The sequence below is a fragment of the Mirounga angustirostris genome, unplaced genomic scaffold (genome assembly GCF_029215605.1).
Source record: "Mirounga angustirostris isolate CCGP_5_RB_7025 unplaced genomic scaffold, mMirAng1.0.hap1 SCAF_16, whole genome shotgun sequence".
Classification (NCBI taxonomy): domain Eukaryota; kingdom Metazoa; phylum Chordata; class Mammalia; order Carnivora; family Phocidae; genus Mirounga; species Mirounga angustirostris.
Genome location: NW_026991724.1, coordinates 58,848,845 through 58,900,865, shown reverse-complemented (window position 1 = coordinate 58,900,865; position 52,021 = coordinate 58,848,845). Strand labels below are relative to the sequence as shown.

Here is a 52,021-nt window from a genome sequence, read left to right as displayed (position 1 = left end):
CTCTCCCAGCAAGTATCATTTGCTCCCAAACTAATCTGTCAGCTTGTCTGAAATTCCTCTGGCTCCACCAAGAGTTATCCAACAACAACAACAACAACAACAAAACAACAAAAAAAAACCTGAGCCTGGAGATGGAAGAAAAAGCACCAATCCTGGCCTCTGCATCATCTGACTCCCATTATTGCCTTGACTCTGAACAGATCTCATAACCACTTCCCCTTGGAAGCCTCTGCTAGCAGCCGGCACTCTCCCCTCTCACTACCACACACCCATGGTCAGTACTCTCCAGCTTCTGTTAATGAAGACTGCCACCACTATCCGGGTGCCCAAGCAAGACACCCAGTCCTTGGAGAATACCCTCCCCATTCTTCCCCCTAATGGCACTGCCACCATAACCTGAAGAGGCCTCCTCTGAAGTACGACATATTCCATATGCCACCTACCTACTCACAGATATTGTCAACCTCAATCCCTCCTTTAAATTCCACATGTGTTTCTAACTGCCAACCTGACACCTCCTCTCAGGGGTCCCCGGAATATCTCAGACCCAACGTGGGAAAAACCTAACTCCCTATGGTGCTTCTGTTAAGTACTCCCACTACTGACTTTCCATCTCAGTACCCGGTGCTTCCACGCTTCAACTGCTAAGGACAAACATCTTGGGGTCATAACTGACTTTGTTCTCTCATCCCACATAGCAGAAAATTGTCCCTGCTAATAAAACAGATTGAGAGGGGCGCCTGGGTGGCTCAGTTGGTTAAGCAACTGCCTTCGGCTCAGGTCATGATCCTGGAGTCTCAGGATCGAGTCCCGCATCGGGCTCCCTGCTCGGCAGGGAGTCTGCTTCTCCCTCTGACCCTCCTCCCTCTCATGCTCTCTGTCTCTCATTCTCTCTCTCTCAAATAAATAAATAAAATCTTAAAAAAAAAAAAAAAACAGATTGAGAAACCAACCTCTTCTCCCAACTTCAAAGCCATTGCTATGATCCAGCTACCATCAACCCTCCCCTGGACTGTTGTAGTAGCTTCCCCTGGAGTCTCCTGATCACCTCAGGCTGCCATTCCAGGACTGACTTCTGCCCCCATCCCTCAGTTTTCTGTGCCCAGCAGACATAATAGAGACCTACAGTTCATTCCCCGAACACCCAACTCATTGTCATCGCTAAGCATCTGAACACACTGGTTCCTGTGGCCAGGTAACCTTTCATTTCCTCATACTACTGGTTGAGTATTGCTCCAGAAAGTGAATCCTACCCCTGACCCCATCTCAGTTGATGGTGTTTCCATCCTTGCAGGTGCTAAGGCCAAAACCCTGCAGTCATCCAGCTCCCAGAGATCTAGAATCCAACCACCTCCCCCACTTCCATGGCCACCCTTCTGGTCCAGCCACCTTCAGCAGTGTTCCAGACTACTGCAATTTTCTCCTTCCTCGCCCCCACACAACCGGAGTACCCCCCGGTTCTCCACTCTGAATTCCCCAGAGGACTTGTTAATGATGAGTCAGATCACCTCTCTTTTCTGTTCCAAATCTGTGGCTCCCCAGACCCTCAGAACAGAGGCCGAACTGCTCAGCCAGTAGTTCCAGCACTGAATCCTGCCCCCCACTGCCCTCCCCATTCCCACCAGATATAAAGCGGACTTGTGATTCCCTGAACACTATCAACTCAGCCTCATCTCCAAGCATTTGCAGACACTGCTTCCCATCCCAGGGACAATCTTTGGCTTCACATTGTGTTGGTTGCCGGAAATGTGGACTTCATCATATAAGCCCTGGACTGGATTCAGGATTCAAGAATCCAGGCTGAGGAGAGCCCTCAAGGCCCCAGACCTAGAAGTGGGAGCTAGGAAGGCGAAGAGCCCATGAAACCACCCTCCCTCCAACAGGGACCACGCAGGTCGGGGTCTGGGTGAGGGAGGGCTTGGGGCACGACCCTTGCCTGTGCCAGCTCTGTGTGAGCTGAGCAGGGTGGGGCAGGGCGACCTTGGCTGAAGGTCTCAGTTCTGCAAAATGGTAACCCTGCAGTCCTGGGAAAGCTCATCCCAGCCCTCCATCACGGATTTGGTGCAAACCAAGCTCTTTTTCCTTATAGCGCAGCCGATGCCCCTTCAAGCTCTCCCTCCACGTCCTGGATCGGAAGTTACTTTGTGTCCCTTTTCCTTCCTTCACTGCCCTAGCTAAAACCTTTAGCAGAATAGCTTCCTCTAAAGAGAATTGGTTAGCAACATCTCAGAAATTTTAATGTGTTGTGTAATTTTTTTGCATAAGGTAGAGTTCATTTACTTGGACTGGAAGACTTAAGTCTTATGTCTAGGAACTCTGGATATCTTTGTTGAGATAGGGTGGCAGGACTTATTATGTGCTGTTTAAAGTCCAAAACTCCCATGGGGGCACCCAAGGCCAGTTTGTTTACCGACGGTTTTCAAAATGGCATAATTGATTAGGTATCCTAATTTGACTTTTAGCAGAAGGGCATAAAATCCTTGCTGGGAATTCTGACTCAAATTATCCTTCATTTGAAGATGAATTGTATCCATGCACAAATAAAGATTCTGCAAAGCTGTGCCTGGGTGACCCATGCTCCCTTTATTTTGCTACAGTATGTCCTTTACATTCCCCCCTCCCCATAGGCTTCTCTCTCTCTCTCTCTCTCTCTCTCTTTTTCAGTCTCAGGTGTAGAATTTAGTGATTTGTCACTTACATAGGACATCCGGCGCTCATCACAAGTGCCCTCATTAATACCCATCACCCATTTAACCCCTCCCCCACCCCCATCCCCTCCAGGACCTTTTAAGAAAAACCTCACATCTGGATGCTCTGAACACTTGTCTTTTCAATTATCCAGACACGTGAAATTTTTGCAGTTTGTGATACAGAGAGGTTAATTCATACGATCCTCCACTCTACTTTAAATAATAATGAGAAGGTAGTATTGGGGAGAAAGAAAAATGGGCAGTACTGGGGTGGTGGGTGAGGAACCACTGTTGCTGTCTGGATGGCTTCTGGCCATTTCTGGCTTGTGGTTGTTCAAGAACTACAAGCTTGAGAGGGAAAGTATAAAAATAGGACCTAGATTCAGTAGGTGCAGGACTGGGGAGATTAAAATAAATGAATGTCACAAGATTTTGAACCTTAGGGAATGTTGTTCAAGAATACACAGTCTTGGCTACTTTTCTTTGTTCTAAGGAAAGTGAAGGCAACAGAGACGCTACTACAGCTAAGAGTTATGGGTGGTGATCCAGTTTGATACTAAAGCTGGTCTTTACTATGCCTCTGATCCAGATGATTCTGTTTGTTTGTAGTTTGAAGATTTTATTTATTTATTTGACAGAGAGAGTGAGAGAGCAAGAGAGAGCACAAGCAGGGGACCTGCAGAGGGAGAGGGAGAAGTAGGCTCGCTGCCAACCAGGGGAGAAGCCAATGAAAAATGTGTCCAGATACGTTAGATATAAAATCCTCTGTGTGTCTGGCTTGCAGTAGCATGTGCCTTAATGGTTATAGCCCCTGCTTTGTGGATAGACAAGAACCAAGGAAAACAATACTTGCCAAATAGTGTCAGAGGATATGTGGGCCTATATGCTTAGTAATAACAGCCCCAATGGCCACAGTGTGTACTTATGAGAAACTCATTGGCATATGCAAACTACAGTAGAATTGAGGGTGACTACTTCCCATATGACGTCCTAGGGACATTGAGCGTTTTAGGGCCCATAAAATGTATTCAGAAATCACCTCAGCAATAGGCAAGCTATGGCAGGGGTGCCTGGGTGGCTCAGTCCGTTAAGGTCACACTCTTGGTTTCAGCTCAGGTCATGATCTCAAGGTTGTGGGATTGAGCACCCTGCAGGTCCCTGAGCTCAGCATGGAGTCTGCTTGAGAGTCTCTCCTTCTCCCTCTGCCCCTTCCCCTGTTCATGTTCTTGCTCCCTCTGTCTCTCTCTCTAAAATAAAAAAGTAAAATCTTAAAAAAAAAAAAAAGCAGTCTATGGGGTGCCTGGGTGGCTCAATCGCTAAGCGCCCGCCTTCTGCTCAGGTCATGAGCCCAGGGTCCTGGGATTGAGTCCCGCATCGGGCTCCCTGCTCGGCCAGGAGCCTGCTTCTCCCTCTCCTGCTCCCCCTGCTTGTGTTCCCTCTCTAGCTGTCCCTCTTTCTCTGTCAAATAAATAAATAAAATCTTTATAAAAAAAATAAGCAGTCTATGGCAAAAACAGATGTGTGGCCAAACCATCATTGGCCAAAATGCTCTAAAAGAGCCCTGTGTGAAATTGTCATGGGTCTAGCTGGCCTGAGATAACCAGAATCTGTCTTTACTGAAGAGAGAGATACTGAGGAAAAGTATTCATTGGCCATACTGACCACACCGAAGGTATGTGTTTTCCAGAAAGAAGAGAAAAGGTTTGTTATCTTCCATGGGGCTGCTGTAACAAATCCCACAAACTAGGTGGCTCAAAATAAAAGAAATTTGTTCTCTTTAGTTCAAAAAATCAGAAGTCTGAAATCAAGAGGTTGGCAGGGTAGGTTCCTTCTGGAAGCTCTGAGGGAGACTGTTCCATGCCTCTCACCTAGCTTCTGGTGGTTTCCAGAAATCCTTGGTATCCCTTGGCTTGGAGATGCATCTCTCCAGTTTCTGCGTGCATCTTCACATGGCTTCTAACCTTGTGTCTCTGAGAATATCAAATCTCTTCTCCTTTCTCTTATGAGGACATCAGTTATTGGACTTAGGGCCCACCCTAAATGCAAAACGATCTCTTCCCAAGATCCTTAATTAAATTATATCTACAAAGACCCTATTGTCAAATAAGTCATTTCCCAGGTATCTGGGATTAAGATTTGGACATAATCTTTTTCAAAAGACACTATTTAACCCTGCTTACAGACAGTGAGCAGCTTGAAAAGATAATATAGCTTTAGAAAAATGGATAAAACAAATTCATCAGATAGTAAGACAGCACACTAGGGAACACAGATGGAAAGAGCATTTACGCTGACCCAAGAGGAACAGCTATATTTGCTTCTCCAGATGGAAGCAGAAGTAGATCAAGGGCAATAGCCTGGAATCTTGTTAGCTGAAACAGCCAGGTACCAAGCAACTAGGGACCACTTACAAAGCTCAAAGCCTAAAATTACTCATACTAGCCAATCCAAAATTGTTCACCTGGCCTGCCTTGCCTGTCCCCCAGAAACCCAAATAAAGGTGGTACCCTAAACCTTCTCCTTGTTTCTGCTTTTACCTCCTGACCACCCTGGTGTCTTTCCCATGTGGCCCTTTGTGATATGCTTCCTGTTTCGAGAACATGTGAGTATCATAAACTTTGTTTACCTGAGCCCCTCCTCTGTCTCCTCATTGACCCATGTCTTAAAAGAATGCAAAATAATGAGGAAAAGAATTTTTATACATTTTTGAAGAATCCTTCCTCTAATAACTTAAAATTATACCAGAAAAATAGTAACTTTTGTGTAGGGAGATCAGAAGGACAAAGTAAAAAAGTTACCATAACCAATAATGGGAAAACAGACATTACATGCCTCCTAATACAACACACTGAGAAGGACAAAGCAATACTTCTGTGGTTTCCTTGCCACAAAAATGCCAAAACTCAATTAATCATTAAGAAACCTCATGACACACTAGCTTAGGTAAATTTTACAAAATAATTGGCCTGTACTTTTTAGAAACAACAAGAAAAAACACTTCTGAAGAGTGAGAAACTGTTTCTGATCCATAGAGAATAAAAGCAAATGAGAAATAAATGCAATTCTTGATAATGAACTTGGCTCTGGACTGAAAAAATGAGCTGTAAAGGGCATTCATAGAACAATTGACAAAATTTAAATATGGCCTATGAATTAAATAATACTATTATATCAATGTTAAATTACTTGGTTTTGAATATTGAACTAGGTTATGTAGGATAATGTCAATTTATATAGGAAATATATACCAAAGGGTTCTTTGGCCAAGGGGTACAATGTTCCCAACATACTTTCAAGGTGTTCAAAAAACAATATATACATGTTCAAAAATAACACATATGTTCAGAAATTATATATCTACATATGTATACGCATACATGAACGTACATGCATATAAGGATATAAGACAGAGATCTTCCTTAATCTTATAAATAACATCTTTAATCTTTAATTTTATAAATAACATAAAAACAAAAATACTGTTGAAAATATCATAACTCAGGGCTCATTATTAAAATACTCCCATGAGGGCGCCTGGGTGGCTCAGATGGTTAAGCGTCTGCCTTCAGCTCAGGTCATGATCCCAGGGTCCTGGGATCGAGTCCCGCATCGGGATCCCTGCTAGGCGGGGAGCCTGCTTCTCTCTCTGCCACTCCACTCCTGCTCTCTCTCTCACTCATGCTCACCCTCTCTCAAATAAATATTTTTTAAAAATTTGTTGTTGTGGGCGCCTGGGTGGCTCAGTTGGTTAAGCAACTGCCTTCGGCTCAGGTCATGATCCTGGAGTCCCTGGATCGAGTCCCGCATCGGGCTCCCTGCTCGGCGGAGTCTGCTTCTCCCTCTGACCCTCCCCCCTCTCATGTACTCTCTCTCATTCTTGCTTTCTCAAATAAATAAAATAAAATAAAATAAAATAAAATAAAATAAAATATTCCCATGAGATTAAAACAAAAGGAGGATGGCTGCTCTTTGCACTCTTAATCAGCATTTTTCTGAAGATCCTATTTTGTGCAATAAGGCAAGAAAATAAACATATAACAATTGGAAAGGAAGAAATAAACATGTCTTCCTGCATCATGTAAACTACTTCCTCAAATGTTATCTGCACTATGAGTCCAAATACTGACAGCCAATCACAACTTTAATCCGTCTCAAATCCCTGATCTTTTTATCACCTGCACCCCTGCTCTTCTTGTTTCTATAGGACCCATCACCTTCCAATGTAGTAGGTGACTTAGTATCACAGATGCATTGTTTGTTCCTTTCCATCAACTACAGAGTAAATTCCAGGATTTCTATTTTTATTTTGTGCACTGATATATTCCATATGCCTAGAAATGTGCCTGAACCCATAAACTACACAAACATTTGTTAAAATACTGAACAAATAATCACACAATACCCTATTTATTCACACAACTCTGGATACACTTTCTCCCTCCACCCACACTGTCTTTCCTTCAATTTCACTGCCCTCAGTGCTCTCAGGAATGAGAAGGAATTATCTTCTGTAAATAGAGCCCTCAAACTGACTAAGAAATTTGATCAACCTCTTTCTTTCACTGATTAGATAAAATGGTACTTTCACATTCCATTAGGACTAAATTATTTCAAAAGTAGGTTCTCCCCATCTGTTTCTGCCACTCTTTTTTTTTTTTTTTTAAGATTTTATGTATTTATTTGAGAGAGAATGAGAGAGAGAGAACACATGAGAGGGGATAGGGTCAGAGGACGAAGCAGACTCCCTGCCGAGCAGGGAGCCCCGATGCGGGACTCGATCCTGGGACTCCAGGATCATGACCTGAGCCGAAGGCAGTCGCTTAACCAACTGAGCCACCCAGGCGCCCTGCCACTCTTTTTTAAACAAATTTTTAAAGAGATTTTATTTTCTTCTGAGCCAGACACTTACCTGACTGAGCCACGCAGGTGCCCCTCTGCCACTCTTAACGGCTTTCCTATTAGCACTTTTAATAGCTTTCAGAAGTTTTCGTAATCCCACCAAATATTTTTTAGTTATGTTGGGATTAATTAGAATTAATCTCTATTTCCCATGCAGACACTGTCACTGCACTTACAAGTGAAATGATAATCACTTCTTGGCAAGTAGATGAGATCACAGACCAAACCTTTATCTCTGGCATAAGTGTCCTATCGAGATACTTCGCAGATGCTGTGGCGGCCGTCCTTGTCCTGGGAGCAAATCTAAACCGTGTAAATAGCTTTTCTTTTCAGGTAAGTATCATATTCTTAGAAAATACTTAGGAAATCCAGGATTATGCTTTTTAAAATTGGCCTTCTGAGCTCGTGGGGGTGGGGGAAGTCTTAGGTAGATGATAGATATATAGACACATAAATGATAGGTAGACAAACAGTAGATGGATAGAAAGATGATGAAGGAAGGAAGGAAGGAAGGAAGGAAGGAAGGAAGGAAGGAAGGAAAAGAAAGAAAAGAAAGAAAGAGAAAGAAAGAGAGAGAAGCTAAGAAGACCAAACACATACAAACAGGAAAACATTTGCTGAGGAAACCAGAGGCATGTCGCCAGTCTTGCCAAACTGCCTCAGGGCTGCCCGACATGTCCCCTCTCCTCAGTTAAATTGTTTTGAAACTTCTCTCACTTCTTCTCACGAAACACAGTGACCAGAACAGCATTCACCCTAAGGGCATCAAAATACAGGGTTGTGAGTAATAACATAAAGAAGGTGAGCTCCCACTCTGAGTAGATACCTAGTGTCTGTGTGATATCCGCTGCTGGTGTGTGTAGGTGCATGTTGTTTTGATGTTCTGTTCTGTTTTGTTTTAAGCAGGGGTATGTTGTGCAAAATGGAGTCTGCAATGACGTGTCTCTAAATTTCTGTCATCAGTTCAGGAAGATTGTTCACCATATTTCTCATTTAGACCAGTGAAAGCCTCGTTTATCTGTCATGTACAGAAATGCAAATATTGTGTAAAGATAAATAGGGCAAAAAGATTATGGGGATATGAATAAAAGAATGTAATCCTGTAAACGTTATCCTGGAATTTAAACAGATTTTAAAGTGCCTCAGTTGTCTTGTTGTCATCCTAATCGGACACTCTCTACCCTCCAAGGACTGCCCTGTGGATTGATCCATTCCTGTATTTCTCTTTCTTTCTCTATCTCTATCCATAAAATCTCTTAGCTATAGTATGATTGCACCCTATGTTTCATTTATAAGATACTTCTTTTTCAAACAAAAAATCAATAAAATTCTGACCAGACACCTTTTTAGAAGAGCTAAGAGGCACTGAATTTAGACCCTCCCTAGGTCTCCACAGAACCCCTGTGATCAGGGGAAATTAGGAGTCTTTATTACTTTCAAATTGCTGTAGGTCTTTAGAGGCCGGAGGGATGTATAACTCAGCAATGTCATAATTGTCAGGCTCTCTGTTTTGTGCAAACATTTTAAACTCCCACAGCAAATTTTACTGACACATGTTTTTATTATTTCACTTCATTTTGTGATTCTTCTTGAAGATGATTCCCGGTTCTTTCCTTTAACCCTTCTCTTATTTTGCTTCACTTTTGTTTTGTAACTTATGTTCATTACCCTAGTGATTTCCTGTATTTTTCATTTCAACCTTAAATCGTGTTATAAGATTATTATAGTTTTCATTTGAATATTTTTAACAAATCCATATATGTGTAAAATTTAAGTAAATATTCACTATGACATACCAACTCTCCCTTCCCTCCCATACTCCTGAACTCTTAGAAAGAACATTACTGCTTGGGGTGCCTGGGTGGTTCAGTCGGTTAAGCACCTGCCTTCCGCTCAGGTCATGATCCCAGAGTCCTGGGATCAAGCCCCACATCGGGCTCTCTGCTCAGCGGGGAGCCTGCTTCTTCCTTGCCCTCTGCCTGCTGCTTCCCTTGCCTGTGCTCTCTCTGTCGAATGAATAAATAAAATCTTAAAAAAAAAAAAGAATATATCCTGGAGAAAACTCCATAGAATCAGTTCTGCTATGATGCAATGCATATGCTCCTGAAAACCACTGTGATATACAGGATTAAAAATAAAATCACAGAGCTTATTGGGACACTAGAAAATGTCATCAATGAAACATAAAAAAGAAGATAGAAGCCTAGTACATATACCAGCACAGTTTTCACATTTTAAGTATTTAAGAAATACACAAATACTGTAATAAATATGACACTTTACTTTAAAAAGCTGAAATTTGCATGTGGAAGTCAGTGTCAGAAGGATTATGGCTTTTGAGTTATTGTGAAATGGTGGGTAGGGATGGGCAAAACAGGTGAAGGGAATCAAAAGGAAAAAACTTCCACTTCCAAAATTACTTAGTCATGGGGAACTGATGAACAGTATGGTAACTATAGTTAATAATATTGTATTGTACATTTGAAAGTTGCTAAGAGAGTAGATCTCATAAGTCTCATCACAGGAAAAAAAAGTTTGTAACCATGTATGGTGACGCTGTTAACTAGACTTACTGTGATCATTCTGCAATATCTACAAATGTAAAATCATTATCTTATTCACCGGAAACTAATATAAGTTGTGTAACAGTTATACGTCAATTAAAAAAACCATGTAAATAAAATCAGGCAGAAAGCTTGTAACACTAGACGTGGGTGCCTGAGGCGACCTCACAGTGACCTGAGATGCCTGGTAGATGTTTGAGTTGTGTCTTGGTGTGCATTTTTTAATCCCTGCGTGGCATGCTCCAGCTGAGGGCAGTTTTCTGCATTTATCCAGTCTTTCTTACCAATGAAAAACACCCATAAGCAGATATAAAATTTGCCTTATGTCATGATGTTTCCTAATTTCTCGATCATGTTGGAAAAAAAACTGAAACAATACTGACTGGTTCAGTATACAAGGATCTCCTGTCCTCATCCCCGCAACTGTTGAGAACTATCTGCCGTTGTGCCCTCATTCAATCACCCACAAACTTATAGATGGACACTGAGGTTATTTCTTTTGTTTGTTTTTGTTCATTTGGCAGAGTTTTCTTTCTCTCTCTTTCTTCTTTCTATTTTAATGGATTTTACTTTTTCATTGAAATATATTTGACATATAACTGTGCAAGTTAATGCGTACAACATGTTAATTTGATACATTTATATATTGTAATATGATTGCCATTTAGTGATAATTAGCACCTCTATCATGTTACATATCCTTTCATTTTAGTTATTGGAATAATTAAGTTATAGTCTCTTAGCAAGTTTTATGATTATCAGAGGCTATTTCTAATCCAGTTCATCAGTGAATTGCCTTTGCACACACACACAAGAAGCATAAAATGTTAATAACCACTTAAAATGAGAAAATAAGTTTTAGAGTAAGTGCTGAAAAGTACTCTGCATAGTGTTGACAAGGCATTTATTTCTGCTTTTTTCCTCTCATTCCTCTGACTTCAATTAAAATCAGCTCCTAGATATTGATGCAATGGGTTCTGGCAAATTTGAATTGGGGACTATCTTCGTCACTCAGACTGGAATTGGGATCCTACGAAATTCATCCCTTCTTTGTCTTTATACTTTCTCTTTGCTCACTGGACACAAGTTGACACCTACAGACTTGATTCTTAATCAACTGGTCCTAGCCAACTCCATGGTCCTTTTTTCCAAAGGGATCCCTCAAACAATGGTAGCTTTTGGATCCCGATATTTCTTGAATGATGCTGCCTGTAAACTTATCTTTTATTATTACAGAGTGTGCACTGGGGTTTCCTTCAGCACTCTCTGTCTCCTCAGTGGCTACCAGGTTATTAAACTGAACCCTAGTATTTGCAGGTGGATGGAGCTCAAGATTAGATCCCCAAAGTTCATTGGCTTCTGCTGTTTCCTCTGCTGGATCCTACATCTCTTGATAAATTCATTTATTTCTGTAATAATGAGTGTTCCATCAAATAGCAAAAACCTTAGCGTGGAAAAGTAATGGATACTGTTCCTGGGATGGGGTATTGAGATTTAACATGTTATATACAGCCATACATTTTCCCCTTGACTTTATGAGTTTGGGATTCATGGTCTGGGCTAGTAGCTCCATGATCTTCATCCAGCTCAGGCACAAGCAGCAAGAACAGCACATCCGCAACAACAGCCTTGCCCCCAAAACGTCCCCCGAGGCCAAAGCCACAGGAACCATCTTGGTCCTGGCGAGCTCCTTTGTTACTGTTTATTCGATCTATGCCATTTTGACTTTTGCATGACTGTGGTTGCCAATCCAGTGGAAAGTGAACAGCACTATGCTCCTCTCATCATGTTTCCCAGGCCTCAGCCCTTTTGTGCTCATGGTCAGTGACACTTGAGTCTCTCAGTTCTGCCTTGTCTGTAGGGCAAGGACAGATTGCTTTCCCAATCTGGTTAAAGTGCTATGAGTCTGTTTTAACAGCGTTTAATCATTCATTTAAACATTTGTTAACATTTGATTAACTACTGTGTGATAGGAAGTTATGACATCATGGCAAATAAGGCCAGGAAAAGCCCACTGTCTTATAACAGAGGTAAAAATGAACATCATATATTTAAGTATACAAAGATTACTCACTCTGTGTTAGGATCTTCAAAGGAGAAGTTCAGAGAATTTTGAAATAGTGTAAAAGAGGGGCGCCTGGTTGGTTCAGTTGGCTAAGCATCTGACTTTAGCTCAGGTCATGATATTGGGGTCCTGGGATTGAACCCCACACATGGGGCTCCCTGCTCCGCGGGGAGTCTGCTTCTCCCTCTCCCTCGCTCTCTGCCCCTCCCCCCCACTCATGCCCTCGCTCTCAAATAAATGAATAAAATCGTTTTAGTTTAAAAAGGGGGTGCCTGGGTGGCTCATTCGTTAAGCATCTGCCTTTAGCTCAGGTCATGATCCCAGGTCCTGGGATCGAATCCCGCATCAGGCTCCCTGCTCCACAGGAAGCCTGCTTCTCCCTCTCCCACTCCCTCTGCTTGTGTTCCTGCTCTCGCGCTCTCTCTCTGTGTCAAATAAATAAATAAAATCTTTTTTAAAAAATTTAAAAAATTAAAAGTTTAAAAAGGAAGGAAATTTCTACGTTTAAGGAATTTGGGGGAATCTCTCACCTTGGTCTTACAAAAATACATGCAAGTGTTTTTTAAACATATTTTTGAATCATAATTGAGTTCAGTTCTTTCTGACAGAAAGAAAATCACCTGGAAAGATCCTATGGAGCCTCAAGGGATTGGAAGAAATCCTGTGTGTTTAGATTGTCAAGAGGTGGGGAGAGCAGCAGACTACGAATAAGAAAGGATGGTGATGGAGAGTTCTGAGTGAACACTTAGGACAGGCCAAGAAAGCTGAACATTTGTTTTTGTTTTATTTTTTAAAATAACAGGTCAGTATAGGAGTTCAAACTATGAGTAAAAATGTCAGCTCTCCTTATTTAAAATTATTAATAAGAATTTAAATTTAAATTTACTTGCTTAATTAGTAACTCTTTAAATATTATTACAGTTTAAGTTACATCAAAAAGAATAAAATACCAAGGAATACATTTAACCAAGGAGATGAAAGACCTATACACTGGAAATCTATAAGACAATGATGAGGGCGCCTGGGTGGCTCAGTTGGTTAAGCGACTGCCTTTGGCTCAGGTCATGATCCTGGAGTCCCTGGATCGAGTCCCTGGATCGAGTCCCGCATCGGGCTCCCTGCTCGGCAGGGAGTCTGCTTCTCCCTCAGACCCTCCCCCCTCTCATGTGCTCTCTGACTCATTCTCTCTCTCTCAAAAAAAAAAAGACAATGATGAAAGAAATTGAAGAAATTGATAGAAGAAATTGCCATGTCTATTGATATACCATCTCTTATTTAAAATCATTTTATGGTGTCTATTCCCAGTGATTCTCAGTTCTTCCCTTTTTCCTTTTTCTCTTATTTTTTTGCTTTTTTTGGTTATAGTTCTATCATATATTTTTATTATACTTAGTGATTTCATAAATTTAGTCTTGTTCATATTAATTAATTAATTAAATTAGTGTTAAAATGACTTTTTTTTTTTAAAGATTTTATTTATTTATTTGACAGAGAGAAAGGCAGGGAGAGAGGGAACACAAGCAAGGAGAGCAGCAGAGGGAGAAGCAGGCCTCCCACTGAGCAGGGAGCCCCATGCGGGGCTCGATCCCAGGACCCTGGGATCATGACCTGAGCCGAAGGCAGACGCTTAACGACTGAGCCACCCAGGTGCCACCTAAAATGCCTTTTTTCTATAAATATTTTGAACTGACTCATCTATATATATACAAAGTTAAAGTGAATATTCATAGTGACACACTACCCACTTCTCCCTCCTCATTTCCTCAATCCAAGGAAGGAACGCTGTCTACAACTGATGAAGATTCTTCCAAAAAGATTATAATTTAACTACAAATATTGTGCAAGGTCTCTCTTAACTCCCCTCTGCTTGCCTTCCTGCGGAGCAAATTTTTTCTCTGAATTCCCCTCTCAGAATTTACTAATCAGTGTCCGTGGATCACGTAGGATCTCTGTCGGTGGGGTCAGTGCTTCCACGTCCAACAGCGTCCCCTGAGGAAGTAACAGTGGCCCTGAGTCTTTCTTCTTCTTCCCAGCCCTTGACACAATAACATCCCTTTCCTCACACATCACACCAAAGCTATGATGGTCAGCCAGTGCTCAGCCCACAGGTGAAAGGACAAGGGAAGGATCAGGGAAATTAAGGGGCACATGAAAGAAATGGAGTCAATTGTGGGGATTTAGGGGGTCAGAGGTGGTCATAGAATTAATTGCTGCCATCTCTTTTATCAGTGGCTGTCCTTGGCCCAATATATCACCCTGGGTTTGGGAATTATATTGTGGATTTGGAAATTATTGTGCTGCCTGGACACCATAACTGGGTCTTTGAGAAAAGAAAGGAGCAGATGGAGGACGTGTAAGTGAGGAAGGTGAATATTCAGATATCTGATACTCTCTCTACCAACCTTCAGAAGTCAGTCTCTTATATGGCGACACTTCACAATTGATGACTGTAACTGGGTGTCTACTCAACAGACTATATATCCCTGGCTCAGCTCAATGAAAACCGCTTTGTAGTCCTGGAGGTCCTTTCCAAGCCTGAGAAATTCTGCTCTCTCCCTTTTAGCATATTTCTAATGCTAGGAACTCTAGTACCCAGTGGGAAATGGAATCCACTCTCTGTAATAGAAATTGACCTGATGACACACATTCATTTTTCTTGTGTGTGACTTCACCTTATAAAAGAATCTCCCTGGGGCACCTTGGTGGCTCAGTCGTTAAGCGTCTGCCTTCGGCTCAGGTCATGGTCCCAGGGTCCTGGGATCGAGCCCCGCATCGGGCTCCCTGCTCGGCGGGGAGCCTGCTTCTCCCTCTCCCACTCCCCCTGCTTGTGTTCCCTCTCTCGCTGTGTCTCTCTCTGTGTCAAATAAATAAATAAAATCTAAAAATAAAATTAAAAAATAAATAAATAAAAGAATCCCCTATCTCCAGGAGACCTATCTAGGATGGGATCTCACTGCTTCAAGAAGTAAGATTTTCTTCCTTCCTTCACCTGGGTTAGAGGTTTCATTCTCCACCCTGTGCTTTCTCTTGGACTTGCAACGAGCCTTCCAGGAAACATAGGCTGCAATTAACCATCCACAGAGTGCTTTCCTATTCATAACCACCTTCAGAGTCTTCTTATATTTCTGCACTAATAGCAATGATGATTTTCAGACCCTTCCAGGTATTGTTTTAAAAACTCTATATATTTTCACTCATTTAATCTTCATTCTTACTTTGTAATCCTTGAACAGCCAAGACACTCAAACCATGTCATTTCAAAAGCACTTAGGCAACTTGCTATCAACACAAATGCTTAGGCTCTTTCTTACCTCAATGACCTAGGGGCTTCTGTGTTCTTATTTCTCCAGTGATTCTGATGTACCCATAAGGTTTGAGAACACCTGCACTAGAAGGAAATGCCAAAATTAAAGAACTATCTAGTGTAAGACACAACCATTTGAGATCCGTCTCAGACATAAAGTCACACAGCAGAGAACACCATGTCCCCTGCTCATCAGGTATCGAGGGAAACAGGCACTCCCCCACAAAGAGATTCACCATCACATTCTTTTTTTTTTTTTTTAAAGATTTTATTTATTTATTTGAGAGAGAGAGAATGAGAGAGAACACATGAGAGGGGATAGGGTCAGAGGGCAAAGCAGACTCCCCGCCGAGCAGGGAGCCCGATGCGGGACTCGATCCCGGGACTCCAGGATCATGACCTGAGCCGAAGGCAGTCGCTTAACCAACTGAGCCACCCAGGCGCCCCTCACCATCACATTCTAACTCTCCTCTAAAATTGCAGAGCTTTGTTCATATCAGGACACATTTAAGCAAGTTTTCTTGATCTTCCTTGCTCATCTTATTATGGAAAAGAAACCTTAATATCCTGGATATACTTCACATGATTTATATTTTAGGTTTTCACCAGATGTGTCCTGTCTGAGGTTGGGTTTTGTAGAAGCAGAAGCTGGCACAAGGTTCAACGACATGATTTACTGAGGAGAAATTATCAGGAAAAATTAAAGGTCAAGGAATGAGAATGAGGCAAGGAAAGGAGTCACACAAGGGTGTGGCCTCATCTGGAATCAACACCAGTCTGATCTCACACACAGCTCTAGAGTGTAAATGGTACTACAGGTGGTCCTAGTTTGAGACATAGGAACACTCCTTTTGTTACTCCAGGTCAAGCAGTGTTTAAATACTTCCTAGCTAAACTGCTTCTATATTTACTTTTCTAAAACATTGGACTTGGGGCGCCTGGGTGGCTCAGTCGGTTAACCATCTGCCTTCGGCTCAGGTCATGATCCTGGAGTCCCTGGATCGAGCCCCACATCGGGCTCCCTGCTCAGTGGGGAGCCTGCTTCTCCCTCTCCCACTCCCCCTGCTTGTGTTCCCTCTCTCGCTGTGTCTCTGTCAAATAAATAAATAAAATCTTGGGGCACCTGGGTGGCTCAGTCGGTTAAGCGACTGCCTTCGGCTCAGGTCATGATCCTGGAGTCCCTGGATCGAGTCCCGCATCGGGCTCCCTGCTCGGCGGGAGGCCTGCTTCTCCCTCTCCCACTCCCCCTGCTTGTGTTCCCTCTCTCGCTGTGTCTCTGTCAAATAAATAAATAAAATCTTGGGGCACCTGGGTGGCTCAGTCGGTTAAGCGACTGCCTTCGGCTCAGGTCATGATCCTGGAGTCCCTGGATCGAGCCCCGCATCGGGCTCCCTGCTCAGCGGGAAGCCTGCTTCTCCCTCTCCCACTCCCCCTGCTTGTGTTCCCTCTCTCGCTGTGTCTCTGTCAAATAAATAAATAAAATCTTGGGGCACCTGGGTGGCTCAGTCGGTTAAGCGACTGCCTTCGGCTCAGGTCATGATCCTGGAGTCCCTGGATCGAGTCCCGCATCGGGCTCCCTGCTCGGCGGGAGGCCTGCTTCTCCCTCTCCCACTCCCCCTGCTTGTGTTCCCTCTCTCGCTGTGTCTCTGTCAAATAAATAAATAAAATCTTGGGGCACCTGGGTGGCTCAGTCGGTTAAGCGACTGCCTTCGGCTCAGGTCATGATCCTGGAGTCCCTGGATCGAGCCCCGCATCGGGCTCCCTGCTCAGCGGGAAGCCTGCTTCTCCCTCTCCCACTCCCCCTGCTTGTGTTCCCTCTCTCGCTGTGTCTCTCTTTGTCAAATAAATAAAATATTAAAAAAAAAAAAAAAGAAAACCCATTTATCTCAGAGTTCAGATGGTCAGTCTCTACACATCTCTGACCGTGACCATTACGTCAGCATCCCAACAGAAAATGAAGTTTGACAAACACCTCTCCCTTTCGAGTAGATCTCCGGCTTCACGCTACTGGAAGAAATAGGATATACCTTGGAAGGTGGAGTAAGAAAGACTCCGTTGACGAGACGGAGCTGCTCGCTGGGTTGGACAGGGACACAATCCGTGAGCACACAGGGAAAAACGTGTTTTCCGAGGGAAAAGGAGCCACGTGATTGAGGGCTGTCTGACAGCTCTGCCCCCCCCCTCCACCTGCGCCCCGGACGGAGTTTCTCCGTCATCTCTGACCATTATCGAATTCCACAGAACTGACTCCCAGAACTTCAGTCTCCCTGGAACCGAGGAGTAGCAAAGACAGCGCTTATCAGGTCTAATCTTGGGCGGGCGGACTCTCTGCGTGTCACCGCCGTGTCCCGCGGGGAGCCTAACGTGGGCCACACAGGAAACGACACCCCGAAGCACTTGCAGCCGGAGAAGCCGTGCCCCAGACACGGGGTGGCGCCGGTTAGGAAGGGAAGGGGCCTCGCCCCACCCCCAGGGCGTGATGACGTCACTCCCAGAGGCCCTCAGGCGGCGCCGCTGGTCCTTTGCGGCGGTTTCTGGAAGGACGCTCTTTGCGACTGCGGGCGGAGCGGCAGGAGCCATATTACCCAGCAGGCTCAGCGGCAAGAGGCGGTAGAGCTGGGCCAATCACGGCACGGGGCTGGGATCCCGCGTCCCGCGAGACCTACGGCGCCGTGCTCGTGGGGCTTGTACTGCGTGCTTCCGGGCCTGCTCGCGAGGTCGCGGCTGCGGGAGCCTCGGTGGGCGTGAGGCCGCGGGCCAGGGAGGCTCGAGGAGAGGCGTCGTGTCCGCTCTGCACCGAGGCAGGCTGAGGGTGTGTGGGGCGGGTCAGCAGAGCCCTAGGGACCCTCCCTGCCTCCCACTCTTCGCGGCCCTCGGTCCGCGCGCCGCGTGCCACGGGGGCAGCAGAGGAGCCGATGGACCCGGCACGGGTGAGTGCATGGCCCCTCAGGCCCTGTGGACCCCAACCACGCAGTCCCAGCACCTCCGTATCGAGGGTCTCGTCGCTTCCGCTAACGGTGCCGTGTGTCCGGGGCCCGCCTTGGTACGGGAGGGCCCCCCGCTCTGTCAGCCAGTGAGGCGGAGGGAGTCCCAGGCACATGCGCCGAGAGGTGCAAGCGCCAGGAGGTGAGGCTGAGCCGGACAGACCCGCAGCTCTCCGTTTCGCCTGCTGGGAAGAGTCAGGTCCGGACTGACAGGCTGAGGAACCGGGCCTCTTGGAGTTGGCGGGAGCCATGGAGGATTTGGAGGCGAGGAGGAACGTGATTTGTGTCGAGTTAATAGGCTTCCTCTAGCTGAGGAGTGGAGGGTAGGCGGGGGTAAGAGGAGGCAGGGACAGCGGGGAGGAGGCTCCCTGCAACCCCGCATCGTACCTGGAATTCTCTGCTCCCGTGTCACCCGCAGCCCCCCTCGCAGCCGAGGCCTGTGCCAAAGGTGTGCAGAACGAGTTACAAAGCCTACCGCCTGGGTTCAGCTCCAGGCTCTGCCCCTGCACCGCAGTGGGATAGTCCGCTTCCTTGGCTGGGACATGGGCTCATCGCAGTGTCTTCCCTCTGGGTCCTGGTGGCCCACGTGGGAGGCAGAGTGTGAAAAACAGCACAGCGCATGCAGGGAATGCCCAGTAAATGCTGGTCGTGGCCGCTCATTTCTGTGATCCCCGGGGTCCAAGGTGGCCTTTGCCCTGGTCTTCTCCTTATGGCAGTGTGGGCGACAGAGAAACGGGGTTTCTCGGAATCCTCCCGTCCCTGCACCGTCTGAATGAACTGAGCTTCAGGAAAGCTCATTTAACAATGTAGAGACTTCAGGGGCCATGCTGGCTACGCCCTTCCCAGGGCTGTGACCTTGAGGAAGTCTGATCAGTGCCTTTGTCTTCCATCTCTTGGGTTCCATGGGCATATTGACATCTCCTCCCCTTGGCTCGAGGGGGTCAGAGAAGGCGTGTGTGTGATGTATGTCCTCCAATGTCCAACACCGCCCAGGTAGCATCACTCTGGACACTGTTCTAAGGGAGCAGAGCCCCTTGTCCTGTGACGATCTTAGGGACTTACCCCAGGGGAATCCTGCCCTGGGGTTTCCCCTGTCTCAGGCTTGTATCCAGCCGAGGACTAGGGGAAGAGAGCGCCTAGGGGCAGACTCACAGTGGGAGCAATATTTTTGGAATCACTGCTTCTCTGCTAGGATGAAAAGGGCCCTCGAGGGGCGCCTGGGTGGCTCAGTCGGTTAAGCGTCTGCCTTCGGCTCAGGTCATGATCCCGGGGTCCTGGGATCGAACCCCGTGTCAGGCCCCCTGCTCAGGGGGGAACCTGCTTCTCCCTCTCCCTCTGCCTGCTGCTTCCCGTGCTTGTGCTCTCTCTCTGTGTCATACAAATAAATAAAATCTTTATAAAGAAAGAAAAGGAAAGGGCCCTTGGGCACTGGGAGCCAAGAAGGTTACTGGATTCATCTTTGTATTTGCCATCTGTTTATTGCAAGTAAAGCTGGCTTGCCACTTATAAGACATTTACTTTTATGTGAAAAGTAGATGTATTAAAGATTCAGTGGTGGCAGTGTGCATTTGGATGTAAACACACAACAGACCCCGGGTTTCTCTCCAGTACGTGTCCCCCTCCCTTCATTCCAGCCGTGCCAGTGCCTGTCTTCAGCAAGGTCGTCCCCAGCTTTCCTTCTGAAATGACCCCATCTCTCTAATCTTGTCCCTTTTTTTCTTGGCCTCAGAACTCTTAAGGCCATCTGCATCATCTTGTTCAGTTATTTAGTCCTTGTTGGGGATCTTTCTCCAACGGGGGCTGTGATTCCTCTTTGAAGCTCTGTCGCCAGGCCTATAACAGCACCAGAGCTGTGACAGGACCTCATTAGCTAGTTGGGGAATGAGACTCCCCTCAGTGGGTTCTCATCACACTTAGAATCTACGTTCAAACCCCTCCCCCCATGGCCTGCTGCACCTGTCCCTGCAACTGCTCTGTGTCCACCCACGTGTCTTCCTTTCCTTTCTTCCCCATCTCCCGGCTCTGCAGCTATGCCATCCTCCACTTGCCAAGCTCTTGCTCACTTGCCAGTTCCCTCTGCCCAGGACAGTGTCTCTGGAACTCTGCAGGGCATCCCTGTGCATTCCTCAGGCCTCTGCTCAAATGCCACTTCTTCATCTTTCTAGTTCTAGCTAAAGTACCCCAGTACATGCGTGCTTGGGAGCTAGCATTTTTGTGCAGAGTTGAGTGCCAGGTTGAGATTTTCCAGGGTGCTTGAGGAGCGAGGAGGAAAAATAATCATAACCAAACAATGGTTAATAGCTGGATTTCACTGAGCCCTTGATGTGCTTTGAGGGACAGTTATTATGTTTCATCTCATTCAGTTCCCGTCTCCTCAGAGTTAGGTTCTGTTATCATCCCTGCTTTACAGAAGAGGAACTAGGGGTCAGAGACGTTAAGTTACCTACCCAAAGTCACACAGCTCTTAAGTAGTTGAAACTCACATACTGTCCATTAGCTACCAGAGCCTTTGTTCCCAACCACAGTGGGCTGGGGAGGCCTGAGGATGACACCTATATTAAACTTTGTAAGGTGGGCAGGGCTTTCTCTTGCAGGTGAGCTTGGGAACAGGACGGCAGGAGGAGCCATCCCAGATGGGTGCCCTCGTGGACAGAGGCAGTGAGGGCAGAGTTTAAGGAGGCACGAGAGGACCTTGTGATTGCCATGCCCCCCCCCCCCCCCCCCCGCTGAGATGTGTCTTGGGAAGGGGAGCATGTGTGGTCATTTGCTGGATGTTCACCTCGCCCTCACCCAGGACACACATCACAGCCAGTCGGAGGCTGCCAGTTCTTCTGGCCTCAGTGGCATTGTTCTCACCCACGTGGGTTCCCTGATCCTTATGGTATTCGTGACTCAGGGACACATGCTGTCAGGACTCAGGAAGGGAAAACTGACTGATAGCTCACTGTGGAATCTCCTGGGGAGTCTGAGGAGGCTGGGGGACCCAAGTGGGTGTGGGGAGCTGGCCCAGGCCCTGGCACTCTCAGAATGAGTGGCGCCCCCTTCAGTGCCTCTCCCATGAGGAGGGTGAGGATGGCTCCCATCCTCTGTCCATGTCCATGGAAGTGTGGTCAGGGATCTAAAAGTAGATTAACAGCAACAGTCATTAGAAGTGCTTCACCTGGGGCGCCTGGGTGGCTCAGTCATTAAGCGTCTGCCTTCGGCTCAGGTCATGATCCCAGGGTCCTGGGATCGAGCCCCGCATTGGGCTCCCTGCTTGGTGGGGAGTCTGCTTCTGCTTCTCCCTCTTCCACTCCCTCCACTACCTGCTCATGCTCTCCCACTATCTCTCTTTCTTTCAAATAAGTAATCTTTATTAAAAAAAAAAAAAAGAAGAAGGGCTTCACCTGCAGTAATGGAAGAGTGTGAGGGTTACTACAGACCTGGGCCGGAAGGATGTAGGTTCACATCCTACTTCTGCTGTGTAGGCTGGGAACTCTCAGGTGACTCACTATAGCTCCCTGAGCCTCAACTCAGACGTGATGTGGAGCTGATGATGGCATTTATCTTCATGGTGATGGAAGGATGAATAAATGTACAGAGCACTGTCATGAGCCAGAGACTCTAGTGTTGGCTTTATGAATGTTTTCCCTTGGATTCTCAAATAACCTGATAAAGTGAGAGAATTATTATACTGACAGGGGAGATTGAGGCTCAGAGAAATTAAATGGCTTCCCCAAGGTACACAGCAGGCCAAGTGTTGATTCAAGGGGTTGAATCCAAACTTGGGAGTCTGCTCCAGAGCTGTGGACATTTAATCCCTTTCCCACAGCACGTGAAGCCCACTGTCCAGGGCAGGCACATGGGAAGGACCAGGGAGGCTCAGCTTTGCTGCTGCTGTTCTTATTGTTGGAATTATCATCATGATTATTTCCCTGTTCCTCTTATGTCCCAGATCACTTACCATCTGCTCCCATGTCCGTGTCATTCTCCATTGTTTCCACCAAGGAGGGCATCTCTGTCAGCCATAGCTGCCTCCCCCTTAAGTCCAGCTCAGAGCTTGGCCCTCAAGAAGCCTTAGTGATTCATGGCTGGACCTCTGTGCACCTTCACCAGAGACTAAGTTACAGGCTCTGATCCCACCCAACAGCCGTAGAGCACATAATGCTACTGTGTTTGCCTTTCCAGGCACCGGTGACCTTCAAAGATGTGGTTGTCACCTTCACTCGGGAGGAGTGGGAATTACTGGACCTGCCCCAGAGGACACTGTACTGGAAGGTGATGAGGGAGACCTTCAGGCTTCTGGTCTCACTGGGTAAGTCTTCTCCTCCCCTCCATGCAGGGACATGCAGCCTCCTTCTTGGTTTCTTCCTGTCTTTTGAGGCCTGGCTGGTGGAAAAGGCCTCTGGAGCAGAGTGCCGTCCTCTCCATGGTCCCTGCCATGTTCTGGGCTCACTTCCTCCTGCCTGCTCTCCCTTTGTCTCCATCAGGAGTCACCAAGATGGTTGCTCTTCCCTTTTTGATTTGTCAGATTTTTTTTTGTATATTCCTGATACTAATCTTTTACCCATTATGTGAGCTGCGGTTGTATTCTATTGGAACTTAGCTTTTTAGAAATTTTCTTTAAAGCATCTTTTGATTAAAAGAAATGCATATTTTATTTAGTCAGATCAATTTATCTTTTGTTTTATGACTACTGCTTTTCATGTCTTGCTAGGAAATCTTCCTCACACCAAGGTCAAATTACATTCTTTTTCTGTTGCTTACTAATCTGGAATTAGCTTTGTGTATGACATGCGGTAGAAATGCAAGAACTTTTTCCTGCATGTGGGTTACCAGTTTTTCAGCTCCGTTGGTTATTTAGTCCCTTCTTTTCCCACTGATCTGCTGTGCCACCTCTGCAGTCTGTGAAAGCTGTATGTATTCATGAGTCTGTTTCTGAGCACTGTTGTGTCCTGTTGCCAGTTTTCCTTATGTCTGTGCCAACACCATGCTGTCTTGATGTCTCTACTTTCATCATAACCCTAATACTGGGAGGGCAAGCCCCATCTCTTATTATTCTTTTTTCAGTGATATTCTTAGCCCTTAACTCTTGCATATAAATTCTAGAATCAGCTTGTTGAGTTTCATGGAAAATCATGTTATCTGGACTGGTGATGAACTTACAGATAGATTTGAGGAGAGTTGACAACCTTGTTATTAACTTCTCCATTTGTACAGCTTCTTTTTAATACTTGAAGTAAATAATTCAAATTTCTCTACTAGCTTTTGTCTGTGTTTTAGTCACCTAGCTGTTTCTGACACACAGTAGATTTAATATGTCCCCCTGACAAGTCCTGCTCACCCTCAGCCTTGTAGACACTGTCCTGGGAGTGGCAATGGCTGTGCTTACTCTCACCCTTCCCAACTCTGGAGTCTGCACCCTGTCTGCATCTCCAGCCACATCTCCGCCATCCTCTCATGCTCTGAAGTTCCCTCAGCATCCAAGATTCTCTCTAGACTCTGCACCTTTGTATACTCTGCCTCCTTTGGCTGCAGGACCCTCTCACTTTCTCTGTGTGGTAACTCTTGCTTCGTTAGGACTCCGATCTCAAGACCCCTCCCAGTTGTCTTTCTCTCTCATTGGGGCTGGGTTAGATGCCCCCTTCCCTGTGTTCCCTGTGACGTCCTTTCTTAGAACAAACACAGCACATGGTATCATCATTCCTCTCCCCTCTGGATAGTAAGGAAGGGATTCTTCTCTGGCCCCTACCTGAAATTCTCCCCAAGGTTGTCCCTTTAAAGATGTCAAAAATCCAAGGACCAGCAAAAACAAAAACAAAAACAACCAAACCTGAGTTTTAGAGATGTGAAAATCCAGCAGCTGTCAGTGGCCCTGTTTCCATCTTCCTTTTCCCACTGGCTTGGTGATTTTGTTCCTTCTGTGTTGGCATTGTTAATGGGACTCTTGTGTATTGGATTCCCTTCAGATGACAAGGCAAAAACCAGTACCACAGAGCTTTCTGCTTCTCAGCCAGCCTTGTTTGAGGGATGCTCACCCCACAGGTTACTGACTGAGGACGACTCCAGTGTTTCCACATTGGGAGAAGCCGGGGAACAAGAAAGACCATCAGAAAAACAGGGAGGGCACCTAAGGGCAGGGACAGTCCCCTACAAGGAAACCCTCCCTGGAAAGGTGAACCCTGAATGTGATGATTTGGGAACAGGTAAAAATCTGTGCCCAAAAGATTTACAGGAGCAAGTCTCTCCAGGAGATGCTCTCCTTGAGTGTGAATCACATAGATCAAGGAGAGACCCCTTGATTCATGGAGGGAAGAAATCCTACAAATGCAAGGAATGTGGGAAAGAGTTTATCAAGAATCACTTCCTTCTTCAACATCAGTGGATTCACACTAGAGTAAAATCCTATAAATGCAAAAAGTGTGGGAAGGCCTTTCTCAGGAAGGCAGATCTCACTGGACATTACAGCATTCACATTAAGAAGAAGCTCTATGAGTGCATTGAGTGTGAGAAGGCCTTCAGCCGCAGGTCACACCTCACAGAACACCAGCGGATTCATACTGGGGAGAAGCCCTATGAGTGCATCGAATGCAGGAAGTCCTTCAGCCGCAGGTCACACCTCACGGAGCACCAGCGGATTCACAGTGGAGAGAAGCCTTATGTGTGCAGTGAATGTGGAAAGGCCTTCGCCCGCCACTCTGATTTTATTCGGCATAATAGAACCCACACTGGAGAAAAACCCTTTGAGTGCAAAGAATGTGGGAAAGCCTTTTGTAACAGCTTTTCTGTAACTCGACACATGAGGTGTCATTCTGGGGAGAAGCTCTATGAGTGCAATGAGTGTGGAAAGACCTACAGCTACAGCTCAACCCTCACCACTCATCAGAAGATTCATAGTGGAGTAAAATCCTACAAGTGTAAGAGATGTGGGAAGGTCTTTGACCAGAAGGCAGGCCTCAGTCAGCATCAGAGAACTCATACTGAGCTCTTCTTAAAGAGACCTTCTTAAAGTAACTACAGTGGCAAACTGTTTGACCAGAGGGAAGATGTAACTTGGCATCTGAGAGTTCACATCCAAGGCTCCCCTGCATACCGTGTCCTCCTTCATGTGCACAGTTCTGTGCTATGGCTGTAGCATTACCTTCACCTGCGGCTGAGTGCTGACACCACAGAGACTAGAGGCCACTCTCCCAAAACACAGCATGGTTCTCAGCGGAGGGACCTTCTTTCCATGCCTGAGAGTGCTTTGCTGTCATGTGGCCTGCACAGAGACCTGGGCCTCAGTTTGTCCCAAAGCAGAAGTGATGTGCTTTGCAGTCGTTGAAGGGCCACCTTCCCTCATGGTCCATGTCTCCCCATCCAGCTTTCTGTATTTACAGGGCCCTGCTGTGCTCTTGCTGGTATGATGGGCAGGAGTCACGAGAAACCCATCCTTTGTGCCCATTACCCCGCATGTGCCTCGTGTCATGGAAATACATGGGTGACTGAGACTTGGGCCTTGCTGTCTAGAAGGGAAAAACACATGGTAATACAGACGTGTGGTATAGCAATTCTGCTGCTAGACAATACTGTGCCTATGGTCCCTGTGTGGCCTAATCAGGGTCAAAACTTAGGCATGGAGGACAGATGTCCTTTGGGAAGAGTGGTCCAGTGACTAAAGGCTTGGGCCCTCAGGACAGTTGGAATTCGAGCACTTCCAAGCTGTGCCCATCACCACCTGGGTGACCTCAGTCATGTCACTTCCCCACAGGCCTCTCTTGTAAAAGTGGGAAGATGAACGTTAAACTGTAAAGCATGGGCAGGGGAGCAGACAGTACCAAAGGGTTATATCATGCAGACCCATGAAGGATGGAGGAGCCCCAGCTATGTTCGAAGATGAGAAAGAACATTTTTGGCAAAGGGAACAGCATGTACTAAGACCCTGAGGCATGCAAGAACTGGCCTTATGGAGGAAACAGTGTGTCTGGAGGACATGAGTGGTGAGCAGTGAGATGGGACAGAACAGGGCCAGATGCACAGGGCTTTGTGGGTTTTATTCTGACTGTTCTGGGAGGCTGAGGAAGGGATTCAGCAGGGCAGTGGCATGATCTTGTCTCTAAATCTGCCCTTGACTGCTGTGTGGAATGTGTACTGAAGAGGGAATAATTGATATGGGAGAGAGATGAGGCCACTGGGTGGTCCAGGGGTACATTGTTATTGGACTGGCCCATGATGGTGGCATTGGAGTTGGTTTGGGAGAAGATGACTTGGGACATGTTAGGAGGCAGAGCCAACAGGACATGTGCATAATTAGGATGATGGGTGAGCCCCAGGGAATGACTTTCCCTCCTCAGTCCTCAAGAGAGAGCCCTTTGCATCCATGGGAATGTGACATGGCCTGTCCTTGTGTTCCAGGTTTTCAGTCAGCACCTAGTGTGTTGAGTGAGCAAGTGAAGCTGAAGATTACCTTTCTTGGACAGAAAAAGGCAGAACTCCTTCTCCCCTTGATGGTCACATGGGCAGTGAATTTGCCATGACTTTATTTCTGTGATGCTGAGGGGCCCTGGCCCTGGCCCTGCCCCTGCCCAGATTGGATGAATTTGGGCAGGAAGCCATGCAGGGCTGATGAGCACCCTTCTCAGCTGTGCTTCTTACTAGTGGCCATGACAGCACAACTCAGGGACTTTTTGGGTTCTTGGTTTCTTCCTCTGTAAGCTGGGTGAGTTAATATCCTTTGAGTCTCAGCTTCATTATCTACGAAACAAGACTGTTGACTGATGCACCTCACCAAGTGGTTATGCAGGTTAAAGGATAGTGTTGAAAAGTACCTGGTGTCAGCTTTGTGGATATTCTTAAATGTTAGCTGTTGTTAAAATTATTTTCACTAATGTTACCCCTTCATGCCATCCTATTCCTTTCTCATCAGGAGATGTGCTGATAGGATTTGTTTGTAAAAATATACTGCAGGTCCTGATGACGTCTCAGCTGATTTTAGACCTTAAGATGTTTGATCATAAATTCTGGTGACCCTCAGCGTAAGGTCTTGGTTCCCCAGCAACCAACACCAGAACGTTCTTTGCCCCCTGGTGTCTTTTCCTGGTGGAGATGGGGTGGCTGAGGATGCCAGAGAATGTTAGTTGTTCTTTGAATGGAAATTCAAAACCTGCCCTTGAAATTTATTGATGAAGATTAAGTATCTTGTGAAGGGAGGTTTTAACCATCAAAAAGTACTGACTGTTAATTTATTTCATACTTACCTAATGTAGTATTTTACATATTTGGGTTTAAATACATCCTCTTATTTTGTGGCTTTCTTTACCTCACTTGTTCTTTTTCTGGTCCTTAAAAAAAATAACTGTTACTTACAATCCAGATTTTTAAAAAATTCTAGTTTAAACTTATTCTGTTTGTTATTGTTTAAGCTAAAATTTACAAACACTTACTTAAAAACAGTAGAGCACAGACTTACCAATGCTTTTGTTTCTTCCCAGGCAAAATAACGGACTTAGAAGTTTAACTAGTATCCTCTATCTCAGTATATGCGTTGAGATTATGCATGTTAATTCCATCAATGTGACTGCAAAAGGAAATGTTACTCATGTTTAATGCAAATAATGAGCAGATGTATCAATCCACATATGCATTCCCCTCTTGGGTCCTCATTCCTTCTATCATTGTAAATATTTCATCTGAGATTACTTTCCAAAGTTCTTAAATATAACCTTTAGGATTTCATTTTGTGTGTGTTAATCTTCCATTAAATTCCTCATTTTTGGTTTGAAATAGTCTTATTTTGTACTGTTTCTTGAAAGACAATTTTGATATATATAGAAATCTAGGTTGGCATGGTTTTTTTTCTTCAGCAGATCCTTGAATAGGTCCTTCTACAGTGTCAGAACCATAATTATATACGGAATGAGTGGCAACAAGTAACTCACTTTGTGTATGGTCTTAAGAATAGAAGTATTAGGGGTGTCTGGCTGACTCAGTCAGTAGAACATGAGACTCTCGATCCCAGGGTTCTGAGTTCGGGCCCCAGGTTGGGTGTAGAGATCACTTAAAAATAAAATCTTAAAAAATATATATATATAAATATTAACATTAAGATGGAGGCATGGAGTTTTGGGTTATCACCCAAAGGGCAGTAATGTTGAATACGTAGGAAGAATAATATAATAAAATGGATATCTGATGAATTGTACTAGAAAGTGGGTAGATGCTCTCCAATCCAGTTTTCCCTTTATGGACACACAGCTTCATTTACGTGAGCCATGTAAATGAGTTTGGGGCAATGAAATACAGGCAGAAGTTATTATGAAGCTGTATCTTCATTATGTTTTCTCATTTGTGCTCCTCCACAGGGATATCTTCTCCAGCCTCAGTGATTCCAGTTTGCACACACCTCCCCAGGATTTAGCTGCAGGCTCAGGCATGGACTGGGGCCCTTCTGGATGCATTTTTAACATACTCCCATGTGATGCTAATGCTCCTGATTTGGGAACCACTGGATTAGAGCACTATTTAACGTTAGTACACAATACGCCGCAAGTTATCTCCATATCACCTATTTTTAAGCCTTTTAAATATTATTTCTTTATGGAATGTTGTTAACCATAGTTACCATGCTGCACATTTCATCCCCAGGACTTATTTTATTTTATGGTTTTTAAGCATAGTTTTTCCCTCGGAGGTTGAGGAGCTTGCCTAAGGCCACTGAGGAGAGGTCTCCTATAACAGCTCTCCCAGGATGGGCTTCACCCAAGGTGGCCACAGAAACGTGGGCACGGTCCTTGTATTTGGAGTCCCAGAGCAGTATTTCCCAAGGTGCCTCACGGGGCTGTTGGGCCAAGGTTGCAGAGAATGGGAAAGGCCCATCCTGACCTGTTCACGTGCAAGACAGAAACTGCATTACCCGGCAGGCTGTGCTTCGTGCATGGGCGGCAGTCACTCGTCCAGTGACAACCCGGGAGTGAGGTGTTCCCCTGCAGGAGTGGTGGCGGGACTTATGATGATGTCACAGAGGCTGTGGCGGGTCTGTGCCTGTTGGCAGAACAGGGGGAAGGAAGGACAGTGGGACCCACCTCTGTGCTTTTGTGTGAGCAGCGACCCTACCCTGGCCCCGCACAGTCCTCCGTCCTCGAGTGCCTCTTAGGGGAGAGCCGCTGAGGCTGGGAGTGCGGTCCGCCGTGGTCACGTCCAGCCTGGGGCCTGGCAAGATGGGAGTGGACGAAAGTCGAAGGGCCCAACCGATCCCACCCAGTTCGCGGGGCCGGCGGACGCCAGCTGCTGGGACCCTCGCCCTGCTGGTGTCAGAGCCCTGATACAGAGGATCCTGTGACCTAGAGCTTCTCGCTCTCCCCCCACCCGCCTCTGAGTTCAGGCTCCTGGAGGCGAGTCGCTCTTGGCCCAAGGCCCTTAATTGAGATCAGGAGTTGTATGGAGCACTTCCTGTTTCTGGAACCCGGTAGGATGAAGTAAGGAAGGTTTTCCAGTTGCAAGAAGCAGCATGAAGGATGCTTGGATGTGGTGCTGAACTGGGAATGTTCGCGAACGCAGGTCCACACAGTGTCTTTTACGGTTCCATACAAATTTTAGAACTATTGTTCTAATTCTGTGGAAAATGCCTTTGAAATGTTGATAGGGATTGTGTTGAATCTGTAGATTGTTTTGGGTAATATGGACAGTTTAACAGCATTATTTCTTCCAATCTATTAGCATAGGACATCTTTCCATTTATTTGTGTCTTTTTCAATTTCTTTCATCAAAGTCTTGTATAATATTCAGTATACAGGCCTTTCACCTCCTTGGTTAAGTTTGTTCCTAGGCATTTTATTTTTTATTTTTATTTTTTTTTAAGATTTTATTTATTTATTTGACAGAGAGACACAGCGAGAGAGGGAACACAAGCAAGGGGAGTGGGAGAGGGAGAAGCAGGCTTCCTGCAGAGCAGGGAGCCCGATGCGGGACTCGATCCCAGGACCCTGGGATCATGACCTGAGCCGAAGGCAGTCGCTTAACCGACTGAGCCACCCAGGCGCCCAGCATTTTATTCTTTTTGATGCAGTTGTAAATGGGATTGCTTTCCTTTTTTTTTTTTTTTTTTAAGATTTTATTTATTTATTTATTTATCTGACAGACACACAGCGAGAGAGGGAAAACAAGCAGGGGGAGCGGGAGAGGGAGAAGCAGGCTTCCCGCCAGGGAGCCCGATGTGGGACTCAATCATGACCTGAGCCGAAGGCAGACTTTAATGACTGAGCCACCCAGGCTTTCTTAATTTCTCTTTCTGCTATTTTGTTAGGGTATAAAAACATGACATTTTTGTATATTGATTTTTTACTTTACAGAACTTTAACTGAATTTGTTTATTCTAATAGTTTTTTGGCAGAAACTTAAGGATTTTTTTTATATATATAAAATCATGTTGTCTGCAAATAGTGACAGTTTTATTTCTTCCTTTGCAATTTGGATGCCTTTTACTTCTTTTTCCTGTCTGATTGCTCTGGCTAGGACTTCCAGTGCTATGTTACATAAAAGTGGTGAGAGTGGGCATTCTTTTTCCTGATATTATGGGAAAAGCTTTTGCGGTGCCTGGGTGGCTCAGTTGGTTGAACATGTGACTCTTGATTTTGGCTCAGGTCATGATCTCAGAGTCATGGGATCAAGCCTGGAGTAAGGCTGTGTACTCAACATGGAGTTCGCTTGAGATCCTCTCCCTCTGCCTCTCCCCACCCCACTCGTGTGCTCTCTCTAAAATAAATCTTTTTTTTAAATAAAGATTTTATTTATTTATTTGACACCGAGAGAGACAGTGAAAGAGGGAACACAAGCAGGGTGTAAAATAAATCTTTTTTAAAAAAAGGAAAAGCAGGGCGCCTAGGTGGCTCAGTCGGTTAAGCATCTGCCTTGAGTTCAGGTCATGATCCTGGGGTCCTGGGATTGAGCCACATCTCGGGCTCCTTGCTCAGCAGGGAGCCAGCTTCTCCCTCTCCCTCTGCCTGTCACTCCTCCTGCTTGTGTTCTATCAAATAAATAAATAAAATCTTTAAAAAAAAATTTAAAAAGGAAAAGCTTTTAGCTTTTCAGAGTTGAGTATGATAGCAGTAGGCTTGTCCTATATGGCCTTTATTGAGATATATTCCATCTATACCCAGTTTGTTGAGAGTTTTTATCATAAATAGATGTTGAATTTTGTCAAATGTTTTGTGTCTACTGAGATGACCATAGAATTTTTATCCTTCATTTTGTCAATGTGTATCACTTTGGTTGATTTGCTGATATCCTTACATCCCTGGAATATGTATTGTATTCCCTAGCTCTGTGACTTCTGTTTGGTATTTCCTTATATTTTCTCTCTCTTTGTTAGAGTTCTCAGTGTATTCATTCTTCTCCTGAGTTCAGTAAGCATCTTTATTACCATTACTTTGCACTCCTTATCACATGAATTACTTTTCTCTGTTCCATTAGGTTTTTTTCTGGGGTTTTGTCTTGTTCTTCATTTGGAACATATTCCTCTGTTTTTTCATTTTGCTTGACTTCCTGTATTTGTTTCTTTTTTTTCTTTCTGTTTGTTTCTAAGTATTAGGCAGAGTAGCTCTTTCACCCAGTCTTGAGGGAGAACTTTATCATTTAACATTCTCTTAGCTCTTTTTTTTTGAAGATAATTTTTTTTTAAAGATTTTATTTACTCTAGAGAGAGTGAGAGAGCATGAGCAGGGGCGGACGGGCAGAGGGAGAGGGAGAAGCGGACACCCTGCTGAGCAGGGAGCTCAATGCAAGACTCAATTCCAGGACCCTGGGATCATGACCTGAGTAGAAGGCAGACGCTTAACCAACTGAGCCACCCAGGCTCCCCAAACCTTCCTTTAGCTCTTCATTATCTCTCAGACCTTTGTCATTATCTAAGTAGCCTGATTTATTCTTGGTAAGACTTCGTTTTTGAGGGTGTGCCAAGACGCATAAGTATTCCAGAGGAAGGATAGTCAAATCTAGTTTCAGGCTAATTAGAGGCTAGATCCTAAGGCAGCAGTTTTTAAGGTATGCAAGTACATACAGTCCCACTGGATCATAATCATAAGCCCTACTGGCCTTGAGGTCAGATGATCTACAGGTGTCCCTTTGGTGACAGTTGCAAAAGTTGGGGCTCCAGACAAGTGCATGAGCTCCCTTGTGGGAGGCATTGGCTCACTCTAGCAAGACCAAGGAAGAGCACAAAGATGGTATCCTCTGGCCTGTGTTCCCGAGGAGCATTTCCGTATCCTACAGATGTGTGGTAAACCTGAAGCCTGCTCCTCCAAGATTAGTAAATAGGTCTTCTCCACAGGAAGACAGGGTGTGTTCCAGTCTCCTGTCTGTGCAGTGCCCTGGGGGTGGTAGCCTGCCAAGAACTTTCTCTGATTGTTTCAGGCTTTGTGAGGCCCAGAAATGCTGTTTCCCTGGCTACCAGAGCCAGGTACTAAAGGGGCGTCCCCTCTGTGGGCCGTGCATGTGGTGTCCAGCCACCGTGCTTCGGTGGGGCCACAGGAGTGGGGCAGGGGCAAGGTTCACACACTGGTGCTAGCAGGTTAGAAGAAGAGTATAAAGCTGGTGCCCACCAGTGCTGGCACTAGTAAGGTAGAGGGAGAATGCAAAAATGGTGCCCACCAGTGCCTCCATCCCAGGAGAGAGTTCTAGCATGTTCCTACTCATCGAGCAGATGCTTTAAGATTAACAAATCTTCACATATAGTCTTGGAGCTTTTCCAAAACTGCTGCTTTTGAATTGGATCCTGGGGTGAGTGATTCTGCATGCCAGCCTTTTAAGAGTGGAATCTCCAGGCACCTGGGTGGCTCAGTCGGTTAAGCACCTGCCTTCAGCTCAGGTCATGATCCCAGGGTCCTGGGATCAAGTCCTGCATTGGGCTCCTTGCTCAGCGAGGAGCCTGCTTCTCCCTCTGCCTTTGCCTGCCACTCCCCCTGTTTGTGTTCTCTCTTGCTATCTCTGTGTCAAAAAAAAAAAAAGTGGAATCTCCATTCCCTATAACCCTGTGATTCTCCTGGATATAATGTCTATTCATGTCTTCTGCCCATCTTTTAATTTCATTGTTTTCTGGGTGTTGGATTTTTTAAGTTCTTTATATATATTGGATACTAACCCTTTATTGGATATGGCATTTGCAAATATTTTCTCCCATTTTGTAGATCGCCTTTTAGTTTTGTTGATTGTTTCTTTTGCTCTGCAGCTTTTTATTTTTATGTAGTCCTAATTGTTTTTCTTTTTGTTTTCCTTGCCTCAGGGGACCTATCTAGAAAAAAAGTTGCTTTCTCTTTATTCTTCGCGTATTAGTGGATTTTTCTTAAAAAAAAAAAAAGATTTTATTTTAGAAAGCGCATGAGAGTTGGGGGACAGAGGGAGACAGAGAATCCTCAAGCAGACTTCCCATGGAGCATGGAGCCTGACGTGGGGCTCTATCCCTGGACCCTGAGATCATGACCTGGAGCTGAAATCAAGAGCCGGCTGCCCAACTGACTGAACCACTCAGGTGTTGCTAACAAATTAGCTTTTTTTTTTTTTTTTTAAAGTAGGCTCCACACTCAGCATGGAGCCCAGTGTGGGGCTTGAACTCACAACCCTGAGATCAAGACCTGAACTGAGATAAAGAATTGGACACTCAGGGCTCCTGGGTGGCTCATTCATTAAGCGTCTGCCTTCGGCTTAGGTCATGATCCCAGGGTCCTGGCATCAAGCCCTGCATGGGGCTCCCTACTCAGAGGAAAGCCTGCTTTGCTTCTCCCTCTCCCACTCCCCCTGCTTGTGTTCCCTCTCTCCGTCAGATAAATAAATAAAATCTTAAAAAAAAAAAAAAATTGGACGCTCAACTGACAGAGCCACGCAGGTGCCCCATATTATTAGTGGGTTTTGATTTGTGGTTACCATTAGGATTGTATATAACATCTTCTGCATATAGCAGTCTATATTAAGTTGATGGTCATTTAAGTTTGAACCCATTCTTTACTCCTCTCCCCCAACACACACACATTTTAGGTGTATGTTGTCATATTTACTAGTTTTGTGTTTCCTACCTTCATACTGTCACTTTTGGTCTTTCCTTTCCAGAGTCCCCTTTAATATTTCTTGCAGAACTGGTTTAGTGGTCATGAACTCCTTTAGTTTTGTTTGTCTGGGAAACTCTTTCTCTCTCCTATTCTGAATGATAGTCCTGCTGGATAGAATATTCTTGGCTGCAGATTATTCCCATTCAGCACTTTGAATATATCATGCTACTCCCTTCTGATTTAGAAAGATTCTGCTGAAAAATCCCAATAGCCTTATTGGGTTTCTCTTGAATATAACTGTCTTCTTTTGTCTTGCCACTTTTAAAGTTTTTTTTAATTACTATATTTTGCCATTTTAATTGCAATATGCCTTGGTATGGATCTGCTTTTGTTGATATTGTTAGGGGTTCTGTGTGACTCTTGGATGTGGGTATCTGTTTCCTCAGATTAGGGAATTTTCTTTCTTTTTTAAAAAAGATTTTATTTATTTGAGAGGTAACGACAAGTGGGGAGTTGAGGGAGAAGCAGGCTCCCCACTGAGCAGGGAGCCCGATGCAGGGCTCCATTCCAGGGCCCTGGGGTCATGACCTGAGCCAAAGGCAGACATGTAACTGACTGAGCCACCCAGGTGCCCCAGATTAGGGAACTTCCAGCTATTATCTCTTCAAGTAAGTTTTCTCTCTTCTTATCCTCTTCCTTCTCCTATAATGCGAATGTTAGTACATTTGACGGAGTTACTGAGTTCCCTAAGTCTGTTCTTGTTTTGCATATTTTCTTTTTTGTTCATCTTGATTACTTTCCATTACTCTTCTAGGTCATTAATTCATTCTTTTTCCAGCCAACTGTTCATTGCATCAGGTTTTCTAATCTCGTTTATTGCACTCTTCATCTCTGATTTTTTTATCTCCATGTTAAGGGTCTCGCTGATATTTTCCACTCTTTTTGGCCCCTCATGCTTTCCAAGCTAATTGCCATGGGTATTTGTTTTCCCTGTGCATTCCCCTCTGTGGGAGTGTCTCTTGCTCTTCTCCATCAGCATGGCTCTCTCCCCACCACATGAGCCACAATCCAGTTCTCTCCCAAACCATGTCTCCACACTTCCTACCTTCAATGGGCCGTCTTCTCTATCTTTAGTTGTGGAGTTTGTTCTGCCAGTCTTCAGGTTGATTTCTGTGGTATGTAGGATGATTTGATATTTAGTTGTATTTGTGAGATGAGGTGACCCTACAGTCCTCTTACTCTGCCACCATCATTTCCCCCCCTCCAAAAATTTTTTTGCTAAGGTTTTGCTGTATCTATGTTTATGTGGATACTGCTCTGTAATTTGTTTTAATATCACCCACATTTAGTATCATGTTAGTATTGGGTTCACTTAATTAGTTGGGAAGTGTTTGAACTTTGGTTTTGTATTTTTTTTTTTTAAGATTTTTATTTTATTTATTTGACAGAGAGACAGTGAGAGGGAATACAGGCAGGGGGAGCGGGAGAGGGAGAAGCAAGCTTCCCACTGAGCAGGGAGCCCGATGCGGGACTCGATCCCAGGACCCTGGGATCATGACCTGAGCCGAAGGCAGACACTTAATGACTGAGCCACCCTGGTGCCCCTGTATTTTTTTTTTTTTTAAGATTTTATTTATTTGAGAGAGAGTGAGAGAACAAGCATGAGTAGTGGGGAGGGGCAGAGGGAGAGGAAGAAGCAGTCTCCCCACTGAGCAAGAAGCCTGAGGCAGGGCTTGATCCAGGACCCTGAGATCATGATCTGAGCTGAAGGCAGACACTTAACCGACTGAGCCACCCAGGTGCCCCTGAACTTTGTTTTGTAAGACTTTGTATACAGTTGGTACTCTTTTAGCTTTAAATATGCTGTAAAAGTTCCTATGTGTTCGGGGTCGACCCTAAGCTGACAGCCACAGAGAAAACAGAAACATAAGTCCTCCAACCACAAGGAACTGAAATTGTCCAACAACTCAAATGAGTAGAAAACAGAATTTGTTTTAGAGACTCCAGAAAAGAACACATCCCTGCGAACACCTTGATTTTAACTCATTGAGACCTGTCCTCTGTAGGACTTCTGATCTACAGAACTATAATATAATGTGTTGTTTAAGCCATAGGTTTGTGATAATTTGTTAGGACAGCACTAGAAAGCTAATACATCAACATCATTCTGTGAGCATTTCTTAACTGATCCAAGAATATTTTCTAGGCTCATGTACCTTCCTGCACCAACCTGGAAATAGCCTCTAAGGAGTTCTGGTTCTTTTTACTGAAAAACTGTACCAATAACTGGGCATTAAATATGCTCATGCCTATTGGAATGCCACTGCTGTCTAGGCTCTCTCAGAAGAATTAGGGAATATGTACATAGGTAAATATTTTTACATACATTGAAAATTTTTATGTACATTTAAATCCATAAAGATTTCAGAAGATTGGGTAAGGGCTCATAAGATCATAAGACTCCACCATACTCAGATAAGGCTTTTATTTAAAAGCAAATATATAGTACCATAAGAGAAAAAGAATATAATACCAAACATGCAGTCTCTAAAAATAAATAAATTGAACTTCATGATAATTAATAAATTCTGCCCTAGGAGAGAGACTTAAGAAATGAAAATTAAAAAAAGAAAGAAACAGAAATCAAAAGCATAGACTGTGAGAAAACATTGGTAAAGCATATATCAAATAAGGAACTTCTATGTAGAATATATGAAATCACAAAACAGTAAGAAACCAACCAATTTTTCTAAAAGTAGGCAAAAAACATGAAAAGATAATTCACTAAAGAACATGTATGGGTGGCAGATAAACACAAAGACTAATGCTCAACACTGAGTCATTAGAGAGACAGGATAAAACCGCACACCTACTAGAATGGCTGAAATGAATGGCTCGTGTCTTACATACAAGGATCAGCAATGATGTGAAGAAACTGGAAATCTAATATAGGAGGAAATATGAAATGGCATAACCATCTACAACACAAGTTGGCAAGTTCTTGTGAAGTTAAATATTTAGATCAACTTCCTGCATGACAGTGTGAGCTTTTGCAGGCCTGCTTCCCATTAAAACTGGGGAAAATTATAAAAACACAAGTTAAAAGTCTCTGGAAATGGTCCTACGGTATACAGCAAATGAGGAAACACTTACTCAAGAACGTCTGATACTCCGTAAGAACAGCAAGGTCCAGTCACATCTGAACTAAGACCATTCCCTCTCTCCCCACTCCAATGATAGAGGTGGAATCTCCACTACAGACTAATACATCCAAGAACACAGGACTCCCTCTCCCTGGAGCTCCCAGGCAGAAGCTTATTTTCTCAGGAGGCAGTATGTCAGGACATTTGGATGAATGATGTTCATTTGCTGGCTTCCTCATAAATGCTACTTTCAGAGCTCCTCTCTGTTTTAAGTTAGGTTGACCAGGAAACTGCATGTGTACTGCACTCCTAAGGCCTCTCTCCAGTCTGAACATTCTGGTGCTCAACAAGTTTAAGCCTTTGGCTGAAGCCTTTCTTCACATTTACTGTATTCATTAGGCCTATCAGGATTGTGAAGTTTCTGTTGCTGAATCAGAGCAGATCTCTGGTTAAAGGCTTGTCCACATCAGCTGCATTCAAGACTTTTCTCCACTGTGAACTTTCTGGTGTTGAATGAGGTTGAAACGCTGGCTAAATGATTTCCCACAATTGCTGCACTCATAAGGCATTTCTCCAGTGTGAATCCTCCGATGTTTAACAAGGCTGGAGCTGTGGCGAAAAAATTTCCCACATTCCCTGCACTCATAAGGTCTTGCTCCAGTATGAACCCTCTGATGTTTAACGAGGCTGGAATTCTCGCTAAAGAATCTTCCACAATCATTGCACTTAAAAGGCTTTTCTCCAGTGTGAACTTTCCGATGTTGCATGAGGCTAGAGCTTTGGCTAAAAAATTTCCCACATTCCCTGCACTCATAAGGCCTTTCTCCAGTGTGAACCCTCCAATGATTAATAAGGCTTGACTTGTGGCTATAGAATTTCCCACATTCACTGCACTTATAAGGTCTTTCTCCAGTGTGAACTCTCTGATGTTTCATGAGGCTTGAGTTAAAGCTAAAGAATTTCCCACATTCACTGCACTCATAGGGCCTCACTCCAGTGTGGATCCTATGATGCTGAACAAGTGTGGAATTATGCCTGAAGGCTTTTCCACATTCACTGCATGTAAAAGGCTTTTCTCCAGTGTGAACTCTCTGGTGTTGAATGAGGTCAGCATTGCGACTAAAGGATTTTCCACATTCACTACACCCATAAGGCCTTTCTCCAGTGTGAACTATTTGATGTATAAAAAGGTTTGATTTATGGCTAAATAATTTCCCACATTCGCTGCATTCATAAGGCTTTTCTCCAGTATGTAGTCTCTGGTGCTGTACAAGTAAGTATTTCTGACCAAAGGCTTTCCCACATTCACTGCATTTGTAATGCCTTTTTCCAGGGTGAAACGCCTCCCCACTCTTGGTGTTCCTTTGTGGCTCCCCTCCACCGCAGGTCACCTGATGGTTGAGAAAACCAGAACTAACTGGGAAGTCCTTTCCACCCTCCCCACCCTCTTCTCTTAAAGGTTTCTCTCCACAGTGCAGCTTCTGGTGTTGAACTTTTGCTTTGAGCACTCCTTCTATATAAACACCCTGCTCATGAGGTGCTTCCTCAACCTCTGCTCTATGCCGCCAACCTGAAAGCAAAGAAATGCTGATGAAGTGTATGTGGACTTCAGTGGGAGGACGTAGCATGCTTACAAATGTGTCTCACACACCCAGTAAATAGTCCAAATAGTCCATCGTATTGCTGGCAGAATCAGGCCTGAGGTTCAGAGTGAGGAAGGGCCTGCCGTGCCTGCGTTGGACCTGGCAAGCTTGCAGATTGGTGTGAGGCCTCATGAGCAGCAAGGACACAAAGATGGAGTGCAGCTCAGGGAGGAGAGGCTGGGTCTCCAACACACTCTGCAAATGGCCTTCAGCAAGGCTGCTGATAACCCAGGAACACAGTGCAGAAGGGTGTGGTCAGGCCCAGAAAGCAAATCAGATGCAACCGAATAGCTGGTGTTCAGGGTTAAGGATACATGCACACCTCATGACACATTCTGTGAAAGCCTGTATCATAACCTTGAAAACTTCATATTCTGCTGCCTCAACCTCCCCACTGGCCATGAATTCTGTGACCACATACACTAGTGTGATGCGGGCCCCTGCCACAAGTCCTCCTTCCTACCCTCCCCCTTACTGGGACCTAGCACCATTCAAATGCACCAGTGAAATCCCCTCACTCCTTTTCTTATGCATCCCACCCTGACTCCCGATGAAGCTACTCAACCACAGGTCCTCTCTACTTCTCCCCAGTTGGTTGAGCCCACTCCCTTGGGACTCCCTCCCAGGTGACCCTCTGCCCCATGCAGTGACTGTCTAGGACCTGTGAGTATAATAAATTTTGTTACTCCTGTGCCTCTCCTGTCGTGGCTGCACCTGTTCTCATAAGAGAATACAAAATGGCTGACATCGCAAACAGGATGGTCTGTGATGCCGATCATTCACAGGTGGGGGAAGATTTAGGCAATGCCTCCTAACTGCTTGGCTTACTAACCGGCTCTCAGCCATCTGGGACGGCGGGGTGTCCTACTGGCATTCTGTGTGCTGCCTCCCTCAGGCTCTGCCAAGGCTTCCACCCTAAATTGTGGAGCTCATTCTCCTCAGATACCCTGAGACTTCACTTCTGGCCAGCCCTGACTCAACAGGGAGCTGGTGAGAGGGGGCGTGTTCTCCTAGTGCTCCCTGAATAAGCAACAGGCTGGTAGAATTGGCTAAAAACATTACGAAGTCTCCACTGGGATCGAGGGTGAGAGTGGAAGGGGAACGTCCTTGCAGCCGCCGAAGAAGCACTGCGTATCAGCTGTTGGCTATTAGCTGATTTGTCAACAGAGGAGGGCCGGGGAGCCCTCAGGAGATAACTCCTGTGGACTCACGGCACCAGGACTGGGGGGGGTTCTTGTGTTCCCATTCAAGGCCATGTTGCTCCTCAATCCCAGGCAGGGATGCTGTACCTCCTTCACTGCCTGTGTCGCTGCTGTGGCTCTTTGCCTCCCAAGCCCGTGGGCATCAGTGGGTCCTCCCTGGAGATAAATGACCCAAGTTCTTATGGCCCAGGATCTCGGCAGGAACACTTCATTCTAGCACCTCACAATGACCAGAGGAAGTGAATCAATAATTCAAGAAAGGTAAACACCTTTGAAACCCTTCTGGGTTCTGCTTCGTGCCACTGCCTGTCAATTTGCCAACTCTGCTCCCAAGGTCTGGGACCAATCCCAAAAGGACATCCAGCCACCACAGCTCTCCTCAGCGGATTCCAATCCAGCTGAGGTCACCCTAAGAGATGGGGCCACAGGAAGGAAGCATCTCATGTCTTTCCAGACCCAGCAGGTCAAGAACACAGATCACAAGGAATTAGAAACTAAAACTCACAAAGTCACAAGACTGGAAATCCGAACTATTCTGAAAGATTTCATGCAAAGAGATGGGGGAAAGGAGCTCATTGGTTACCAAGAGCATTTAATACCGGCTTGTAGCACCTGCTCACAGAGCCCCAAAGATGAGGCAGCTGCTGGCATTACTAAAGAGCCTAAGATACGTTAGTTAGTTAAAAGATTTTATTTATTTATTTGACAGAGAGAGAGAGAACACAAGCAGGGGGAGCGGCAGGTAGAGGGCGAAGCAGGCTTCCCGCTGAGCAGGGAGCCCGATGCGGGGCTCGATCCCAGGACCCTAGGATCATGACCTGAGCCGAAGGCAGACGCTTAACGACCCAGCCACCCAGGTGCCCCTAAGATACATAATTTAAAGATCCTCTGGCCCGCCAAGTTCAATTCTCACATAATATTTTGGGCTAAAGGCACCCAGGAGGATGCAGGGCATCCCAAATGCCAGGGCAGGGATGACAGATGCCAAAACTTTTGATGACATTATAAAAGCCTCAGATGAGGAATCTGAAACTTCTACCACCCCTCAGGATTCAGAAGCCCTACCTTTACTGACTTGGATTTTCATGGCCTGGAGATGGGACAACAGAAGCATCAGGAAGCCCTGATGCTCCTCCGCACAAAGTGGAATGGTTCAGCGGATCTTTCAGTACTTTGAACATTCAGACAAGAAAAATCCTGAGTGTGTTTTTAATCCAGAGGAGGCCCCCTTTGTCAGAGTCTAGGAGTTGTTCTTGCAGGTGCCCTTCCCAATATAGGGGGCACTGCTTAATTTTATTGACATGTCCCACACCAAACAGGATGGCACTGATTTCCTGACACGCCATAAGGGCTCCGCCCACCCTGACTGACGAAGTCTGACTTTCCACCCTCTGCCTCCTAGTATGCAGGTACCCCCACCTGTACCATTCAGTCTGTTCCTTTTTTCCCAACTTGCTGACACCCCTGCTGCCTCCAGGTGACTTACAACTAAGAGACCCCACAAACTAACTACTAGGCAAGCCATCCCCAAATTACAACAACTAAACAACAAATTACAACAACTAAAAGAAATACTGGAAGAGCCTCACCCATTATTACCCATAGGTCTGGTGGCTCAGGGAACTACTCCTCTGGAACCACCCGAGGATGCTTCCAGTTCCAAAAATGTCAACTGCCAAGGCCAAGCCAGTGAGGATTCAGCTAGTCCTCAGGCACTGCCATACCACCCAAGGGCAATCACCCACACACAACTCTGGTAATTCACAGGAACTCTTAAACATTTCCTAACTTTATGGACTACAGGAGCCCAAGTCACCATCATTCCAAGCAACCCATTCAGATTTAAAGGGGGTGCCCCTTTTAAACTACAGGGTAATGGCAGTAAAACTATTCATGGCAAAGAAACTGCACTCAATGTCAGTATTCTTATTGCAACGGTTTTTATTAAATGGCTGCCTGTCACAGTGACCCCTACCGCTTTGAGTTTTCCTATTATAGACAGAGATGCCATCGTATGCCACATACAAAGCTGGAATAAGCCATGCTGCCTGGTCTTGCCAGTAAGACACCAAATGAGAACCTGTGGGGCTGCCCCTGCTGGTGAAGGTAGTAAACACACCACAATATCACCTGAAACAAGGTAACTGCTGGCCTTCAGAGTGCTGTTCAAGATCTACTAAATGAAGGGGCAATTATTCTCATAATTTCTCCTTTCAGTAATCCTTCTATTTGGCCAGTCTTCACGGCTTCTACCAACAATGCCACTCAACTACTGCTTATCAAAACCCCAAAGCTTAAGTTCTCCCCATCAAGGCTCTAATACCTAACATAATTGAATTAACTGAAGATATCCAAAGGGTGCCCAGTGACTACTTTGCTGTGGCAGACTGGGGCAGTATATCTTATTCAGTGCCTATCACCAGTCACAGCCCCTGTTCACCTTTACCTTTCAAGGAACCCAGCATACATTTATTGAGTTGTCCATGAGTAATTTAAACAGCCCAGTGACTGCCCACAATCCGTACTGTCAGGACCCAGACAGGGTCCCCTCAAAGCACCTTGTCTGCTTACACCCCCTGCCTTTGTTCCCAACTGCATTCACCCAGGATAGCTGCACCTTATAATCAAGTCACCCCCACAGGCTTACTGCTTGTACCCAGGAGCCAACTGCACTTGACCAGTTCCCCATGTTAGTCTTTTGCCCTCATGCTAACTACCTCACGGGCACATTATGCTTTAAATAACAGCACCTCAGGAGCGCCTGGGCGGCTCAGTCCGTTAAGCATCCAACTCCTGGTTTCGGCTCAGGTCATGATCTCAGTCATGGAATCGAGCCCTGTGTCCGGCTCCATGCTCAGCACAAAGTCTGCTTGAGGTTCTCTCCCTTCCCCTCTGTCCTTCCCCCACTCGCGCACTCTCTCTTTCCCATAAATCAATCAATCAGTAACTAACAGTACCTCTGGATTCTACTGTGGCCTGAACCCACGGGCACAGCACTTTATACACTTTCCCCTACTGACGCCCAATGAGTCTGTACCCCAGTGTGCAGCGGTTACACCGAGGAGCCCCACAGTTCTTTACCCACCAGGTACCTCCCCTTTGCTCTCAAACCCAGGCAAAACAGGCAAGATTTGTTCCCATTTTCATAGGACCCACCAGAGTCACAGGCGACACCAGAGCTGGCCCCAGTAGAGCAGGCTTTGTGTCAAACGAGACTGCACCATGACTGCCAACCAGCACCTCCTGGAGGCCCTCTCAAGGTCACACACAAAGGCTGCACTACACACTGTCCCTTTACGCAACGGGCGCACAAGTCTCTAAGCCCGAATGGTCGTGGATGACAGACTGGCTTAACTGTTTACTAGCCAGGAAAGGAGGTGTGGGTGCCATTCAGGGCACCTCCTGCTGTATGTAACTCAGTAATTCTAGATAGCTACAAGCAAAGCCATGAAGATTAGGCCAAGAGGTGAAAATCTTTCATAACATAACCCAAACCTTCCAGTAGATTCCCTTAAGCCAAGGGGTATATGACCTGTTCTCTTGGCTTTCCCCCCACTAAATGCAGGCCTGCCTATGGCCTGGGTTTCAAACCCTCATCATAGGCCTAGTAGGACTCCTCTCAGTTGTCACCTATGGCAAAGTTTGCCTTTTATGGGTAGACCAAGCTATTCCAGTCACCTTTAACGTCTCCACAACCCAGGTGGCAAGCGGTACCTATCACAGTTGGTCCTGTTGATGTTGAGACATCACAGGGCTCATTGTATTGTCACCTTTTAAATTTCATATTTTCCTGTTGCCTCAACATCCCCACAAACAGGCTGTGAGAACCCACCCAGGTGACCAGCTTAGCCAAGTGATAAGGCTGGTTCCTGTCACAAGTCCCCCTTCTTGCCCTCTCCTGTGACCTAGTGACATTCAGATGTTCCAAATGGAATCCACTCACACCTATTCTTACGCACAGCCCCCTGGCCCCCAGGAAGGGCACTTGCTCATGGGTCCTCACTCACTCTCTGCTTCCCCCTGCTTGGTTGAGCCCTCTCCCTGGGTGCTCCCTCCCCTGTGAACCACCTCCCACACACATCCCCAGTGTGTCATGACTGTCTCTCTAGACCTACTGAGCATAATAAACTTTGTTTTTTCCTGAGCTGCTCCTGTGTCTCCTCTTGTGGTCGTGCCTGACTGACCATCTCACGAAGAACAGAAAGGAAGGCCACTGTCGGGGAGCATTGCAGAGGGAGCAGTAGGAAGGAGAGGTGGGGGAGAGCCCTGGGTCAGAAATCAGAGTAGACATAATAAGTGCACAACTGAGAAAAGATGGACATCAGCCCTGAACCGTGCCTTGGCACCAAATCATCAGGGCTCAGCAGAAGGATTCCTGGTATGACCTGAGCCCATCCCTGAGTTCACACCTGCCCAGCTCCGCCCTCCCAAGTACCTCTTGGCATGGCTGCAGTCATGACTCCACAGGGAGGCAAAAAGGGTTCTCTCCACCACTCCAGCTGGGTGATTTCGTGAGTCCTGGAAGATGCAAGTCCTAAGAGAGAGATGACACAGGTGGGTCAAAGTGACCCACCCCATGACAGACCATAGGAAAGAAAACTAAGTATTACAGAAGAATCTTGGAGGAGACTCTTGTGAGAACAACCCAGTGAAGCCGTTGGCCATGTCGGTGCCTCAATTGCTAGGACGGGCACATCCCATATGTCAGCCAGAGGAAGAGAGCAGAACCTGGGGCACAAAGCTGCCAGGGATCTTTATGGCATCCCCAAGCCACAGAGAGGCCAACAGGGTGTGATCCATTAGGCTGACAGCAAGACTCCTAATCCCACAGCTTCTCCTGCACGGCTTTGGGGCAGCAAGTATTGAGGCAGCTCAAGAAGGGAAGGGGTGGTACACACAGCCCAGGCTATTACAACACCTACTTACGCGCACAGGGAAGGAAGAAATGCCCATGGTCCAGCTCTGGGAAGGCGAGACCTGTCCCTGAGGTAAAGGGGAAGAGCAGAGCCCAGCCCAGGACACTGGAATGGGTTGTGAGGACCTTACCCAGAGAGGCCATCAGTGAAAAGTTCTCCAGCATCACATCACGGTACAGGAGTCTCTGGGCTTCATCAAGGAGCCCCCACTCCTCCCAAGAGAAGTAGACAGCCACGTCCTCAAAGGTCACATGGCCCTGTCAAGATGGGACAGCTGAGTTGATGTGTAGCTTCCTTTCCCAGGACTCTAGGCATCCTCATAAATGTCCACCCTCCTCCAGGGGTCCCCCACCTCAGAGGAGATACCAAGCCCTGATGCCACTGATGCCTGCTTGCTCCTCACTGTCCCAATAGGCACTGTGTTCAGTCCTCAGCAACAACAGGTGGGCAGGTAAATGCCATCTGAGCTCTGGGCCTGCCAGACAATTGACCTGGGGTTTCCCAGATTGTGCTTCCCAAACACAACTAACTTTGGGCCATTGTTCTCCCTTCAGCCCCCAGTACAAGAGCCTGGAGCCATCAGTTTACACTCCCACCCAACATGCACATCGTTGTACCATACCTCCCTTCACTGCCACCAGCACCGCCTATGCCACATCATCCATCTCCCTGGCCTCACCACATGCTGGTGTGGTACATGCCATCCAGAGGGTGCTTGGCAGATGTAATCAGAATTCCATTCTGTCCTAGAATTCCAATGACCCTGACTGCCAGAGGCAACCCCAAGCCTACTTTCAGGGCCTTCCTGCCTGGCCCATATCCTTGCTTCATCCTCAGCCACCAGGAACCACACACAGATTTCAGACACCCTCAGCTCTCTTCCACCTCTGTGTTGCAAAGGTGTCCCCTCACCTGTCTCAGTTTCCTCTGACGCTTATTGGAAGCCCAAGCCCAAGTCCACTTGTCTCTCACACTAGGTCTGCAATTGTCCCAGAGGATCCCATTTTATCTTGAGCTAATCCCCTGGTGCCAGCAAGGGTCAGAACAAGAGCCTGGGGATCCCAGAGCTAAATGAATTAGCAGTGGCACGAGCTTCACTGTCACCTCACTGCCTTGTCTCCACATCTATCTCATGTTCACTGGCCACCGGCCAGACCCTCTTCATGCCTACACCCTGACCGCAAGGACACCATTCTCCCTCATGTGTCTTTGTGAAGCCCACTACCCCATCCAGGTGTCCAGCAAGAGACTCGGTCCTTGGCCCCACACTCTCCTCGTTACCTGAAGATGCTCCTGCCAAATCTGATCCACAGCTCTGTCCTGGTCCATACACCATCCGTACTGTGGGTGTCTCCAATCTGACCACTTTGCCTCAACCCCACACTTGTGTGTCCAGATGCCCACTCAACACACCCACCTGGGGTTCTCGGAAGCATCACAGTTCAAACACAGCCCAAACCTGACTCCTAATATTCCGCATGAAAATGACTCTTACCACCAACTCTGACATGGTAGTACTTGCCAGCTTCTAGCTACTACAGCCAAACATCTGAGTCACTGCCGACCCTTCCACGTCTTTCTCCCACCCTCCACAGGTCAGAAAGTCTGCTTGGACCTACTGAAAAAACAGATGCAGGTTCCAACCCATGTCCCACCTCCACAGCCACCACTAACACTCACTTGGACTACTGCAGCCGCCTCTTCCCCATAGTTTGCTCTCTGCTCTGCAGCAGAAGCAGCTCATTAGGTCTGGTCCTATCACTTCCCTCTTCTGCTCCAAACCTTCCCTGGCTCCTGCCACTCCAGAATAGAGGCCCAGCTCCTGGCTTCCATCAGGTCTAATTTCTGTTTCCTACTGTTTCCACCAGACATAATAGAAACCTAAGGTTGCATGAGTATTCCCGGCCCAGCCTCACCTCTAGCATTTTCTAATGTTTATCACCATGAATATAATGTCTTATAAATGTCATGCCACTGGTTGCCAGGAATGGGAACCAATCCATGTAATTCCTGGTCTGGACTCAGGCCCCTGACCTTAGGTGATCATCTTCCAGGGATCTAGGATGGAAGAGTAGGGAGAATAGCAGGCAGTCATAGAATCCTGCAGCCCACGCAGGTGGGAACTGAATAGGATGAGGATTTGGGATACCCCCCACTTACCTCTGCATGGTCTGGAAGCAAATCTGCAGCAATAGGAACCTACAGAAAAGCAAAGCCATGAGAAGCAGGCAACAGTGTTGGGCCACAAAGGCCCACCCAAGTCCCTCATATCATCTGGGCCTCAGTCCTCAGGGATGCCTCTTACCAGCTGTGTGACTTCGGATAAATACACAACCCCCATGTGCCTCAGTGTTGTCATCTGTAAAATGGGGATAATAGTGGTGCCCACCCCGTGGGGCTATTATCTGTACTGAATTCCTTCCTATGTGTCAAGTACTAAGTAGTGACTCTTATTGTCCTCATAATTAACACCTTTGTCAACATTTTCAGTGCAAATAAACTGATAGGTACTGAAAATGTGTTTTGTATGTGCCTTTTAACTAAAAGCATGTGATATTTAAGACATTTAATTTTAGGGACGCCTCCATGGCTCAGTCAGTTAAGCGTCTGCTTTCAGCTCAGGTCATGATCCCAGGGTCCTGGGATCGAGTCCTGCATTGGGCTCCTTGTTTGGCAGGGAGCCTGCTTCTGCCTCTGCCTGCCGCTCCCCCTGCTTGTGCTCATTCTCTCTGACAAATAAATAAATCTCAAGGGGCGCCTGGGTGGCTCAGTCGGTTAGGCGTCTGCCTTCGGCTCAGGTCAGGATCCCAGGGTCCTGGGATCGAGTCCCGCATCAGGCTCCCTGCTCGGCGGGAAGCCTGCTTCTCCCTCTCCCACTCCCCCTGCTTGTGTTCCCTCTCTCGTTGTGTCTCTCTCTGTCAAATAAATAAAATCTTTAAAATAAATAAATAAATAAATCTTTAAAAAAAGACATTTAATTTTAATCAGATGCTTAGAAGTATATTAAAACTTCAATTATTAAGCACTTACATCAATTTAACTTGTTAAACCCATGTTATTTTAATGCCTACGTATGTATATACACACGTGTATATATACACACGTGCAAATGTATGTATACAAACATACTTATTTTTACCAGTTAATGTTTAAATAAACACTTCATGTAAACTCACACATTAATAAGCAGGGGATTGGGCCTGAGGAAACAGAGACTAGTCCTGGTGGCAACCTGGCTGCTTGCTACACACTCTCCTATAGGCAGTCCTGCTGGGAGCCTTTCCAGCTACTCATCCTTCCTGCCCTGAAGGCTGGGGAACTTAAGCACCAAAAGGGGCTGCTCCACTCACCTGACTGACCTTTCCTTTTCTCCACAAAAACTGGACTTGAGGGCTTGCTGAGCCCAGAATGGCAAGCCTACACCACTGAACATCTCAGTCTCCATTCCGGTCCCAGTCCTTAGACCCTATAACCTGCCACTCTTGCATACGCCAACCAGAACCACTTGGGATTACAGGGATCACCCTTCTGAAAGCAGCCCCACCCTTAAGATTCTCCCTCCCAAGTAGGAGTCCCAGGCCTTGCCCTGGTCCAGGACAATATCCACCACCTCTTGGCTATCTTCAGCCCAGATCCCTCCCAGGACTTCAGATGTGAGTGAGTAAGCTACCCATATGACACCTGCACTCGACATTACCCTGTCCCAAATCCAACTCCCACTCTTTTCCCTGACACCTGTTCCCTGCACCGACCTCTCCATCTCCATCCTTCCGGATATTTTCAGAAAACACTTAAAAAAAAAAAAAAAAGGCAAACAGAAACACAGACGGCCCTTCATTCCCTTCTTTCTCTCACAGCCACTTCTGATGCATCAGGTAATCCTGTCGTTTTTAAAATCCCCCCGAGATCTATCAGTCCGCCCCCTCTACCCATCAGTATGGTCCCGGCCCGGTCACAACTCTCCAGTAGTCTATTGTATGGACTTCGTCCACCCTCCTTACCCGATCCCTTTGTTCCCTAAAAAGCCTTTGAAAACTTTGAGCAACAGACGCGAGTCCCTCCTCTGTTCACAACCCTCCGTGGCCATCAGCGCCCTCGGAACGAAGGCCCAGCCGCTCCGGCGGCCCTTCGGCTGTGACCTGTCCCCTCTCAAGCTGTTCCCTGCGGACACGAGACAGCCCAGGTTAGGACTCCAGCTCAGGCCCTGTCCCTGTAACCCTCCCACGCCCCATCACACTGGCTGACAGGAGCGGGGATGCGGACACGAGCGCCCCACTGTCCCGGACCCAGGGGGACCGCTCCTTCGGGGCTCGGCTTGAGCGGGGAGGGCCCGGGTATCAGCGCCTACCTGAGCCAGGTCCCTCCGCGCGGCCGCCGCCATCGGACTCCGGGGGCGGAGCGGCGCCCGGGGAGGGGAACCAGCCCGCGCACCCCCGACCCCGATCCCTCGCCGCTGCCGAACCTCAGACGCCCTTCCTCTCCCGGCTTCCTGCTCTCGTCACCCCGGCCCCACAGGAGCCTTCCCAAACCTCCGATCACACAGAGCGGCGCCAGAGCCCCCAAAACGCCCGCCCCTGGGGCCGCGCCAGAAGTCCCGCCCAGCGCGTTCCGCACGCGGAGGAAAGTCCACTTTCATTGGCCGGGCGCGGGCGGCGCGGGGCGCAGCGCCTGCCGGGTAATGTAGTTCCCACCGAGCCCAAGGTGGAAGAAGTGGGCGGACTGGCTGAGAGGGCGGGCTGGAGAAATCCGGCCAGAGACTATCCTAAATGTAGACGTCCCTGTATTTCAGTTTCCCTGCGCAGCTAGTGCTACTACAGTCTTTCCTTCTTCTTCTTCTTTTTTTTTTTTTAGATTTTATTTATTTATTTGAGAGAGAGAGAGAATGAGAGACAGAGAGCATGAGAGAGGGGAGGGTCAGAGGGAGAAGCAGACTCCCCGCCGAGCAGGGAGCCCGATGTGGGACTCGGTCCCGGGACTCTGGGATCATGACCTGAGCCGAAGGCAGTGGCTTAACCAACTGAGCCACCCAGGCGCCCCTAGTCTTTCCTTCTCTTGAATGACTTCGAGAGAGTCGTGAGAGCCACAATAAAGTGGTTTCCTTGTACTGAACCAGTTGTACGTTACCAAATTACCCTTGCTGAGGCGATGCCCAATATCAAGGACATCGGTGGTGCAGCAATGCCTGATGAGTGAGGAAAAAATGACACAGTTCTGAACGTAGGTGGGGAGATAGTCGGGCATCCCAAGTGCTTACCTTCCTCCCTCACCCCACACATCTGTGCCCTTTCCCTTTTTAAGGGCCCAACGTTGGTGTTCAAGTAGGACAATGGGCCTCAAAACCATAGGCCAACACATTCTCACTTCCAGATTTCTCCCCTTCATCCCTTTCTACTCCGTGTTCCCGCTGCCCTTTCATCTCCAGATACAAAGCAAACTCCCTGCAGGTGGGAAGGATGCTGGACTATCGTTGACATCAGGAAGCATTGGTAAAAGAAATGCCACCACTTTAGTATGTGTTCTCCCAGCACCTCCCTTACCACTGGCTCCATTTCTTTCCTATCAGTCTTCATTTCCCCAATTCTTCTGTCCCTTTTATCTGTGGGCTGAGCAGTGACTAAATCCGTCACTGCCTTGGAATGACTCATGAGAACAAAAGATGATGAAGCATTCACACCTTCCCAGGATTTTCTGGAAGTAGGTGTTAAGTACTAGGGAAAAATACTCTGGGAAGGAAGTGAGGAGTCAATATCGGAGTTGAGAACATGAAATGATAGAGACCCAAGTGGCATTAGTTATTTAGTTCAGGCCTAAATGTGGCATGTGACTATAGACTATCATTTAGGGAAATAAACATAGGTAGTAAAACTATAAGGACATCAAGAGCATGATTATCGAAATGTCGGGTGAACTCTAGGGGGCCAGAGGGTCATATAAGGGGAGCAAGTGACAAGGAATGCCTAAGAAATATTATATATTCTGTTTTACACCAGGTGATAGTTTTATAGGTGTGGTCTTTGACGTGGGAAAGACATTAGGGCTTGAAGTCGATGGCCAAAAAAGAATTCTTGAGACGTCTTTGGTGCAAAAAGGTGGTTTTATTAGAGCATGGGGACAGGACCCATGAGCAGAAAGAGCTGCTGCACTGCATTGACATAAATTGAGGAAGACTCATGTCTTGCTGGACTGTGATCCCTATTACTTAACCATTTGTTTTTCCTTCCCTTAGCTTTAGGGCAGCCAGGAGTGCCTGAGGAATGTCACACATATTCCACCTGGGAGGGGGAGAATTGAGGGGTATCAGCTTGTGCTTTGCCCTCAGCTTGCCTTCTGCTCCCTCCTGAGTCTTTATAAAAGAAAAAAACCATGATTTGTACATCTCTTATTAACACTCAACTGAATGTATGACAGTTTTTAAAATAAAGAAAGAGAAAAAGCTATGCAGATAGTTTAATTTTGTCACAAGAATAAACAAATGGATGATCTTAACAGGCTGAAACAACCTCACAAGGGTATGGAATTTGAAATAACTTGATCAGTGAAGGGGCGCCTGGGTGGCTGAGTCGGTTAAGCGACTGCCTTCGGCTCAGGTCATGATCTCAGGGTCCTGAGATCGAGCCCC

General features: G+C 46.3%; 1 protein-coding gene and 1 pseudogene across 10 annotated transcripts; one reads left to right on the top strand and one right to left on the bottom strand.

Annotated features, from left to right (window-relative positions):
• Window positions 1-9,953: 9,953 nt before the first annotated feature.
• LOC123855126 (vomeronasal type-1 receptor 1-like) lies at window positions 9,954-12,406 on the top strand (annotated as a pseudogene).
• A 3,421-nt stretch (window positions 12,407-15,827) lies between these two features.
• Window positions 15,828-50,240, bottom strand: LOC123856213 (zinc finger protein 773-like). 10 transcript variants are annotated; one of them, XR_010407979.1, is made up of 7 exons: window positions 49,751-50,240; window positions 47,563-47,601; window positions 45,533-45,659; window positions 44,922-45,020; window positions 35,604-35,668; window positions 27,934-28,041; window positions 15,828-27,805 (listed from the first exon to the last, which is right to left on the bottom strand). XR_010407979.1 is itself a non-coding variant. In XM_064580330.1 (7 exons), the coding sequence occupies exons 1-6, from the start codon at window positions 49,781-49,783 to the stop codon at window positions 29,409-29,411; spliced, it is 459 nt and encodes a 152-aa protein (XP_064436400.1). In that variant the 5' UTR covers window positions 49,784-50,240; the 3' UTR covers window positions 15,828-28,041; window positions 29,377-29,408. The 10 variants fall into 10 exon arrangements, 7 of the variants coding, with proteins under 7 accessions (XP_064436400.1, XP_064436401.1, XP_064436402.1 ...); XM_064580330.1 differs by adding an exon at window positions 29,377-29,504 and having other exon boundaries at window positions 15,828-28,041; XR_010407981.1 differs by lacking the exon at window positions 35,604-35,668 and adding an exon at window positions 29,377-29,504 and having other exon boundaries at window positions 15,828-28,041.
• Window positions 50,241-52,021: the final 1,781 nt, after the last annotated feature.

What these genes read in the sequence shown, in the direction of transcription:
- LOC123856213 (XM_045892482.3), bottom strand. Translation starts at nt 49,783, where the DNA reads ATGGCGGCGGCCGCGCGGAGGGACCTGGCTCAG. An exon ending in TTCACTGATGGCCTCTCTGG is followed by an intron (nt 45,021 to 45,532) that starts GTAAGGTCCTCA and finishes TCTCTCTCTTAG; the next exon opens with GACTTGCATCTTCCAGGACT. An exon ending in GACTGCAGCCATGCCAAGAG is followed by an intron (nt 39,212 to 44,921) that starts GTACTTGGGAGG and finishes CTTTGCTTTCAG; the next exon opens with GTTGGCGGCATAGAGCAGAG.